This window comes from Lygodium microphyllum, chromosome 3, assembly GCF_053477565.2.
Source record: "Lygodium microphyllum isolate KBCC chromosome 3, Lygodium_microphyllum_v1.1.10, whole genome shotgun sequence".
Lineage (NCBI taxonomy): Eukaryota > Viridiplantae > Streptophyta > Polypodiopsida > Schizaeales > Lygodiaceae > Lygodium > Lygodium microphyllum.
In genome coordinates, this window is record NC_141137.1 from 98,643,424 (window position 1) to 98,715,512 (window position 72,089).

General features: G+C 39.7%; 1 protein-coding gene across 4 annotated transcripts; it reads right to left on the reverse strand.

The window, feature by feature from the left end:
• Positions 1-24,146: 24,146 nt before the first annotated feature.
• Positions 24,147-48,660, reverse strand: LOC148038661 (uncharacterized). 4 transcript variants are annotated; one of them, XM_087674169.1, is made up of 6 exons: positions 47,772-47,995; positions 26,578-26,747; positions 25,879-25,943; positions 25,725-25,750; positions 25,277-25,634; positions 24,147-25,175 (listed from the first exon to the last, which is right to left on the reverse strand). In XM_087674169.1, the coding sequence occupies exons 1-6, from the start codon at positions 47,899-47,901 to the stop codon at positions 24,632-24,634; spliced, it is 1,293 nt and encodes a 430-aa protein (XP_087530295.1). In that variant the 5' UTR covers positions 47,902-47,995; the 3' UTR covers positions 24,147-24,631. The 4 variants fall into 4 exon arrangements, with proteins under 4 accessions (XP_087530295.1, XP_087530303.1, XP_087530288.1 ...); XM_087674177.1 differs by lacking the exon at positions 47,772-47,995 and adding an exon at positions 48,036-48,660 and having other exon boundaries at positions 24,150-25,175; positions 25,277-25,559; XM_087674162.1 differs by lacking the exon at positions 47,772-47,995 and adding an exon at positions 48,036-48,659 and having other exon boundaries at positions 24,152-25,175.
• Between the last annotated feature and the right edge of the window lie 23,429 nt (positions 48,661-72,089).

Genomic DNA, 72,089 nt, shown 5'->3' on the forward strand with positions numbered 1-72,089 from the left:
ACTATGGATTAGGTGCACTGTATTGCGGCACTATTTACATTTGGGGGTAGGGGTAGGGAACTTTCCCCAGGACTACATTTGGTGGATATACCATTCCTGGCATGGGAGGAGGTAAGACTCCTCTTCCTGAAGTCATCGACAGCCTTGCTTCCAACTTCATCATACAGTCTTGCACCTTCCACTGAAGCTTGCAAGTCACCTGGTCTTCTCAATTCCATGAACTTTTGAACTTCTGGTTGTAGGCCTCTAAGGAAGACTCCCTTTTGGAATCCTTCATCTAAATGATGGTTGGTCCATCTCTTCAGTATGGATTCCATTCGCGAGACATAAGCTTCTACTCTTTCTCTAGAGGACTCTGACTTAAGTTTATGAGCTCTTCTCGCATCCGCTCTTCAAAACCTTCATGCCTGAATTTAGTGAGGAAAGCCAACTTCAAGTCATCCCATGTGCCAAAAGTTCATGTTATTTGTCTCTCATACCATTGAAACACCGCGCCTTTGAAAGTGGCGAGGAATATTGCTAACCAATGCTCAGGGGTTTTGACATTGTTAGCCACACATGCTACCATAAACTCTGCTACATGAAGATCATGATCTTCATTGTACTCTCTCTTAAAAATGGACAATGGGACTACATCTATTCACATGTCATCAATATTTCCAGGACGAATCTGACTAGGAAGGGACCTTGAGTCACCATGGGGACTTCTGTAAAGAGTGCTTTTAAGGCATCAAAGAAGGCTTCTGTTGTGCAAGCTTGTTCTTGGCCTTGATTTTTTTGTTCTCTCTTCTCATGTACCTTTGGACTCGTTCTAGTGTTTGTCTCTTGATTGTGTCATTCATCAAGGGGTTGGCTCCAACCAGCTGGTCTATACTCAACAAAACAGAATCAAAGAGGGCTTCACTCACTTGAGGACTCTCTGGCCAACATCTCTTCTACTTCTTGCTTTTCTACGTCTCTGAATTCAGCTTTCAAACTGCATCAGAGGGGGAGATATTCTGTTATGAAGGTATCAAAACTCATTCTTCTGAGGATTGTTGTTGTGCCATCATCATAGTAATGCCAGCTTCTGATGGTTTCAATAGTGCATGTTGTGAAGGATACTCTATCCACCAACTTTTAGTGGGTTGCTAATTGGACAAATAGGAGATTGTCAGTGCACCATGCATCCCACGTGTCCTATTGTTGAGCATCCACGAACAAATGTCAACTCTTTTCTTTCTTGTTTTCATGAACCTCCACTGACCACGACTCCTGAGGCTTTTTCACGATCTCCCACTTGATGATGTCTGGAAACTTCTCAATGAATGCTAGATCTCCCATGGATGATCATTCTCTCTATTTTTGCACTTCAGTTTGTTCCTAAACAATTTACCACCAAAATGCATGTCTCTGTTGCTTCAACAGGAAGAGGAAATAGTCCACTACATAGAACCTACATCATGATGGTAATATGTTTCCACCATTGTGGGATGAAATTCTTGTTGAAAGTGGCTTTGGTAATAAGACTCTCCAATTCTTCAGTGGTTGAAGGAACTTTGCAAGCATCCATTGAATTATTATCTTCTTGGCAATGCCATTTCCTTCATTTTTAGTCTCTTCTGATACTTGTTGATGGCAGTTTTCCCCTGTTGCACACCAAAACCATGGAGCTCCAAAAGGAACACTATTGCAAGAAATCTATCTTGTAACATTAACAACTATCTTTTTCATCTTTTATATGTTCTTAACAAAGAAAACAACACCATGAACAAGAAATCTTCGCACAACTTCACAGAAACAATTCTCCCATGGCTTTAACTTTAACAAAATCTATCATTCTCTTCATATTCTTTATAGAATTCTTTGATAGACATACGAAACACAAAAGAATACTCCACTTTGAATGGAAAAATATCACATATGATTCATTTTCAAATATTCCATATCTTTCTCTCACAATCTCTCATAGATAGATACATTGTTTTTCATAGGATGCTCTCTCTCTCTCTCTCTCTCTCTCTCTCTCTCTCTCTCTCTCTCTCTCTCTCTCTCTCTCTCTCTCTCTCCATCAATAGTACATCATCTCCTCACTAAAGTACTCAATAATAACTCATAATAATCCTTCTTTGGTCATGGATACCTCTTCCAAAAGGTGTGTCTGATATGAAAGGTCACCAAAGCCACTATAGTGACTCTTCACAGCTCATCACTGTCACTTCACTTCAGTCTTCTCTTGAGTCTTTAGTAGCTGCTTCTTCCACTTCCTCGAGCTCTTTTGTACTTATATTCACCTCTTTCCAAGGCTAGAAAATTTTTCTAAAGTCTTGCATACATTCCACAAAATATTTACAAAGGCATACAAAACAGAACAGAATAGGAACAGAGGCTCTACAGAAGCTCAACAGAGGGTCTACAGAAAGTCAATAGAAAGCATCAGAACCACATAACTCATATTAAAACTATTCCAAACTATCAAAAACCATTCAATGAGATTTCAAAAAACCTCAAACTTTATCAATCATTACTCCATGCTTCATACAAAAAAAAAAACAAAACAAAACAGAAGCTATCATAACCTATTAGAACATCACAGAGCCTCATATCTCTATTGAAAAACATCATGAGCTTCCAAAACATAATCAGCATTATCCAAAAAAATCTCAAACACTTCCAAAACTACTAAAAATAATTCAAAATCTATCAAAAATCAACCATTCAAGCCTCAAAAACAACAAAAATCAAGTCATTTCAGCTTTTAACACCACCTAATGCACCAATACCACTACTTAATGCAACATATAGTATTTCTCCTCTTCATTGTTGAATCCCTTGCCTCTTGCATACTCTTTACTCCTCAAAGCTCCTTGGGCTCTAATATCATGTAGAAATTACACGGCACAACAGATAGAGTCTAAGCAAGGAGTAGAGAATACACAGCAAATATGAGAACAGAGACTACTTTAATTTCAAACAAACTAATACAAAGATGACTCTATCCACTCATGTACTTCCATTGTGAAGCTTAGATGTAGATCCAAACAGATGATAGGCGAAGAGCTTAAGGACAGCTAGAAGAACTCTAATTTGATAAAAGATAGATTGACGATGTCTTTAGAGGAATCTTTCTTTTATAGCCCACAAAGGTAGTCAGATCAACATGTCCAACCATATTATGAACCTTCCCTAGTCATCCAAGGAATATCCTAGGGAATATTACCTTTACTATGGCTCAGCATTACCCCCATATCCCAAAATAGGGGCCCCTGATAACTCCCACACCCCACAACTCAATGCATTATGCCTCAAGTTGCTACCAGCATAACTACTCTATCTAACCCAAAGGTTAGATTCACAAAGGTCACCTTTTTTTCATCCAATCACATAGACCTCATTTGACATATAAGTCAGGACCCACCTAATTTATGTGCTCACACATGGCTTCTCCTCATAATGGAGGCCTTACAACTTAAAGCACCATGGATCATTGGTGGGACCTTACGAGGGTGGAGCATTGAGCATATCTAATATCTTGCTCTTACTTCTTCCACCATAGCTCTTGCTTCCACTTAAGGGCTCACTCCCTTCGTTACCACCTGCATATGGAATCACTAAAGTATCTTATGGGTGTACTCCTTCTACGACAAGAGAAATTTCGTTAAGCGATTACATATAATACACATACCAAGTATATGAGAAGCATGCCCCATGTCCTTTATATCAAATCTCCTCTTAAGTTGAGTCTTAAAAGTATCCAACTCATCATGAGCACTCCCAACAATCAGCATATCATCAACATAGAGTACTAAAATGATAAGGCTACCATCACATCCCTTTTTTATGTGAAGATATGGATTCATAATACTACGAGTATAGGATTGTGAATGCACAAAGGCATCAAAATTATAATACCCTTCCCTAGGCATCTACTTAATTCCATAAAGACTCTTCCTTAACTTACACACTACCTTTAGATTGCTACATATAAGTATCCTCATGTAGATCTCCATGTAGAAAAGACATCTTAACATCCATTTGATATAATTCTAGATCTAACTATGCAACCAAGGCTAAAACCAAGCAGAGGGTAGTTATCTTGACAAGAGGACAGAATATCTCCTCAAAATCAACCCCCTTTTCCTATTAAAAATCCTTTGCGACCAAATGGGCCTTATATGCTAGGTAAGGAAAACTAGGCATGCTATTTAGCTTATACATCCATTTACATGGCATGCATGCTTTCCGTGAAGCAAGGAAACCAAATCCCAACTATGGTTCATGTGGTGGGAGGACTTGTTTGAACTACCGTGTCAAAGGCACACCATAGACACAAGAAGAAGCACACTCAAGAACACAAGAAGAGGGATGAAGGCCAAAATGTTTTCTTGTTGGTTTCTTTTTCTTCTTATACACACAATAAAATCTACACAAATTATAGATAAGATACAATATAAAGTAAAGTAGCCTACTAAGCCAAACACTACATAACTGACTATACTAATTGATTGGTGCTATAGGTAGACACAATAAACCAAATATAGTAAGTGATAAGTCAGTGGCCATGTACGAGTCATAATGACTATCAACATGCTAAGTATAGATGTGTGAACCCATCTAACTAGGCTATCCATCATCAATGTCAGCATGTATTGAGCTTGCATCTCAACACTTCCCCTCAAGCCCAAATATATCTTTGCAACTCCAAGTAAGATTTGAAATTTTTGAAGCTTCTCTGCACCCAATGCCTTTATGAAAATGTTAGCTATCCAATCCTATGTGCTAACATATACCAAGTCAATCTCCCCCACAAGTACCTTCTCTCTCACAAAGTGGTAATGCATCTCAATGTACTTTGTCCTAGCATAGGGTTCCTATCTAACTGTATATTGCTCGTGTGGTCACAATGAATGACAACTAAACCATCTCCCTATACATCCAAATTACCCAATAACTTTTGTAGCCATATCACCTCACATGCTACCATAGACCTCTACACTTCGTCTTTGTCTCAAAAAATCAACTATATGTTGCTTTTTGCTACTCCACATAACTATTGTACCACCAAGGAAAAAATGAATCTATTAATAGATCTTTTGTTAGACATGCTACCATCCCAATCTATATTTATATATCCAAACATGTATATATTCTTATGTACCTCATAAAAAGTGTCCATAATGCAAAGTGGACTTCATATATCTCAATATGCGTCTAACTACATTCAAATGAGGTTTTCTAGACATCAGCATAAACTAACTAACAATACCAAAAATGTAACTCAAATCTAGCCTTGTGATAGTCATGTAAATCAAACTCACTGCTATCCTCTTAAACATAGTAGGGTCTTCTATCCCATCCCAAACATCAATACTCAACTTTACATTTTGCTCCAATGACACTGAAAGAGGCTTACACGATGTCATACCATACTTGGACAACACATCCAAGCCATATTGCCTTTGGGATAGCCATATACCATTATCACATCCGATTATCTCAATAACAAGAAAGTACCTTAGCTCCCCCAAATCCTTCATCTCAAACTCCATCTTCAAAAGGTCCTTGACTTCAACAATCCCATTGTCACTATCACCTGTAATAATCAAGTCATCCACATAGATGACTATGATGACCAAACCTACAACTCACTTTCTCACATAAAGTGAGTGATTAGCATTAAAAATATAAAAGCCAATATTGACAAGATACTCTTCAATGTCTTGTCAGACCATGCTATAAGTGCTTGCTTCATCCCATAGAGCATTTTCTTTAACCTACATGCATATCTAGGATGCTCTAAATTCTCATAACTTGCCAGATGCTCCATAAACACCTCTTCTTACAATTCACCATGCAAGAAGACATTATTTATATCAATTTTCTATAAACTCTAATATTTGGCTACTACCAAAGAAAACACACATCTAATAGCTGCTATCCTAGCAATTGGATTGAACATCTCTTCATAATCTATGCCATATGTTTGAGCATAGCCTTTTGCAACTAGCCTAGTCTTATACCTACTAATAGAATCATTTGTATTATGCTTGATTTTGTAGATCCACTTACACTCAATAGCTTTCTTGCCTTAGGCAATGGTACTAGATCCCAAGTGTTACTAGCTTCTAATGTGGCCATTTCCTCATTATTGCTACATCCCAATGAGCATGACCAATAGCATCCTCAAAACAAGTGGGCTCAATATCCTCAACCACCTTTATCATATAAGCATAATGGTGAACTGCATAATCTTCAAAACCAAATATTTTAATAGCATGTTTAACCCTACTAGACTTGTGTACCATATTGGATCACTTAGTGGAGCCTTTATATTAGCATGTGATCTTTATACACATGGTGTCCTAAATAAAGGAATGTCAAGTTGCTCATCCAAACTCTCTGAACATTGGAATCTCTTTTAAACCCTAAATGATTGTGAAATGCTATGGGAGTGCACAATAAAAAGAGAAAAGTAAATATGGAGAGAAGAAGGAGACAAAGAGAGAATGTAGGAGAGAGAAGAAACAATGTGACTACAATGGCTGAAGGTACAAGGCTGCAATAGTCAACCCCAACACATAGCTTTATGTGTCAATGTGGGTGTTAGATGGTAGCAAGGGGATGAGAGAATGAGGACCATTTGCTAATCATGAAGGATTGAAAGGAAAGTGGAACCTAGGAGGAAGAAGCTTGGCGGTGAGAGCTATGGTGGATGGAGAGCAAGAGCCAAGAGAGAGAGAGACTCAAAAAGTGGGAACTCCAACCACCACAATGTGTGGCTGGGCCTTCCTTTATTCAAACTATCACTAAAAGAATAAAGAATAAGTGGACTGTGATGAGCACCCGCCACCTGCAGTGTGCAGTGGGCGGGTACTGTCAGTGTAGTAATACACGGGTGGCTAGGCAAAGGCGCCTTTATCCCCAACAACCCTCCCACTTAAAGACGAATCTTTCCCAGTGAGAGAGAAAAAAGAAAAGATAGTACAACATACACACATGTACAACAAGATAAGGAAAAAGATGTCATCTCATCCAATGCCCATCAATCTCTTGAGGAAGGTAAAGCGCTCGGTAGTAAGGCTCTTCATGAGCAATTCTGCAGGATTCTACTTAGTCGGAATCTTGACAAGATCAATAGACCTGTCCTCAACGACCTCGGGAATGAAGTGATACCTCATCTCAATATGTTTTGTCTTCACATGAAAGACCAGATTCTTGGCCAACTGAATGGCACTCATGGAATCCGAATGCAGTGTAGGCATAGCATCTGTCATACCAAGGTTAGCAATCAAATAGCCTAACTAGATAGCCTCCTTGCAAGCCTCTATGGCTGCAATATACTCGGCCTCTGTAGAGTAGAAAGGGCCGTACACTTCTACGCCCTGGATATCCAAGAGATAGCCCCTCCAACATAAATGAACACATAGGCAGGAGTGGACTTGCTACTATCTGCATGTCTTGCATAATCAGAGTCAGTGTACCCCACGACTCCTATATCTTAGCTGCCATAACAAAGACACATATCGGTTGTGCCCTTCAGGTACCTCATGATACCCTTCATGGCATTCCAATGTTTCTTGCCACGTGTAGCCATCTAACCTGCCACAACCCTAATTGCAAAAGAAATATCTAGACGGGTGGCTATCATGGCATACATAAGACTACCCACGACTGATGCATAGGGAATCTTGACCATCTCGGCCTCTGCTCATCTGTCTGTGGATAATCGGCCTGTGAAACCTTCATATGAGAAGGTAATGGACAGCCAATAGGCTTAACATCCTGCATGCAAAAGTCCTCAAGGACTTTATGAATATACTCCCTCTGTGACAGATAGAGTAGTCCCTGAGATCTGTCGTGCGAAATGCGCATACCAAGTATATGAGAGGCCTGTCCCAGATCTTTCATCTCAAAGCTCTTCTTGAGCTGAGCCTTTAGAGCATCTAGCTCCTCATGAATTGTCCTTGCTAAAAGCATGTCATCCACATAGAGCACCAAAATCAGTAAAGGGCCGTCACGGGCTTTCTTCATGTACAAGCACGGATCCATAGCACTGTGGCTGTAGCCGTGTGACATGCATGAATGCATCAAACTTATGGTATCATTCCCTAGGTGCATGCTTCAAGCCATATAGACTCTTCTTTAGCTTGCACACTAGGTGTTCCTTGCCAGGGTCTACAAAGCCCTTAGGCTGCTCCATGTAAATCTCATCATGCAAGTCCCCATGTAGAAAAGCCATCTTGACATCCATCTGGTACAAGTCCACGTCAAGCTGTGCAACCAAGACCAAGACTAAGCGTAGGGTAGTCATCTTGACCACAGGAGAAAAGACGACTTCATCAAAATCAACACCATGCTCCTACTTAAAACCCTTAGCAACCAATCGATTCTTGTGTATGCTCCTGGTTAAAACCCTTAGCAACCAATCGAGTCTTGTATGCCAGCTTGGGATATCCAAGGGTACTTTTCAGCTTATACACCCACTTGCATGGCAAAGGGTTCTTACCCTGAGGCAAGGAAACCAAATCCCAAGTCGGATTCTTATGCAATGAGTCAAGTTTAGACTGCATAGCCCTCTCCCAAGAGTGACAATCATCCCTACGCATAGCCTCATCATAAGTGAGAGGCTCTCCTGCATCTGTAACCAGTACATAATCCATAGAGGGCGCGAAACGGTCAGGAGGTCGTATATCTCTAGTAGAATGCCTCAACCTAGGCTCTGCTACCTGACCAATATCTTGTCTAGCATATCAACATGTCTAGTATTTGGGCCATGAGCATCAGGTGATGCCGCACATTGTCTAGCTGGCCATGGAGCAGACTGAACAAGAGCAGGTGGCTCCTCTTGAAAGATAACTCTACGTACCTCAACCACTTTCTCATGCTACATATGCATTTTGTCCTCATGAAAGATGACATCATGGCTGCAGATCCATTGACGGTAACCCATCTCTCATATATCTCCATAGCCAACAAAAATGCATTTGACACTTTTAGGATCCAGCTTATTGTGTTTTTCCTTGGGCACATGGCAGAATGCCTCACATCCAAAGACATGCAAATGATCATAAGAGGGGGGCTTGCCTGCCCATACCTCCTCTGCAACTTGAAAGTCAATGCCACTGCTAGGCGACCTGTTAATCAGATGCACTACAATAGTTACTGCCTCAGCCCAAAAGTATTACAGTAAGCCAGCATGGCTAAGCATGCTACGGACCCTTTCCTGAATGGTTCTATTCATGCGTTCAGCCATGCCATTCTGGGGTGGGGTGTTGAGATGGCAAGCTCAACACGTGAGGACATTGATGATGGACCGCCTGGCTAGATGAGTCCGCACATCTACACTTAGTACGTTGGTGGTCATTATGATACTCACGTGGCCACTGACTCATCACTTATTATATTTAGTTTGTTATACCTACCTACAGCCAGCAAAGATATAGTGCCAGTCAATTAGTATAGTTAGTTATGCACTGTTTGACTTAGATGGTCACTTTTCTTTATGTTGTATCTTATCTATACTTTGTGTACATTATATATTATATGGAAGAAGAAGAAGAAATCAGCAAGAAAACGTTTTGGCCTCCATCTCTCTTCTTGTGTTCTTGAGTGAGCCTCCTCTTATGTATACAGTGTGTGTTTGGCGCAGCACCTCAAGCAAGTCCCTCCACCACGCTATTCTTGACATAGTATCAGAGTCATGCCATTGACAGAGGCTGATTTCGAAGGCTGAAGTGAAGGAGAAGAAGCAAGGCTCAAGCAAGAAAGCAACGGGTAAGAAGCTCTCACATTCTTCCACTCTCTCTTAGATAGTGCCTGTGGAGGCACTAGAAGCAGGGTCAAGCAAAAATCTCAGATTGCTGTGAGATTTGGTGTGTGAGCAGAGCACTGTATATTCTGCAGATTGGCCCTTTAGGGCTTGCTCGCAGTTATTTTGGGTGTCTAAGGCCGTTTCAGGCCCCATTTTAGAGCCGCAAGGTTGCAGACAACAATTTCAGGGTACACTGTGATTTCGGTTGTTTTGATCGAAAGTGGATGCAGAGGTTACAGATTTCGAATTTGTAATTTTTGAGGTGTTTGCAAGAAGCAAACATAAGGTTTATCTACAAACAGATTGCAGATTACATGCACTATTGAGCAATCAGTGAAAAAGGTTACTTGGTGTATTGATGTGCACGTGTTGTGAAAGATTGCAGAAGACTAGCTTACTGTGTTGTGTCCTTGTTTGTGATAATGGCAAAGAACAGTGGAAATCCCATTATTGAGAAGCTCGACAAGAACAACTACCCTTCATGGAAGTTCCGTGTGACGAACTTCCTCATTGGAAAGGGCCTTTATGAGTTTGTTTCAGGTGAAGAAAAGGAGCCAGAGCTGGGTATCCCTCCGACTGCAGATGAATTAAAAGCATGGAAAGAATGGAATGCGAAAAACAAAAAGGTGATGTACTAGTTATCTGCAGTCATTGATAATACGATGTTGGGACATATCAGGAATGCAAAAACTTCACATGCAGCTTGGACAATTTTTGAAAATATATTTTCAGTAAATACAAAGGCACGAAAGATTCAACTCAAGCAAGAGTTGAATGCCTTGAAGAAAGGAAAAATGTCTATCAATGAGTATGTGTTAAAGGTGAGGAGCATTGCAGATGCTTTAGCAGTGATTGATGCAATGCCTGATGATGATGATTTGGTTTCATCCACTTTGAGTGGCCTTAACAATGAGAAGACATGGAAATTATTTGTTACTTCAGTATATGTATGGAAGCCATTTCCAGATTTTGATGAGTTGATCTCTCTCATGATTATCAAAGAGATCAATATGTAGGGTGACTCATCTGAAAAAAATGGTGAACAAGTTCAAGCGTTTTACTCAAGTTCAGGAAGAGGACGTGGTAGATCCTCTTGAGAGGCCGTGGTATGGGACGTGCTGGCGATAACCAACAAAATAGGTTCAATCAGCAATTTGGTGAAATGTAGGTTTCAGGAGGCCGAGGAAACTTCAGAGGCAGGGGGAGCTCTAGAGAGGAAGAGGTGGATGGCAGAATAGAGGTTCTTGAAATTCTGCTATTGTTTGCCATTATTGTGGCAAAACAGGCCATATTGCAGCCCATTGCTATGCAAAGAAGGATGATATTCCCAGTGGTAAATTGTAGCAAGGAAACTATGCATCATCTTCACGACAGAATGAAGACAAAAATGAGCGTGTGTTGTTATACAACATATGATGAATGCAGTTACAAGAAAGGGGACACATGATGATGTGGTGCATCTAATCATATGACCAGTAATGTTGAATGGTTTGGAGAGATGCAGGACTTACAAAACCCAGGTTATATGTAGATGGGTGATGATTCATGCCACCCAATTTCACACATTGGAAAGGTTTCCTTGTCCTTGTTTGATGGCGAAACAAAGATTCTAACAGATGTATTACATGTGCCATCAATTACAAAGAATCTAGTGTCTATTGGCCAAATGGTAGAGCAGGGGATGCAGGTCCGATTCAATGCAAAAGGTTGTTTTGTAGAAGACATTAATGATAAGTGCAGGTTAGTCGCAAAAGGAAGTAGAGTTGGCTGAATGTTCACTTTAGATGCTAGAATTCCTGCAATGGATGCTGCTATGTATGCTAAAGGAAAAGGAGTAGTTGCAGATATTGAAATATGGCATAAACATATTGGACATGCAAATGTGCAAAGGCTAAAATTAATACAGTCTAGAGGATTGGTTACAGGGTTGCCTTCTTTTAGAGTTGCAGAATTGCATAAAGTCTGTGAAGCATGCCAATTTGGTAAGTAGGCAAGACAACCCTTCTCACATGACAAAGAAGTGAGTAGAAAAATACTTGATGTAGTGCATACAGATGTTTGGGGGCCTACACAAAATGTATCTCTTGGTGGCAGCAAATACTTTGTCACATTTATTGATGACTGTTCAAGGAAGTTATGGGTATACTTAATGAAGGAAAAGAGTGATATGTTTGAGCACTTCAAATATTTTAAGGCAGGATGCTCTTCAACTTATACACCCACTTGCATAGCAATGCATGTTTACCATTGAGTAAAACTAAATCCCATGTACAACTTTTTTGTAGTAATTCAAACTCACACACTATATGGCCATCTCCCAAGAGTGACTATCACTTCTATGTATAGCCTCCTCATAAAGCAAGGGGCTCATTAGAATTTGTCACCATGACATAGTTCATAAAGGACTCGAAACAATCAAGAGAACATGAGGCTATAACAAATTATCTCAAGACTAGCTATGGGTCAAGTATGGCATATCCTCTCTGTCTAACATCATGATCCTACACAATAGGCAGATCCTAGGCCATTACATCATCATCATCAATTGGTACCAATTTTTTAACTAGGGCTAGTTGTACTATAATAGGAGGCTCCTCCTAAAAGTTCATCATGCATACCTCAACGAAATGCTTTGGTCTCATATCCATCTTTTCTTCACGAAACACAACATCATAGCTATAGATAACCTTCTAATATTGCAAATCCCAAAAGAAAATAGTCCATCTCACCTACATCAACATATCCAAGAAAGATGCATTTGATAGACTTTGAATGCAATTTGTTACATTTTTCTTTGGAAATATGATAGGAAGTCTCACATTCAAAGACTCACAAGTGTGCAAATGAGGAAGGTTTACTAGACCATACCTCCTCTACAACTCTAGCACCACATTAACATGGGGATCTATGAATCAAATGAATTGCAGTAGTAACTACCTCAGCTCCAAAGTATAGTGGTAAGCCTACCTAACTAAGTATATTATGGACTCTTTCATGATCATATTGATGCACTCTACAGTACCATTCTGGGGTGGGGTGTACAAGGCAATCAACCAACATTTAATATCCCTCTCATCATAAAATTGCTCAAATGCCTTAGAGACATATTCACCCCCATTATCAAATCATAGGCATTTTAGCCTATGCCTAGACTGGTTTTCAACAACCATAGCAAGAAAGCGGTTAAATATAGGCAAAACCTCAACCTTTTGCTTTATGGGATAGGCCTACACTTTATGCAAATAATCATCAATAAGCATAACAAGATACTTAGCACCATCTAATGATTCATAGGGCATGCAACCACAAACATTTGAATGCACAAGAGACAATCACTCACCCATGCGCATAGAGCCAAACATTTTATGCAAGTTACAAGTCTACATGCCATACAAACAATGATCACAACAGTCAAAACATAAGTAGTCAAGAGATTATAAATATTACAAATGAGTGAGCACTTTCATTCCTTTAAGGAACATATGTCCGAGATAGTGATGCAAAAGAGATACATGAGGGAGATTGGTCATGGACAAAACATGATCAACAAATCTAGGTACAATCAAGGGATACATGCTACCAACCTTGGCATCTCTAGCAAAAACGAGGGTGTCACATGTAATCTTTCATGTAGAGATATATGATACCTATCATCATCCCATTGTCCACAACTAAAATAAGGATTTTAGTCAAAGCTGATACATGACATATATTATGAAGCAAAAATGGAGCACCAGTATCAAATTGTAGTCTCACATCACCTATGCCAACAATATCAAATCCATGATCATCACGCAGTTTGACTAAACTTGTAGCATTGTGGTAGGTATAAAACTAATGATGATGTAGGGTGACATGAAAGGAAGTCTCACAAATCAAGAAGCCAACACTAAGAGTAAGCAAAGTAAACATCACGCAACTAAGTAGCATTAAGTGAAGAGGTAGCAAGTATATAATCATCTGAGCTATAATCCAAGGTAATTGTCTCTTCTTTATTTACATTGGACTTAGAAAACAATGATGTGATCATCAAAATTCTTAGCATTATCTTATACTTTTCCTTTTCCTCTTTCGCATCTATCATTACACATCTTATGGCACTATGACCTTATCTGCCCCTACTGCCCACAATAATGACAAGTAAGAGAGAAGTTAGGACCACATGACTTACTATTTAATTGCCCACAAGACTTAGACATGCCCCTATTGGGCTATGAGTCTCTACCACAATTATTATTCCCTTTATTGTCATATCAACCTCAAAGTATAAGTGCATGAGACATACAGGCTGCATCAATGTTCTTCCTATTTCACTTCTTCTAGAAGCAATCCACTCTGTATATCAAAGTATTTAAAGCCATCTTCAAGAGCATTGGCACTCATAGTAGTGCGGAATGTATTCCAAGACTCAGGTAGTGTGACAAGCAAGAACAAAGATGTTATGTTATCCTCAAACCAAACGCCCTACAAGACAAACTCGCTGACAATAGAGTGAAACTCATTCGAATGAGTGGACATAGGAGTGCCCTTCTTCATACGAAGGTTCATAAGCTTCTTCAACCAATACAACTCTGAGATAGGCCTTTACTTGTCATAAAGTTTACATATCTTTTTCCATAAATCATAAGCATCATCTTCAATTGAAGTAACATTGAAGTGCAATTACTTACACAAAGGAAATATGATGGTGGAGTTGCATAGCTCATCTCAATAATCTCTATACCAATTTTTTGGTTTTATTCCCTTGGCTTTCAATGGCTTGTTGACTTGTTTCTTTTGCACCAATACCTACCAAATCTAAGTCCTCCAATACTAGAAGTTATTACCATCTAACTTTTCAATGTTGAAGATGGCAATGTGATTGGAAGAATTTGAAACATCTATCATGATATCTGTAAGCCAAAGAGAATATGGGTCGCTATAGCAACTACAAATCAGTCCTAAAACTCAAGAGAAAAGCATGCAATAGGAAGAAGACTGAGCCCAATGCACTGTTGTCCATAAGCAGAAAGCACTAAAGTGCAAAATGCACAAGAGAAGTTTCTACTCTCAATGAAATGCTCAAAATTGAAGTCTCGATATGTCTAGTCACAAAATTACAGTAAATGAGTGTAAACTATGGGTAGAACATCAAAAAATGCAAATCTCCCACTGCCAGGAATATCTGGGTAGCAACCAGGATATGTTATGTGGCTAATAGTGCAAGATATGCATAATCCACCAAGATACCAAATATTGTCGGAGACCTAAGGATGTCATAGACATAGATGCAATCCTAAACAAGAAAGCAGCATGTACATTAGCCAACTATTCAAATGAGAGATCTAATAATTTGCAATGAACTCACTGCATATAAACAATGAAGCTCAAGTACATAACCAAGAATGCATCCAAGCTAACAAACCCATCTAACATGAGGATGTACCAAGTGTGCAAACCAAAGATAAATCATCCCACTATTATCAATGCCTACATGAGTAATGTAGACCATAACCAAGTAAGCATATGTACATAACCAAGTACGAGTCTCCCACCACCGCTAACTCAAGAGTCCAAGCTCTATCATAAAAAATATCAAAGTTCTCTCACAAAAGTAAATCTAGAATGTCTAAAAACCAAGAAAATCTCAATATATATACCTCATAACATCTAGGTTCCCAATGACATGAAGGAAAATGTTTGGGATCATGTACCCACAATATGCCTTCAAGCCGATAACCAATAAAACTTCAATGCAAGCGGCCACTACCCAAATGCAACCAACCAAGCTCAAATCAAATATGTAGAGCTCAACATAAGCATATCTAGGCATAAGAATCAATGCCACGCACCAATACATGCATGTGGCATCCCGTAAGGATGTGTAGGCATGAAAGATATAAAGCTTCACTATGAATGCTTGCTGCCCAACAAACTTTGTTACAATAGTAAACCCTACAATAATTGAAATAATCAAGCTCTAGCTAGCCCAAATCCTTTCCCAAGCATTAGGCATCATCCCAACACAACAAATAGGCCCCATAAGCATTGATGGAGCATAAAGCGATCAAATTCTTGATATCCAAACAGTGAACAACAAATCTATCCTGAGTTGTAGGTCAATGGTTGACCCCAAACCTTGGAAATGGAAATCAAGATAGAGTCAAAGAAACCGAGAAGAACCCCCAAATACGGAGCAACAAGTGGGAGGAGTGCCGTGAGCAAGAGACTAATGTTGTGAGTGTAAGGACAGTCCCTAAAATTGTGCTACAATTTTCAACTACTATCCTAGGGGTTGTCATATTGTATCTTACCCTCTTGGGTCACTTGCAAGGCTCAAATACTGCTTGGGAAGGGCATGATCAATGGTAGATGGGTTGAAGCTAATCAAAGAAGCAACGAGACTGATACATACCTTGGTGTGTGGCTACCATGGAAGCTAAAAATGAAACTTATCGACCAAGCTGAAGTGAATGTCGGTGAAGCTCCTTGAATGCCCACTTTGATACTATTGAAAGGTGAAGGGGGTGGAAGCACAAGTAGAAGCAAGAGAGAAGCAAGAGCTATGGAGGTTGAAGCAAGAAAGAGCAAGAAGATATGTGGAACTCCAATAGTCATAAGTACTCTTCGGAACTCTCAAGTTTTGATTTTGGTAGTCAAGCAACCTCCAAAAAGAGAGAGCAAGAAGATATGTGGAACTTCAACAGTCATAGGTACTCTTTGTAACTCTCAGGATTTGATTTTGATAGTCAAGCAACCTCCAAAAAGCAAGTTATATGATGCTCAATAAAGGGCAGAAAATGATGCCATCATAAAGGGTCACAACTAACCATGACTAGAATAAGAACTTTGTTTATGAACTAAATTGGAAAGACCTAGATATATAGAAACTAGAAGCAAAATGCAAATAGATTAGAAATGATAATAAGTAATTCACATGTGATGGTTGGTACATTAGTTTTTGTAGAGGGAGGTTTGCAAAATGATCATTAACACATTGTTTCACTATGCAAGAGCTGGATGTGAGGCACACTCACCCAATCAATCACTCACTCACTAACTCTTTATTTATTTATTTATTTGTTTGTTTGTTTATAGAGTGTGTGTGTGTGTGTGTGTGTGTGTGATGTGTATTACTTCCTTATAGGATTGTGGAGGTTGATCATAAGGCACTTGGGGCATGTGAGGGCGCTTCATGAAGAAACAATTGAAGCTACTATGTAGAAGCCTTTCATGGCATGCACATATACAAGAGAGAGTGTGCATGCATCCACGTGTGAGTGTGTGTGTGTGTGTGTGTGTGTGTGTGCACGCGTGCACGCGTGCATGCGCACGCGTATATACGAGAAAGTGTGCATGCACCCGTGTGTGTGTGTGTGTGTGTGTGTGTGTGTGTGTGTGTGTGTGTGTGTGTGTGTGTGTGTGTGTGTGTGTGTGTGTGTGTGTGTGTGTGTGTGTGTGTGTGTGTGTGTGTGTGTGTGTGTGTGTGTGTGTGTGTGTGTGCGTGTGTGCGTGTGTGCGTGTGTGCGTGTGTGCGTGTGTGTGCGTGCGTGCGTGCGTGCGTGCGTGCGTGTGTGTGTGTGTGTAAAAGGTCAATGTGACTTATTAGTCCTAACCAACACGTACAATTATATGTGCCTCTCATCTGAAAAGGTAAACAAGGAGCTTAGGAAATTAGATGTTAGGACATACTTTATGTAAGAGTATGTCTATGGTACTAGTATAGATGATACTATTAAAAAGAGGAAAATGATAGAAATGTGCTTTCCCTCAGTGAATCGTTAGCTATATGTGGTTGAGGTTTGTCTCCTATATTCTTCAATGATAGATTCGATCTACCTATGATGCAGGTGCTTGGGTCTCCTCCTAAGAAAATGTGGACATCTTGCCAAATTAAGTGCCACTACTCTATCATATATACCCCTTGAGGATGAAGCTCCTCTACAATGTATCCCTATTATTTTCTATAAGCAATGGTAACCAATCCCATACTCAACTGTGTTGTATTTAAAAAGGTTTGTAATAGCCCTCTATTTGGGTGGATGTGGCTATGGGGGCCACCTATCTTATAGAATAGCTACTCTACACCTTTAAAGCCCCAAAATTAAGAATTCAAACATGTGATCATCAAAGCACCTCACCTATTGCAAAGGATTAAAAGACACTGAAAATAGACAATGCCATCTTCCTTGAATATCATAATATATATGCACTAATAGATATAATGGTATTTTCTCTCTATTGTTGTATGTAGCCCATGTGGTAGCTGGTTATCCATATAACTCAAACAAGTGGTCAACCCCATCCTAAGAGAGCTAAAGGTAGCCACTCTAGTACTATGTCATCTTCATATTAAGGGGGAAAGGGGATCTAATCCAAGCCCTCTCCTATGATATCCCAACTTTAATTTAAAATCTTCTCGACTTCTCGTCACAAAATGGACTTGAAGAACTCTAAAATCATTAAATAGAGAAGATCTCGAGCAAAAAAACCCAAGGATCGTAACCATCCATCAAACGGAAGTGACTGCATGAACGAGAGTTAGGAGCCATAAGTTGAATTTGACTACACACATTTTAAAACTTGGTAAGTAGAGATAAATCACAAAATCTTTAAGCCTTAAAGCTTAAAAAGCTTGAGAAAATAGAAGGAAGAGAGTAGCATGACAACGATCTGGCCGCCGCTCCCCCCTTCTTTTATGGAAAAAAAAAGACGCAATATCCCCCTCAATTTGGCATCTTTGATTGTGTACCTAAAAGTTTAAATTTAGCTCCAAATATTTAGCAATTAACTCCAACAATCTCCCCCTCTTCTCGGTTTGATGAGAGCCTTGGGATGAAGCAAGATCATCCGAGAGCCAGTCGAATCAATCATGGCATCTCTGACAGCCTCTCTGGACTTCAAAGATCAAATCGCCAACATCAAATTGCATCTTGGAATCTTCATATTGCTAATTTTGCCAAGATCCCCTCCATAAAGAGCTCTTCTTCTTAGCCACAACCCTTCTTCTTCAATTTAGCTATAAATACGAGGCATGGGGAATCGTTGAGGGTAGTCCAAGCAAGAAGGAAGAGGCCCTTCTCAGGAGTATAGAGCAAGAGGGAGTGGGGCAAGAGAAGCACGAGCATAGGAATCTCTTGTCAGGAAGACAAGGAGGATACTCCGCGAGCTCTCGATTTCAATTCCTCCATCCCTTCTATCCTATTTCCCTGTGGAATCAAGACTCTTCTCAATTTCTCCAAATTATTGGTGATCGCCTTTTCCCCCATCAATCAAAATTTTGTCAATCTAATTACCCCCAAGCTCCTTTGCCAAATTTCCCTTTTTGTGATGTCGCAATTAAAGACCATGACCCCCCGAAGAAGAAAGTTACAAAGGTCACAAAGGCAGGAGCTGTCAATAACGCTACAAACACAATTACTACAAATGGAATGGCAAGTACGAGGATTACAAACGAAGCCATGAATACCATCAACCAAGCACGCATCATGGATCCTTAAGTACTATTTTTTCTTAAATAAAAACAGCTAGCATGCCTTTATCCCATGAACAGGCAACAAAAGCTGCATTCCTACATATAATCTCTTTGAGGAATTCTTAATCGCAAATTCCAAGGGGTAACTTGGGTCTGTACAAGATGAACCTAAGTGAGTATAAGGAAGGTACTATAACCCTAAAAGATTTAATATTTCTAATTTTTGTGTTGATCAAACTAAATCTCTGATGGGTAATCGCAGACGCTAATCCTCGATATATAAGAGACCTTGAGATAAAATTGCCAAAGGATATTGTTCGTAATTAAACTAACCAATATTTTTTTTTATTGTGGGCAAAGACCCACAAAACTCCAAGGGAGTTATCCTCAAGTAGTATGAAATTCTTGCTTAGATTCATCAGTCCAAACTAATCCCCAAAGGAAGGGGAAATCTAGGAAGACTATTGGAAGGTATTGCCACTTATGCTAATTTCGCCACTTACGCTATTTTGTCTTGATGTTATTAAGTATTACCATTTATGCTAATTTTTCCACTTACGCTAATTTGTCTCTTTGTTGTTAATTTTTGGAAATAAAAGATTTGTCTTGAAAATAAACATGTTAGAAGTTTAAGTATAATGCATTCGAAATAAAGATGTTTGTGATTACAAGCTAGGTACTAATCTTTTCTAAAATCGTTAGGCTAAAAGATGGATGACTGAGTACAGATCGCCAATTGAGGCAGTATTCCGATGACCATAGAATGTTGGCTGAGGTAGTGTTCCTAATGGTGCTAAACCTCCCCAAGGCCAGCATGAATAAAACCTACTCCAAGGGGTTTTTCTCATTTGTTTCGCGTTAGTGAGAATAGACCAATCATGACGCGGAAGGTCTTGTCATAGGGAACTCTAGTCGGCAAGAGGAGGTGAGGATAGCAGGGGGCTCTGGTCACAAACTCCTTAGGCTCTTATGAACTACCAACTACCCTTCAATTTCCAGACTGTGTCCTAGAAGTTCCAATACTAGTTAGGGAACGGAACTTGGAGAGAATAATACTTTGAACAAAAAACATTGTAAATGTCTTTTTTTTTCTAAAAGAAACTACTAAGAAGGAATTGCTTTACTCTTTTTTTGTGTTGTAAATTAAAGGCATGTAATGAATTTGTATCAGGAGATAATTCAAAGAAGTTGTTTTTATATGTTGAACCTAAAGTGGTAGGTAATTAGATAACTAAAGCTACTCTCTCGACGGAATCGCACTTGATGGACCATTAGAAACCAAAAAGCCTAATTTGTATCACTTTAGAATCCGTTAATACTAATTAGCAACTAGTAATAGATTCGACCAGAAAAACTCATGTCAATCATCGTGGGAGTGGCCAGAACTTTCACTACGGGATAGACTCAAGCAAGCCTAGTTAGCAAACTCGGAGGGTTTTATCAAAATCCCAGATGACACTTCCTAGGACATCTCTTGATGAGCTTCTAAGAACATACCACCAAGGAAAGCTTGGGCAACACGTTACATCTCCATATCTAGTCTTAAAATATTTACTTTGAACATAATGTGGTTTAGCTCTAACCAACTAAGCTTGAGCATAGGGAACTCTAGAATGTAGTCAAAGGGGGGTAATATATCGATTTAGGAAGTAGCTAAAGGGCTCATTTAAGCATAGAGAGATGCCTATCACCCTTTGCTGCTTAGTTATTTAAAGGAAGCTAATGTTTGCAATGGGTATCTATCTTAAGAGATCTCCCATAATCTGTGTATGAAAGTCACCACCTAGAATAAGGCCTCAACCACCATAGGCACTACCCCCATCCACTCTAACGATCTTTTTTGGGATATAGCTCTTACCTTGTACATATTACTATGTGGCTTGTTGTTTCTTGTTGTTATCTTGATATCATCATGACTTATGTCGCTCCATATTCTCCCATTCATCATAAAAATTCCTCTCCAACCCATTCTAATCTATTAATGGCTACCTCCTTGTAATGGTAGAGGCTTGAGCCCCAAATGGTTGCCCCATAGAGGCATGTGAGTATAACCAATGTACCAAGATTCATAGTTTGATGCATGCTCATGGATCTATACGTGTGCATACTATCTCTATAATGCACCCAATATTGCACACGCTCATGCTAGTTGAGCCTCCATTGTTACTCTCTAGGAAAATTGTGGCCCTTTGTAAGTGACTCCCAAGTACACATATTACTTGACAAATTCCATGGTCTCTCCATCAAAAATAAATTGATAGTTGGATCTCGTCAAGGTGTTGAATACCATAACCTTGGGTTTCTCAAGGTTCATCCTAGGCCTATGTCTTTCTAGAATGCCAATAGCACATCCAAATGTTTTGTAGTCACTAGCATGAGTCTAATATATAAGCACAATACCATCTGTATAAAGCAATATTGGTATTAACACCCTATCTAAATTTCTCTATCCCATTTTTCTCTATCAATATAATATAAGACCTCATCTATATTCCTTGTTCGCTCTAGTAGTGTTGCACTAAATTTAAGATACCCTTAAGGGCCCATATCTACCTTGTCATCATCTCATGTAGGGCATAGATACCCTATTGTATCCCATCAAGGACTCCAATATCATGTAGCCTCCTTCACAAGTCTGTATTAAGTATACTAGTCTATCAACGACTCCAATACCATGTAGCATCCTCATGAGTCTGTCATGTGGCATCATATTAAATGCCTTATGAACATGCAAAAAAAAAAACAATATATCTTTTTATTTGCTTGCTTAACCTTCCCCGATAGTCACCCCCTTAATGTGAAAATATAATCCAATATGGTGTAACCCTACTAGATTGACATGTCAATCTCATCCCTGCATGTCTATTTCATCCTTTCTAAGCTTTTCCCATTAGGGCATATACTCTCATAATGGTACAATAACATGGTGACTCATCATTTAAAATAATGCTAGGTTTCTTGAGTTAAGAGCTAATTCAATTTAGCTTAAGATCAATTTTTTTTCTTGAACTTTCTTTTTCCTTTTAAAGTAAAATATTGCGATAGAAAAGTAGCCCTTTCTTTTCAAAATTAGAGTTCTATTGCTAGTTCTTCTTGGAAATGAAAGGTCCATTCTCCAATGCATGCCAATGTGCACTTATTTGTTTACTTTGCTTCTCAATAACTCAATGTCTTTTCTTCAACTTTTTCACCAATCATTCAATGACTAGTAGTAATGGTAGTCATAGTGTTGGAGTAGTCATCATCATAATAGTGCTAGTAGTGATAGTGGTAGTCATAGTTACATAGTAATTGTGGTGGTGGTGGTGGTAAGATTAGCATGTGCTAGTAGTCATGGTAGTGATAGTGGTAGTACTAATAGTAGTCATAGTGGTGGTGGTAATGGTGGTACTAGTTGTAGTAGAGTAACAATTAAGTGGTGGTGGTGTTGCTGATACTATTGTTGTTGTAGTAGTGGTGATGATAATAATGGTGGTGGTAGTCATCATAGTGGTGCTAGTAGTGTGGTGGTAATGGTAGTAGGTAGCAATGGTGGGTGGTGACGATAGTGATAGTAGTGGTAGTGATAGTGATAGTTGTGGTGGTGGTAGTTGCAATTGTCGAAGTGGGGGTGATCACAGTGGCAGTAGTGGTAGTCACAGCAGTCATATTAGTAATAACATCAATTAGTGGTGGTGGTGGTGGTGGTGGTGGTGGTGGTTGTGGCGACAATGGTGGTGATCATCATAGTAGAATATGTATCCAACATTTAACATCCCTCTATGTATAGTAGATCATCACTTATAGATGGAAAGCCAACCAATGTTAGCCCAACCTCCATTTGAAATCATAATGTAACTAGTTTTGGTTTTTCCTCTTTTATAAATTCATTCAATTTTCCATGTTATAAACATAGGAAGCAAGCTAAGCTTTCCAAGCAAAGATTCTATTCCAACAAACTTAACCTCTGAATCGTAAATATTAAAGAAAATTAAAATGATCTTAGCTATGATTATATATACACTGACGGATTACTTCTATATCTTACCAATAAATTAATGGATTGTTCTATAATGTTCAACATGTTAATGTACTATTTCTCTATCACAATACTTAATAATTTTAGTCAGTTGTTGACAGATGTGTATAACAACATAAAAAAAGAATAAGACGAACCAAATGGCATTTGTTCTAAAAGAAAAGGGGCAGATCTCATGGCTAACAGTGTGCTACATCTCTAGCAAAAACATGATAAATGCCATTCCTATTTTCAGCAATCACAATGCAGAGCTAGATCATTTGTGCATTATAATCATGAGTTGCAGCCGTTTTGTGAGTCTCAGATTCACAAAAGTACCACTGTCAGACAGGGCCAAGTAGCAGAACCCAGTCATTAAAGTAGCAAACAGTGATATACTTTCAAACACCACCAGTTAAGGTAACAAGTCATGTTATGCTAATAACGAGGTAGCTTTCAGAAAATCTTAAGTACTGTTTTTCATCCACTTCAAGAATGTTACCATATCTAGAACATGCTGTAATATTTTTAAAAGAAAATACCCAACTGCCTACATGCAAAGTAATTTACATGTAAGCACCTACCATGTGCTACATTACCACAACAAAAGAGTCTTTACTTTGAAGTGAAATCAGAATGCAAATGAACTCAACTGTCAGCAATAGATGACTAACTAGATGCTCATTCGAAATCAGCAGCAGGCATATTACCACAACAAAAGAGTCTTTACTTTGAAGTGAAATCGGAATGCAAATGAAATCAACTGTCAGCAGCAGATGACTGAATAGATGCTCATTTGTCATCAGCAGCAGGCACACCCTCCTATAACATGACAGCATGGCAATAGGATAGCAAGCATATCAATTTTCTGCATTAAAAACATTTCTGTTGCAAGCTCCAATCTTCACCGCAAAAAATGACAATAGTCGTGCTAAGTACAAAAATTGCTCCTTTTCAGCTTTTTGAACCTCACAGAAGCTGGCCAACTCCACAGAAACCAGTTTCGTACAACAAAGAACGAACAGCTGGGATGATAATTTTATTTACACTGTCACAAACACACTTGGAAACAGTTTTCACACATGCCAAAAGCTGGAAAGCTATTAAGACTCCAGCATGCAGTGAAAACCAGAATGATAGGCCAGGGCCATTCTGTAAATAAACGGTAAGTTGAAAACCGTGCATCAAACATTACATTCAAAGTGAATATCGAAGGTCAAAGATCCAAATGCTGCAGTTTCAGTCCTTATGTTTAAATTCAACACTGTTACCACATGCAGAAGAAACTAAAGGATCCTTAGTATGCTTGGACCTTCAGAGTAATCAGTTTTGCGTTAGCGTACCAGCCTTCTGAAACCTACTGATTTTATTTGGCCACCAGAGTGCCCTTTCAGTGGATTCTGGGAAACACCCATGTATAAGCACCTTCCAATGTCTGATCAGAAAACCCCACTGTGGGCCTTGGAAGCAAGCCACTACTGAAAAACTGGTTGTTACTGTAAGCACTTGATGCTGAATTATGTACTGGAGGCTGCCCATGGCTATTACTTGAAGGTGGAACCCATGGCCACCAGCTTGCTGATCCATAAGCGGCCTGAGGAGGAAAGGTTCCCCTTGTCCATGGGTAGACATTGTTGTCCAATACCCAGCCCCCTCTGAGCATCTGAGAGTTGTGTCCCATGTTACCAACAGACAACCAAGGAGTGTAATCATTTATCCACAACCCTTCTGTAGATGAAGTTTGTGAAGTTCTATGGGGTGGAGTGGACAACATTTCACTTTGTCGAAGTTGTCTATTGCTCAGATAACCATTTCGAGTAGCACTTTGTGAATAAGTGTGGGTATTACCATTAGTTGCCTGCACATTACGCACATGCGGCTGTGGACCATAAAACTGCCTCAAATGCCCACCAAAATCATGTCCTTGATTGACCCTACAGAGAAAAGTTAATAATAGTGTTATCTTCAATTATTTGGAACTACATGAAGCAGAAAACAGACGAATTATGTGAAATTACAATGTAAGTAGGCTCACCCTGTCTGAATACCTTGTTGACTTCCCAACAGAAAACCAAGAGTATGGAACCTGCCTGCAATTGGTTGCAAAAACCTGGTGTTTGGACCAAAGTTCTGGACAGACCCCTCAAATGAGGCAGGCACACTGCTAGCGGGGGCTGCTGAAGCTTGTTGCAGCCCGTAGCTTCTATGGGAAAATGACCTTGAACCCCTCCTTGTATTCCTACTAAAGCGGCGGCCAACATGCAAACCAACAAAATCATCCATGCGATACGAGGATCCAGATAAATTCAAGCCTTGAGCTGCAAGATAAGGACATATGTGGGCCACGTTAGTAGGCCTGGTGCCATGTCTTATAGTAATTAGAGGATCCAAATCTGCATGTACAGAAAATAACGTCATAAGTCAAACTGTAAGCCTGATCTGAACAACTCACAAAGATGAAGAGAAGGGTCAGATCTACTTACAGCCACTGCCCATGTCATCCAAATCCCTACAACAAACAATAGCACACTAGTGTTACTGTCAAATTGCTGACAATCATACAGAAAAGGATGAATTTATTGCATTTACACACCAAGTGAAAAACTCATTAAAATCAAGGGCCACAAGAGAACTAACCCAAAAGCAAGTGCAAGATGTGCATAGGAGCCCTGATGAGGACACCAAGGTGTGTGACCCAAATGCTGCATCATAACAATTAACATATTCAGAAAATCTTGTGTTTACCAGTAAATTGCATACAAGGAGATGTTAAGACCCCATGGATAAATCGAGAAATTGTAAAAACTATTCATATTCAGAAAATCTTCTCTTAACCAGTAAATTGCATGCAAAGAGATGATGAAGTCTCAATTCTGTGGATAATTTGAGAATGTAATACAACACAGCAACCTCAAGGAAGACTGCCCTATGACCAGTTCCCAAAAACAATCAACTCCTCAGAACACGCTTTCATGAGCAACATGGCTGACTTCTAGGTCTTCCAATATAGTTTTCGACACCCTTTAGTGATAGCACTACTGTGCCTAGTAATACACTGAATCTGATCAAATCTTTGGTCAAGAAGTACGGTGATTAGCAGAAGCTCTGTGGCTTATACCATACTTTCATGAGCATACATAACTAGACACGACTTGGTGGAACCACCTTTCTTTTGATGCCATTGGGAATGGTTGACATTTATACTGCTTGTTAATCATTATAATGGCTTGAACATTTTATTGGCCAAAGTGTCTTTCTAGAAATTATGCAAAAGGCTCCAGCAAACATCAGAACAAGTTTCAAGTTTCAACAAATAAAGGGAAGCATGTCTCATACCAGACTAGTAGCTCCACCATACATCTCACTATCTTCTTCAAAACTTAGATCATCAATCAAGTCTTCATGGAAAAAACAATTGTTTCCATATAACCATAATCCTTGCTCAACATGTCGACAGTTTGGGCATTGCATCCTTCCTTTGGCATTAAAGGCTGATCCAATGCAATCTGTAATGGGTAATGAACAAAAGTTACTCTGCATCTATCAGGCAACAGATAAGCCTGATACTCAAAAGGCATTGACAAAAATATCATGTGTAAACTGGGGACAAGGAAAGACCGCCTTTCAACTTTCTATCTGATTGACATGTTTATTTGTCAGAAAATAAAATTTGTACACAACATGCAATTTTCCTAGACAAGCAGGCAAACTGTGAGCTTATGAACAGAAACGGCTTTCTTCACTTTGTTTTAATGATATTTTTCTTTCTATCCTAGTTGGTGTAGTACGTGCATATGTTTCTGCACACATGATGTGAAAACTTGGATCACATTTAGCAAAGACAACCAGTAGATAAAAAGGTGAAAAAAGAAGATTTAAACAGATGTGCATGTTTCATAAATTCATTCTTCGGCTTCAAAGGGGGTTTCCTACTTCTCTAGTTTCAGAGGGGGGTCCCTACTCACCCTGAAGTTCTTCACACACCACCATTTACTTTTGAGGAGTGGCTCTCTTTAGAGCAGTCTTTTCCTCTACTTGTACCCAATCTCTACAAGATCTATATAGATTAGAGCCTTCGATTTTCAGCCGAGCTCGTAAGAACAATTTCATATGAGGACTTCTAAACATCCAATCTTACTACGAGCAGTTCACCTATTGCCACTCAACCCTTGGGACAAAAGATTCACCAAGTATCCTTCAATGATGGTACCATTTCTGTTAGTTATTACTAGATAGATAAAGAACCAATGTTCAACCAACAAATCACTGTACCCATTGTTTTTCATACACAAGACAGACAGTATCTACTCATCAAAATCCAAAACCAAATACACTGATGTTTATTTGGTCTAATACAATGCTGGATACATGATGTTTATTTGGTCTAATAAATGTTAGAATTTGCTAATTCAATGGGCAGAACACAACTACATTAATAAGTTGTGTCACGACTTCTAGTGTTAGTTCTAGACTTAGCTAACTTAAGTTAGGGGATTAGTTTACCTTAGGCCTAAGGTTGTACTTTCACTCTATCGCTTTTCAGTTCAGCAAGTACACTCTACTCTCTTGCTTCAGCTCACACACTCACAATCTCTCGATTCTCTCTCCTCCATAGCTGGTGCCATTTCACACATTTGATATCAGAGCAGCTTCAACGTGCAGATTTCAAACAGCCACTATCAGTCGGTGCCGCTCCAAGAAGGTCCTACTTCCATTGGCTCACAACCTGAGAAAGAATAGCAGATCTGCTTCAATCAAGGAGAAGGAAGAGGAGCTATGAGATTTTGTTGCTGCTGCCGCCTCCACCGTAGTCACCAGCACCACTAGAACCACTCTGCTCCGCCCTGCGCACTCACTACACTAGCAGTACCACTGTTGTTGGCCACTTCCAAACTACCACGCCCTGCCTACCAATGTCACTTGCCCTACCATTCTACACCACCTACAGGCGCTACCAATCACCACCACTCTTTTGCCTCCTACAAATGCGCCTCCCACAACTCCACCGCCGCCGCTACCCTGGTCACTGCCACCCACTTCCTACAGGGACTACCTTCCCCTATACCATTGCATTGCCCACTACCCAAGCTATCTCCAACTGCACCCACCTACACATTTGGGCCACCAGCGCTGCTACCAGCCAATTGTGCCACCTACACCAGCTGCACCACATCAGCTCCACCCATCAGCTCTGATCCCACAACGCCAACAAATCTAAGGCCAACCTTGCAAATTTGGGGCTTCTGCGGCTTTTGACCGAATCGACATCCTACAAAGGTCAGCTTGTGTGTACTGCAGCAATTGCCCTTCGTTTTTAATCGGATTTTTTATTACACTGCATGTGAACTCTCATTTTGTGACATCTTTGTTGTTGGTTTGGCTGTCTTCTCTCTATATATACCTTCTATTCTCTATCTTCTCTTCTTATCCTCTCCAAATGGCTCCTTCGTGCACTTCTACAAATGATAAGCAACACGAACCTAACTATCTTACATGGTGTGCTGTGATAAAAGCCTGGTTTGTACAAAAGCGGATTTGGTACATTGTACATGGAGCTATTCCTCAGCCTCAGCATTCTTTTCCTCTTCCCAAAGATTTTGATGAGAACAACCATGAGGAAGCTATGCTTATATGGAATTCAGACGATGCACATGCATATTCTACACTACTATGATGTATTCCTAAAGAAGTTCTACCAACAGTTACCTCCTACAAGACATCTCCCAAAGTATGGTCAAAGCTTCAAATGTTAGAGGAGGCACCCTCCACTATGCGTGTAGTGATCCTTTATGGCCAGCTTTAGCAAATGAAGTTTGAGCAGGACACCCTTCAATCTTTTTTGCTCCGTGTTACATGGTACAAAACCATCTTCGACACATGCATTCTACCCTTCCAAAGGCGCATCTCGTGGGAAAGATACTCTACAAGCTCCCCTCGCAGCTTGATGGAGTGGCCAATGCTTTGCAGGCACGGACATCATCTACACTTCTGAGCTTTACACATATGTCCTTGATGTTGCTTGAGTATGAGCCATCTTTGTGTTTATAGGGGAGGCTTCCATATCATTATGGAGGTTCCAATGAGGTCTTCATAGCTTTAGAGAGGGGTGATAAGAAGAACAAGTCGAAGGCCCAATGTTGCCACCATGGTAAGAAGGGCCACTCACGAAAGGACTACAAGGAGCTAGCAGCCTCACAAAAGAAGAAGTAGAAGAAGAAGAAGCAGGATGCGGACTTCTTTGACCAGTCATCCTGTTCCTCAAACTTTGACTCCGATCCCCTAGCCAGGGAGAAGTCCAAGGCATGGAAGGCATCCGCTTCCTTAGATTGAGGGAAGGTCTTGGTTGCCTCTTCCCCTATTGCTTTCTAATCCGCATGATGCAGTCATCCCTCACAACTCTCCAGTGCCAGAGGTGGGGGTGTGAGCAAGAGGCGAGATAGGGTCGTTGAACCTCATCTAGATATCCATGATTCTACTCTAGTGGTTCTTTGTTGTATGGACTATGATTAACCTTTATCATTGTATCCTTGTATTGTATCACCTCACCCATGATCTCTGAGAGGGTGTTAGCAATTCAAGCAGCTCGTTGGGAATGGCTAGGTTATTTAGGCATTTTTTTATAGTCATTGTGTGCTTATTTGGGGCATTTTATGCTGGCCGACCTACCCCTGTTTTGGCATTGTTTTCTTTTTTATATATTGGACTCCCTTCTCATTTAGATTATCATCATCTATAGGTTTTGTGGAGAGAGGGAGCTGGTGCCAGTGCCTAGGAGCTAGAGACTCACTATTGTATGCATCATTCTCACGTTTGATATATGGATCCATTTCCTGAGCACATCTTTAAGTTCTCTTTCTTTGCATAGTTCCTTTGTTTTCTTTCTCTTCTGTCTTGTGTTCACCATATTATTTCAGCATTTGTCTATGCTTTCATTGTTGCACCACTTTTGACAGGAAACAACCTCTTTACTTTTGTGGAGCCGGAAGGCCTCTCATTACAAGAGGAACAAACTCAGAGAAATGTTGCTATGAAATGTTGCCATGCTCTCTAAATATGAGGGCAAAGGCAAAGCAAAGTAGTTTGAAAAAATCAACAAAATATTGATTCAGAACAGCAATCAAATAAGGCTGCCCATGAGATAGAGAAAACAAAGAAAAGGGGAAATGCCACTACTACAAGAAACCAAGACATTATATTGATGAATGTAGAAAAAGGTTAGACAAGGAGAAGAAAACAAACTCCGATTTGGTTCTCCAAGAGACACCCGCCACTTGGTCTTTGGATGGGTATGCTATACCCAACTTTGTCAAGGAGAACTATCCTTTCTTGACATGCAGTTATGACACATCCATGGCTGAGAGTGCATTTAATGCTACTGAAACACAGCATACTTGGTATTTTGACAGTGAGACATCCATGCATATCACTTCACGGAAGTATTTGTTCACATCTTTTCATTCAGCCCTTGCATTGAAGCATGTTACATGTGCTAATAACAACAACTATGAGGTATGTGGCATTGGTTCAATGTTGTTCACTGATGCAAATGGTTCAAATTTCATGCTTCTTGATGTTTTGTTTGTGCTTGCTATCACAAAGAACTTATTGTCCATTTCAACTTTTAATAAACATGGATTTTCGGTCATCTTTGAAGATGACAAATGCATTGTCAAAATAGAGAGAGGGATTATACCCTCAAGTTATCCCAATACCCTCTATAAGGGTTCTTTTTTTTAGATACATATGACATAGGGTCTCATGATGCTCTAGCAATTAGTACTCCTTAGCTCATAATGTAAAATGCAGAGCTTTGGCATGCCCACTATGGACATATTGGCAATCTGATGACCCTTTAGCAATGTCAAATGGTAGATGCATTGCCTCTTGTGGAGATCCTACCTCCCCATATATGTGAAGAATGTGTTTTGGAAAAAATGCACAAGTTTGCTTTCAAGAAGAATGGTGCTGTGCATGCTGTCAAGAAAATGCAAATAATACACTCCAATGTTTGTGGTCCCATGAGGACACGTGCACTTGGGGATCATCTTTATTTTGACACTTTTATTGATGACTACTCACAATATACATGGGTGTATGGGCTGAAAGCAAAATCTAATGTGTTTATGCATTTTAAACATCTTGTGGGAAAGCTTAAGACTGAAACCGGCTTGAAGTTGCAAACACTTCGCACGGATAGAGGGGAGGAACACATGTCTCGTGGTTTTGAGACATTTTTGCTTGAAAATAACATCATGCATCAAGCCACTATTAGAATGACACCTCAACAAAATGGTGTTGCTAAGAGGAAAAATCGAACACTTATGAAAATGACTCGTTGTATGCTTAAGAGCAAAGGGCTACCACACAAGTTTTGGCTTGAGGGCCTTCAATGTGCAAATCATGTCTTAAATCATACACCTTCCAAAGCACTAAAGACGATCACACCATTTGAAGCTTGGCATGGCAAGGAACCCAAGGTTAATTTCTTTTGGGTTTTGGATACAAAGCCTATGCACATGTTCCGAAAGAGCTTCGTGGAAAGCTCAATGACAAAGCAATAAGATGCATTTTTATTGGCTACACTTCGAAGAGTAAGGGCAATCGCTTCTATGACCCACGCACAAAGAAAGTATTTGCCGATCAAGATATTATCTTCATTTTCACATAATCAATTTGAGATGCCAATCACCCATGGCATAGGTGATGTCTTTGAGGGTCTTCTACCACTTTCTTTGGAGTCTGCACCTACTGTAAATGGCCAGACAAACATGTTACAGCAAGTTGCTGCTCAACCACATGCTCCCGAACATTAGACACTTGATCTTGGATTGCCTCATGCAATGGAAGATGCAGTACAGAATGGAAGGGCTGTTGTGAAAAAGTCCCTAGATGGCTATTACAAACTCTCCAAGAGAGTAGAATGGATGCTCCCTTACCTCAATGCACTAGAAGGGCTGCTAGACATGCAACACATAATGCAAGGGGACACATATGGCTGATTTTATGGAAGTAGATGATGTTTCTGATGAGCATCTGTTCATGAGCTCAGTGCTAGATGATGATGAGCCTACTTCCTTGGACAAAGCTTAGTAAGATGTGCACTAAATATAGGCCATGCAAGAAGAGTTAGACTCTATTGCCACTAACTCTATAGGATCTTATGGATTTACCACCTCGTAAACAAGCTGTTGGCACAAAATGGGTTTTTAAACTCAAACGTAAGGCTAATGGCATTATTGACATGTACAAGGCATTGCTAGTAGTAAAAGGCTATGCATAGAAGAAGGGCATAGATTATGAGGAAACCTTTGCTCTTACATCTTGTATGAGTACAATGAGGTGTATCATTACTATGGCTACAAATCATGGCTGGAAAGTACATCAATTGGACATAATGATAGCATTTTTGAATGGGGATCTACATGAGAATATTTATGTTTTACAACCTCTGAGATTTGTGGTAAAGGGAAAAGAGCACATGGTTTGCAAGTTGCATAAGGCTCTTTATGGTCTCAAACAAGTCCTCATGCACAGCACTCTAAATTGATGCTTATTTGGCCAACAAAAGATTCAAAAATAGTCCAATTGCTCACACTCTATACATTCAAAATGAAGGGGGGAATTTGCTCGTTATCATTCTTTATGTGGATGACATGCTGCTCACCAAACCTAAAGAGGATAAAATTGCATATTTCAAAGCTGAATTAAAACATACATTTGCTATGTCAAATATAGGCTATTTACAATACTATTTGGAATTCAATTCACCCAAAATCAGCATGGCATCATCATATCACAATCACAATATGTGGACAAGCTTTTACATAGGTTTAATATACAAGATTGAAAACCTAAGTGCACTCCTATGGTGCCAAGTCTAAAGCTATCTACGCATGATGGTGAAGAGATATCTAATGTTGCAATTTACAGCCAAGCTATTGTTTGTCTTATTTACAGCCAAGCTATTGTTTGCAATTTACAGCCAAGCTATTGTTTGTCTTATTTACATTTGCAACACACATCCCGACATACATCATGCAATATCTCAATTGAGCAAGTTTATGCATAGCACATGGACAATACATTGGCAAGTTGTCAAGCACATCTTCAGATATTTGCAAGGTAATTAGTCATATGCCTTATTATTTCCCAAGGGGGGAGACTTGCACTTATAGACATACAACCATTCAGATTGGATTGGCGATTCAAACACTAGACAGTCTACTAGTGGACATTGTTTCTTCTTGGGCCGTTCATGCATTTTATGGCTATGTAAGAAACAGCCTATAATGGCCACCTTGTCTTGTATGGCTGAGTAAAGGGCAGCCTTCACCGCAATAGCGGAATGTGTACGGCTGCATAGATTGTTGGATGATCTGCATATATCATTGGAGGATCCTACACCCATCCTTTCTGGCAATCAGAGTGCTATTGTAGTGGTACGATTGTGTTTCATGCTCGTACAAAACACATTGAGGTGCATTACCATTATGTCAAAGAGAGATGCTATGCAAAAGAGATCAATTTAGTGTATGTCTCTACACAAGAGAATGTTATAGACATTTCCACCAATGCACTTCCTCGTGAGAAGTTTGAGGCTTTTCGAAAGTCCTTGAACTTGCTACACTTTGATGATTGATCTTCTTGTACTTCTACCACATTGGCATTGCAAGGGGGTGTTAGGATTTGACAATTCTATGGGTGGCGCCCAATGTTTCAATTAGTTGGTTTGTAGTGCAAACACAACTACATTGATAAGTTGTGTCACCGCTTCTAGAGTTAGCTAACTTGAGTTAAGTTAGGGATTTAGTCTATCTTAGACCTAAGGTTATACTTTCACTCTATCACTTTTCAGTTTAACAAGTACATTTTACTCTCTTGCTTGGCCATATAGAATTGGTTGATCAAAAATGTATATACCATTTGACACGTATTGAAGTCTACTAGTAGCTTCATGTTTTCTCTTGGGGAGTGCATTAGTTAATTGGAAATTGACAGAGCAAGAAATAACCTAAAATTGCTTTTTCCAATACAAAGGCTGAGAATAGAGGTGCTGCTATACCATTTTGGAATAGAGAAGGTATTTGCACATGAGATTGACTTAGTGTATGTTAATGCACAAGATTAGGTAGCTAACATTTTTACACAGGCCTTAGGTACAAAGAAACCTTGAAGATTTTAAAGCTTACTTAGAATTACATAGATACATTTTAGGGAAGCTCAACATGTGTAGCATTGATAATGGATCACCTACTAGATGGATCCACATATCTATACTTAGCCTACCGGTGGTCATCATGACCCCCACATGGCCATTGACTAATCATTTATTGTATTTAGTTAGTTACATCTACATACAACTAGCATAGTTATAGCACTAGCCATTATTATAGTCAATTCTGCATCGGATGACTTAGTATAGCCTTTCCTTTACCGTATACCTTATCTATTATATATTGTAGAGTGCAAAAAAGGAGAAGACAAAGATCAAGAAAATATTTTAGCTTCCATCTCTCTTCTTGTGTGTTTGAGCATTTCTTGCATCTTTTGTGTGTGTGTGTTTGGTTTAGTGGTTCAAACAAGTCTTCCCAACATGCGAGTTTCATCGCCTACAATACAACCCATGATGGATAAGAGATAAGTAACACACACAAGGAGAAAAGTAGAGTGATCTTAATGTGGATGTTTGCAAATTATAGGAATAGAAGAGTTTTCATTAGATTCAATAAGCATTAAATGCAACATATTCTCACAACTTAAGTAGTGTTACCATTTTCTCATCTCTCAAGTGGCATGTTGTTATAACTTGTTATTCCCTATATCCACAAAGTCTATATAGCTTATCTCACATTGTTTTTGGTTGTGCTTCTCTATAACTATCCATATGAATATGAATGTGGTACATGATAAGTAGAGATTGTGTCTTTAGTCTTTACATCACAATTAACTTACCAATTCCTAAGTTATATTGTAATTTAGACTTATCTCCTACTTTGATAGGCTTGTCTAATTGAAAACCCAAGCTAACAAGCTAGATAGACATCCTTGGAGAATTTTAGGCATGAAAGACCCCCAACCATCTGATGGCGTGACAGCTCATAGAGTGGGTCATATCCAAGGTGTCTTAAGCAATAGTGCCAAAGGCGATCATTGTTTTTGACTCCCGTGAGGTGGCTAAAGCTTGAAAGTAATGGAACTCTGAGTTCTTGAGAGTCAATCAGAAAAGAAACTAGGTCATCATGTAGAGGCTACCAGGCTTTGCCTTGCCACTAGCAATCACTACACCAATCTAAGATTCTATGGCCTCAATTGAGTTCGTTGTAAAAAAGACTACTCACCCCAATCAACAAAGCTACTAAACGGACAATAAGTTCACCCCAAGCTAAGGGACATAATATGCATCCCCCAGTGAAGTGAGATACCGGCCCATCAGTATCAAACTTGATGCGACCTAGACCATGGATCTTGAGAGAGGAGTTATTCCCACAATAGACATTCCTGGCTGCAGGGGCTCAAGACACAAACAAGAGATGATGTGCTTAGTTGGGTAGAGTGGGCCTCAATGGTTGCCTTGTCTCGGAAGGTAACTCGCGAATGTGGACTAAGCTCAAGTCTTTGATATCTCTACAGGGATGAGGTCTAGCAAACCAGTTAAACATGCCCTCTGGAGTTGAGAATGATACTGACTATGATAGTTGACCAATAGTAGTGTGTGTTTGGCTTCGCCACTGTCCCTAATTTTGGTTGCCACCACCCTACCCCCTCTATTGGGGATTACCCAATTGAGGTACTAGGGATCTGAGCCTTTTGTTTTAGTTAAGTATATCTAGTCTTTGATCAACATTCATCGTTAAATGGCCTGCCTTCTAACAATGTTGGCAATAATGGTTTTTCTTTGGTACATTCTATCACCTAGGTTTTAAGAATAACTGGAGTTTCCTTGGGTCTCACTAGCTTGGTTTTAGTTTCGAGTTTGATTTAAGTTTTGGCTTGATTTTGAGTTTTCTTGCCTTGTCGTTGCTACCCCCCTAAGAAGAGACAACAAAAGCCCCCTCTGTGGAGAGAGCACTATGAAACTAATCAAACAATCAAGTGTAACACAGTAGCTGATACTCAAATCCATAGAACGTAGACATGGTGAGTTGTGAGATCACCTACTACACAAAATGGAAGTACTTTCTAGACAACTTGTTTGGAAACAATGTGACCTAGTCATCAAGGGACTTAGAAGTCCCTGTAGTGGAGAATTCGGCAAGAAGGCACCGCTACTTAGCCAACTTGACCTTAAGGTCATCTCGGTCAATGACTTTAAAGTTTTGAAGCTCATGGTCAAGATTTATATGACAAGTCCTATCTCGAGCCGCATAGCGGTTAGTCAAGTGTTCCCACTCCTCTGATGCTAAGTGAGAATTGGATATTATTAAAAACAATAAGATCAAATTAGGATCTTCCTTTCTTGGAATGGCATCATTTGTTTAAATTGGAAACACTAGTTCTTTGTTAATCCTTGGATTTTACCATAGCTTATTATCGACATAACCATGAGTCCTTCACAAATTTTGTGTGTAAGATCCTTTCTTATTAGAAGGAAGGATCGATAGAATTGCTACATTGATCGGATCAATGATTGGTCAATTACTTCTATTTTCACTTCTCGCTTCATCCAAATGTACTAAGCAAAGTGTTATAGATATAAGTGAAATCCAAATAAGAGACCTCGCATTAGCTCACGTCAACGATAGCGGAGGCATTTCTAGCCTTCCATGACCAAACAACCTTTGTGGAACAAGATACATGTTTGATTGGGGTTCCAGTCCCTAAACAAGATTCCACAAGTTTTGTGAGTCAAAACATCTCTCTTTAGATTCGACCAAGTAGTATCGTTAGACCCGTTACAACGAGTCTTATTAGTAAAAGCATACTTCACAGATGAGAATGAAAAACCATGAGATGTTTGAGTATAAGGGGGATAATAAGGATAGGAAAGGGGATGAAGTGGATAGACAAAAAAAGTCAAAGAGGGACCCACAAATACCTGTGGAGTAGGCATTGAGACTCTCAAACTCTGTGCAATTATTAGCTAAGATACTATAGCATAACTTGAATGCCCACTAGGAATTGCTATGGAGGGAAATTGTGATATCAACTAGTCAACAATTGGATAAGCAGGGGCAGAGATCCCATGTTGGGTGTAGCCTAAAGATGTAAAAGGTGGAGGCTGATCCTCCCCCAAAGGTGCATGAGCACCACTTGGAATTGAAGGAGTAGAAATCCTAAAGGTTGTGTCTATGTTTGAAGAATCCCCCAATATGGTGTGTGCAATGACATGATATTGTTTGATATGTAAAGGTGAATGGTATAAATGATAATGGCAATGCAATAGAAGAAGTGAGTCACAAGTCGGATGGGTGGGTTTTGAAACTATGATGTCAATAAAGATGCATTGAATTGACTTTGATTAATAGATGAAAATTGAAGTGATAATGATGATGATGATGATGATGACGATGATGTGGAAGCATAGAAGTAAAAATGTCATACTTATTCTAACTTTATTCAAAGAAGAAATGGAAGAAGAAGAGTCACCAATCTTTTTCTTGTAGTGACCCCACTTCTTGTCTTAACATACATGAGTGGATCTTCAATGGGACTTCATGATCAACATATGGCACTCCAGCTTCATCTTGATCTTTACCATAATGGTGCAAAGGCAATGAGACAAAAGAAAAAGAAGGGATAAAAGCAGTTGATCATGGCTCTTTAGATTTCTTAGCTCTATGAGCCATAATCAACAGCAATTCCTCATCTGTGATAGCATAGTGGCACGTGTCTCCAACGTAGTCAAAAATATCTCTAGCCGTGTCGCAATCTTATGGATTTGACAATGGATGGCACTCCTACTTAGTTCTTGGCATAGGCTCCCTAGGGGACTCAGTAGGTGTGGAAGTGTTCAATATCATCCTCCCTTCTATAGTTCATGCTTTCGAGATGAGCTTTCCAATCAAAGTTCTAGGTTTCTTCAGAGAGTATGTAGCTCTAATACCATGTAAATAAATGCTCTACCACAAAAATACAACACAATTGTATGACCAACGCACAAATTAATAAATAAACACAGTTAAAGGGTAACTCAGAGACAATGAATACAATGAAAGATAATGAATGAGTATTGAATAGAATACAATGCTCAATGCAACAAACACACTATGTAGTGAATAATACTAATCCCAAAATTCCCCTCTCAAGGACTGGGACAAAGAGTATGATCTAGAGAGTGTGTCATACTCTAACGGATCCTAAAACGTAGCAAAGCAGCCTCGAAATGTGTCTAGCAACGGCAAACACAGCAATAGGATGTCGAATCGGCATGCAGAAAATGGACTAGAAACTACAAACGCAGCAAGAAGATGATGACATGGTAGTTAGCGATGCACAAGATCGGTAAAACGCAGGTCCTGGAGGTCACAATTAGAGTGAGTAGCAGCAATTTGCACAAGACACAGCACATAGATGACATGGACCAGGCGGCAGCAATATATAGAAAACGCAGCTCTCCAAGGTGTCGCCAGCTGCAAGCAGCAGCAAAACAGGCTGAAATGCAGCTTTTGGAGCAGCATGGAGCAGTAAACACAGAAATCTGATCAAGAGAGCAGCCATCTAATTGACCAGCAATGTGGAGATGGCTGAAAACAGTCTAAATCCACGATCAAGAGATGTCCTCCATGTACGGGGTGTGGACAATAAAGCTCTAGCATCTACAAGCTGCAAAAACGAGATTGTGGCTGGATGGAGGCAACATGCCTATATATAAGAAGTTTGGGTTCTCCCAATAGGCTTTATGCTTATGGGACACAGACACTCTCTAGGAATGTCTCTCTTTTTAATAAAAAGGTTGAATTTATTAATACATCGTATTTGGAGCTATTTTAATGAAGCTAATATTTGTTAGCTCAATATCTCCTAGAAAGAACAGGCCACGATCAGGTGTGCTCTTGAGGAGTCCCAAAATCCTCAAAGCAAACTGCCAATGAGTTATCTTGGGCTCACTCGTATATAACTTGCAAGAAGATCAGCTGAAAAGAAAATATCAAGGCAAGTATTAAGTAGCCAAATCAAAGATCTCACAAGCTAGAAGAATCAATAGCCTCCAAAAATTGAAACCTTTCAGTTCAGATTCATCACAATGGAAATGGGACAAGAAGCTGACATCTCAAAAGCAAGCCATTAACTCGTGAACATATCTATTATCATTTAGGAGAGGAAAATCCCCCTCTTACTCTACCATATCTCATGGCCAAGAAAAAAGTGAAGTAACCTTACGTCAATCATCTTGAACTCTTGGCTAAGGCATTCTTGGTCCTCTATACCATTTGCATGTGGTCACCTATCAGTATGAGATCATCCACCTAAAGCACAAACACAATTGTTCAACCACCTAAGATGTGATATATAAACAGCTTTCTGGCAGCCTCCATTGGAGGTAACCAATCACCACTCCTCACTCAAAAATGCAGTAGTAGCTCCCTCTCTTCCTCTCTCTACCTTCACAATCACCGGAACCACCCTCAGCCAGCCCCAACAGCATAGAAATAGGAAATGGCCGGAACGGTCCCCCCGGCACGCGGAATCGCCGTCCCCGGCACGAAGCTGTCATGGGATGCGTTGCAAATCGGTGGAACATTCCCTGTCCCATTTCAGACAGGGAACGCAACAAGGAACACATTCCCTACTGCGTTCCCTGTCTGAAATGGGGCAAGAAACACCACCTGGCACCCAGTTACCTTCGACTGGCCGCTGCACCCACCCGATTGTCTGCGACTCTACGTGTTTCCGCCTGCTTCTCTCATGCCTGATCGTCTGCCCGTTCCCGCCCCCAGTGACCAATCCACACGGCGCCTGTTTCCCCATCAGTGGCCAACTGTCAATCCCCCTGTCTCCTCCCGCCTCCAACCTCTCTTCTTCCTTCTCTTCCTTCTCCCTTCTCTTCTTTCTTTTTCCTTCTCTTCACTTCTCCCTTCTCTTCTTCCTTCTTCTCCTCTTCTCTTGAGTCTTCCTTCTTCTCCAAGTTCCAAGTTCTCCATTCTTCTCCTCTTCTCTTCTTCCTTCTCCCTTCTCTCCTTTTCCCTTCTCTTCTCTCTTGACTCTTGACTCTTAAGCCTTCTCCCTTCTCTCCAGACTCGAGTTCTCACTTCTCTCGAGCCATTTTTATTTCAATTTTCAGCCTAAAATGGCTTCATCTTCCCGCCTCGCTCGTTGGGCTGGGGGTCAAGAAAGAAGGTCCAATGATTGGTCATGGTGGGAAGAAGAAATGCTGACCGCCCATTGAGTGGTGGAGAATCTCGATCATGGACTTGCAAGCTTTGCCCATACAAGCGAACTAGTAGAGCAAACAAGGTAATCCATTGGGCTGAGCATTTGTATTATGAATTTTTATTGATTTTAATTTTTCAAAGTTACTTGAATATTAGAATATGGAATACCAATTGCCACTTGTTCCATTTTATGCATAATCAAGTCCGAGCTCATCTCCTACATGAGCCAAATTCAAAGGTACAGTTTTGTCCGAATGTGACCTTGGAGAATCAAAGGGAGCTTCGTGACCGTGTAGCAAGTCAACAGCTTATCTTGCATCTAGACCACGACGTGTTATAGTTAATCCCACAACTTTTGTGACACCATTCCCATCAGATGTGTCTAGAGCAAGGTCAGTATCAGGAAGTGCTACCTCCACACCTACTCCAAGCATTGCATCAGCCATGGCATCAAAAACACCACATGTTGCACGTAGACAAAGCACACTTGATGCTAGTTGGGATCCCAAGAAAAAGGAAGAGGTGGATACATCAGTGACATGTTTTTTTTATCATGACCACATTCAATTCCGTGCAGCCAAGTCAAAGTATTTTAAATTGATGTGCAAGAAGATTGGTGAGTATGGCCCTTCGTATGTACCTCCATCATCAGAGACCTTACGCACCACTTTGCTCGATAAGGAAAAGCGTATTGTTAAGCAAGCAACAATGACTAGAAAGAGCATGTGGGCTAAAAATGGAGTTTCCTTGATTGCTGATGGTTGGACTGATACACGCAAGTGATCTATTCATGGTATGGTTGCTTATTCTCATGGGGAAATGTATTTCATATATTCACATGATGCATCGGGGACACAAAAGTCAGCAAATGTACTTGCAGTAGAGTGGGTTACAAGTATTGAGCTTATTGGCCCCCAAAGCATGTTGTGGGATTTATTGTGGATGGAGAGCGCACAAATAGAGCAGCAGGTGTTATTATCCAAGGATATTATTCGCATATCACAGTTTCATATTGTATGGCTCATTTCTTCAACAACCTACTAAAGGATATTGGTAACCTGTCATGGATTGCATCTGTCATAGAGCAAGGAGCTCAAATGGTTAGCTTTGTTTTGAATCACCAATTTCTGCGCCATCACTTCTCTTTGCGGTTGAAAAAGACACTTTTAAAATACTCTGATACCAGATTTGCCTTTAATTTCCTGATACTAGGCAAATTAAGAGAATGCAATGGTGCCTTGAGGCAGTTATTTCTTAGTGATGAGTTCGCCTCATCAACATTGACAAATACTCCTACAGGTATCTTATGCTTGGAGAAAGCAAATAACTCCACTTTTGGGGATGATGTAAAGCAAATAGATTCTATGGTATCACCTATTGTACATTTATTGAGGGTTATGGATGCTATGCAACCTTGCATTGGCAAGGTATATGAGGCTATGGATAGGTTGAATGAAAAGTTGCAGGAGTTAGCACCAAATAATGAGACGTATAAGGAGATACGCCATTTAGTTGTGATGAGATGGAACTCCTATAGCTCACCCATGTATGCAGCTGCATTTGTTATGGATCCTAAGTTCCAGGGCAAGGGTCAGGAGAAATGAATGCATGGAGACTTATATTGTCTCGTCTAGTGTCTAATCATGGCACTAGAAGAAAGATCAGAGATCGGCTTTCATGTTATAGGATCTTTTGGGGTTCTTTTGGTTGTGGGGATGCACAGGAGGATTGTTGTAAGATTGGAGCAGCTTTGTGGTGGGAGGACTATGGTTCGGATGGTCCTGAGTTGCAACAACTAACCATCTATATTTTAAGTCGGTCAGTTAGCTCCTCTCGTTTGGAGCAATTGTAGAGTACATATGCTCGCATTGCTTCAAAGAAGAGGAACCATCTTGGTGTGGAGAGGGCAAATGATCTAGTATTCGTTAGTCATTTTGAGGATGTTATGTAACAGTATAACAACAAAGCCCGATCCATTCACAGAGTGGGAGATGCAACAAGAAGAGGAGACACATGCTGATATTGAGGGAGATGCAGCAATTCATGGTACACATGATGATGAGGCTGGCACTTTAGGAGTAGCTAGAGCAACCTCAGATCATGATGATGATCATTGATTTAGTTTACTTATCATGAGTCTCATGATACATGACACATGTACATTATATATGATCATTGATGACAGTGTGACACTTGGGTTGTTGTGCCATACCGATATTATATTTATACTTGTAATTTCGCAGTTGCCCTTTGGGTTGTTTTGGCATGCCGCATTTTGCTTCAGTTTAGAGATTAGACTTCATATTTATAGTCTTTTTTGAGGCGATGAGCATGTTCTTTCAAAGATTAGACTTCATATTTGTAATCTTTTAAGTTTTTTGGCAATGGGACCATAGACATGTTCTTTCAGCTTAGACTTTAAAGTTTAGTTCATTGTTCATTGTTTTATCATTTATGGCATATGTATTATACATTTTATAATTGAATAGCTTACTTCTTGAGCCTTGTAAGTTGCAATTCAATTTCTAATGAGTAGTTTTAGAATGATGCATGATATCTTAAAGCTAAAACTTAAAATGATTTGTCCTTGTGGATTATATACCTTGGTTTTAACACTCCATAGTCCACATGGATTATGAGTGAAATATTAAAATTTTTTCATGAATTTTAATTTTTTAAATGCTGTTCTCATTCCCACGTCCCCATTCCCTAGGTTTGGCATCTCCGTTCCCATTCCCCATTTCATGTTTCTATACCCAATAGCCCCCTCTCAACCTTGCATGGCAAAGCTTGCCTTGTGGCAGCCTTCTAAATGAATTTTCTGATTTATTAATTATTTAGATTTTAAATTCTGAAAATTAAGTAACTATTCATTTGTTCTTGCCCAAGAACTAGCTAGTATCCATTCACATTTAATGTGTGAACCCCTAATCCCTATAAGTACTTGTCCAACATAACTTTATACAACTTTTGCCAATGCCACCCACAACTTACTTGAGGTTCTTGGGCCATTATCATGACTTATATGACTTGCTTAACATGTGTACCTCACATGTGCACGATTTAATAATGCTAAAGCTAAGCATTAAAATTACATGTCTCTGTGATAGTTACAACCTCTCTCTCAATGGAGCCGATTGCGGAGCAAATGGTCATGGCGAACAACCACTATTTCTTGATGGACTTGACTACAAAGCTAAGGGTTCTGGAAGCCACTAATCTAAAAGTAGCTAGGGAAAATCCCTAATGCGAAGTGTTGCAGTCTTCAGGAGGGCTAATGGCCTCATGAAATCTTAGAGCCTCTTGTTGCTTCAAAGGATGTAGCGCATGTCATGGGCATCTTATTATCTTGAGCATAGATTCAGCCCCAAATTTAATATTGATTGGCTGGTCTCTTGAATCTCCTTAAAATTCAAGTCCTAGTCCCTCAATTCTAAGCATGTATCTCGAGGCGGCTGTCAAACCCTAATTTTTGCTGTAAATTTTTTTTGTAAATTAGGGTTTACATCAAAAATTGATTGAAATCTCTCCCTCTTATGGGTCAAACTGCTAGAAAATGCTGAGATAACTTGAGAGATGGTTGGGGAATGAGACAGAATGAGTAGAGAGAAAAATTTCAAAGTTTCATCAAGAAAAACATTGAAAAACTGCTACTGTCCTACTCAAATAGCCATAGAAGCTGTCATCTACAACTTCGGACTATCAAAAATACTGTTGTCCCCTCCTATAAGCTGTCATCTGTACCAAAAGGACCTTGGGCTGCTATCACCTACTCCTGGAAGACTCCAAATTGTTGTCACTTGCTATAGGACTAATCTCTTGTGGCTGCAAATCACATCAGCAACCTCTCTTTGCTCTCTAACACTCTCCTTCTCTCTCACAATGGCTAAAGTAGACGTCCACCAGCATCTAAAAACGTTTTTTCCACTTGCATGGGCAAGTTTTGCCAAGTAGTAGCCTTCTAGTCTCATTTTTCTACATTATCCAAATTATTAAATTAATTTTCAAAGTATGAGCAATTATTGACCCTTAGACTGGCATTAAACTTACAACTTTTGCCTTTGACACCCACTCCATCCTCGAAGTCCTTCGCCTGTTACCATGAAATAACTGCCATGTGCACCACATGCTAAACAACTTGCACATTTGATTAATATCTTAATCAAATGTTATTGGTAAGATTAAAGCATCTCAAAATTTCACGTCCCCATGACCGTTAGGCAAGCTAGGTAGACCTCCATGGGTAGCAACATGGGCTGAGTGGGCAGCAGACTGAGTGGCGAACTACCACTCCACTACACAAACCAGACCAGTTGATGGAGGAGGAAAGCACTCCAAGATGAAGGAGAGTGACAGAGCATAATGCTGGTCTTGAGAGTGACTGTGGAAATCTCAGAGCATGCCACCATATAGTGAATTTTTGGGCATTTGTCCTACTGAACAAATAAAAGCCTTTTAATCATAAATAAAGCTTTTTGGGGCTGAATTAAGGAGCAGAAAATAGGCATTAATAGCATGACAATTGATTATTCATAATAGCCTTGATTTGATTGCTCAATACTCTCTGCCTCTCCAACATTATCTGCAGCCTTCATGGGTCCCTTCCACATCAAACCACACCTTCTTCATCCTTTCATGGGCATTTCCCGCCCTAGATGACACTCTTTCCTCCACAGGCAGACAGTTCCAATCTAAGGCAGGACCACAGTCATGGGCAGACAGGACACTTTATGGGCAAAGATGCTAGCCTCTAGGCAGACACTTTCAGTGACCAATGGGCCAGTTTTTCAGCAGGTAGACAGCATTATGCTCAGTCAGAATTTACCCCACTGATTTCTGCTGGTCATCTGGTTCCTCCTGCTCCTCCCTATTTATATGACAGCCATCATTCTCCTTCACATTGTGTTCAGCCTCCATCTTCCTCCTATGTTGTTGCAGTCATGCAGCCAGCCACTGTTCCTATTTTCTCTCATCTCCTCTATCATATTTCTTCTCCTGCCTTCTAGATTGTGGCACCCTCACTAAAATGCCGAGGCACATGTGCAGGGTCTGTTGTATCAGCATTCTTTCCTGTTTGTTTCAGTTAGATTTCTTTTGTTTCCTTCATCATCTTATGTGTTTTTCTCCTTGTATTCCTTTCTGGCTTCCATACTGCACACCCACAAAAAAATCATATGTTAATTCATGTGCTCTAGAAAGCCCACATGAATTCCAAAGTCAAGAGCACCTATGCTCTACCATGTGAGAATCTAACCTCTAGCATGATAGGTGCAAACAGTAGGGCTAATAGAGAGTGCATAGAACTGAGTAACAAACAGGCGCTCAAAGAATGGAATGAAATGATGCACCATATGAACAAGAAACGAAACAAATACAGAGTATGGCACCACTGCAATGTAGTTCTGGGGCAAGGCTGGAGGCTCAAAGGAGAGGCAGAAGAAAAGACCTAACAGGCCTCTATCTCAACAGGAGCGAATTGAAGGAGAAGCTGACAAAGTTGCCAGCAACTCCATGAACAGCAGGAGAGTGTATCCTACTCGAAGGGATCCTAAATGAAGCAACTAGCCAGCACACTCGTCTCAAAACTACATGAAATTAGTGTGATGGATGCCAAATAGCAGTGAAGCAATATGAAGAACTCAAAACACAGGTTTCGTCCAGCTAGAGAATGGCATGGGCTGTGGCAGCTATCTTAGAGGAAGACAACAGCAATAACAACTCTAGGAAAGCATGATGTGAGTATATGAATCGTGACAGCAAGAGTAGATGTGACAACATGGCACCACTGATGCCAAACTCCCTCTCTAAGCATTTCCCTCTATTATGCCAAACCCACATGTAAACAAACAATGTTATGTAATCCCTGAAACATATGCAAAAAAGAGCATTTGCAATGAGTAACTACCTACCATGAAAACCAAATTACCTGTAAGTAGCCCAAAACTCAACGAACAGCCAATCAGCTTTCAACCCATCTGGACAGCAACATTGTCTCTTTTCAATGAAGTCAGCCAGAAGTGAAAGATGCCAACACCTACACCAGTAGACAAGCTCTCATTGTGCTCTTGCATCCTTGCTAACAGCGGTTTGTGGGCTTTATACCATCACAAAGACTCAAAGTCACTGATACCTCACTGGGAAACCTTATTGACATCAACCTGAGAGCTGAATTTTTCCAGAGAAAAGTCATGTCTCAACTGTTAGCTTTTGTAGCTTTTTCCCCAGTTGTTACCTTTGTCACTGATGAGGCACTGTTCCTCTGGCACAAAAACAGCTGTTCTACTGCTGCTATCCTGCTTCACTCTGCTTTGGCTGACATGTGGCTGTGTTTGAGCTGTCTTCCCATTTCTGCCGGCAATGAGCAATGGTGTACAGCTTTTTGTGTCTGCTGCAGTTTTTAATTGACAGGCTAATGCTGCTGCATTACGGAGAAACAGCACAGGGAAGCTTGTCAAGGCGGTTATGGCTGCATATGCTGGTTAAGGCTGGTCCAGGTGATATAAAGCTAAGGCAAGTTTGTTTTATAGCTAATCGTCATGAGTTACAGCACAAGCTTACCATGGGTGGTCCTAGACGATGATGAGAACAACTGAATGCAAGGGACCCAGAGCCTATGCTCTAGCATTGTCGAAGATTGAAACCTTCAGTTCATCAAATGTGTAGGCCATAAAAAAGCTGTTACATAACCTTCAGTTCATCAAACGTGTAGGGCATAGAATACACTAGCCATCCTAGCCAGTTACATGTAGAGGGAAAACCTGTTAATACATTCAGCTGGTGGATAAACATAGAAACAGCATAGAGACAATGGCAACTATCACTATACTTATAGAATTGATCATGCACTGTGCTCATCTGCACCTTATCCAATTCTTTAACCGTTCATACATTGAGACAGGAGTAAGGTGCAACAAGAAGTCAAATTCCTCTCATTGCTTGCCAAAATCAGTAGAAAACCATGAACCTAACACAAAACACACTGGTATGAAATAATCAAGCACCTGACACAGGTACAGGTCATGTTCTTTCTTTCACTTGCTCACTGCATAATCAAGCAACTAACACATACAAGTAAAGATCCTTCTTTTGCTCACTTACAGCAATAGCAATTCAATCATCTATCCATAACAAGACTATATAGACACTTCTATACAAATGCCTTGTACTGGAGCCATAATTTCCCTGCAGTGCATTTGCACCCTTAAGCTTTGAACCTACCGAAAAGATGTGCAAAGCTCCACCCAATCACAGGCAAGTTCATTACTGCACCATCAAAGTGGGCACACCAACAGATGCACTGGACACATCTGATGGCATGAAGCATGCCAGCACCAAAGCCTAAGTCCATGTACGTGAAGTATGTGAGCAATATGCGGTGCTGCACAAAAGCCTATAATGCAAGTCCTTGCGCATTGGCATGATGTTCATGTGTGCCATGCTCCCCACACATCGAACTTGGATGAAAGCGGCGGGACTGCTTACCAAGGTGAAAGTGATGCCCACACCTGAGCTTGGCGATGGATCTATCGCCTACATCCGTCACAGCCTCCAAGCACACGGAGCACGAGACGTGAGCTATGGAGGACGAAGAACTCTCGCAGGCAGAATTGGGCTGCTCTTGAACAGTAGACATGGCAAAAACGCAATCAAGATCGTGGAGAGCCGCAGCAGGAAATTCGATTGATTGGTTCAACACCCCTGGCACTGGCTACTTCTTCTTCTTCTTCTTCTTCTTCTCGCTCAAAGATAGCTGTTTGTGAGGCGATGACGGGGGCAGGAAGGCGCAGGAAGGAGGCGCCTCCTCTTCTTGAGCTTGGTCTTCATGGTGGAATTGGGGGGGGGGGGATTGGAAGCTGGGTTGAATTATGATCTACGGGAGGCAGCCCGGCCAGAAAGGGGGCAAACTTGAAGGAGAGGAGAGGACGAGATTGGATGATGATGACGATGGCAAGATGATGATGGCGATGTTGTGGGTGTGTTGATGTAGCTGAAGAAGGATGAAGATGAAGATGAAGATGGAGGCAGATGAAGGAGAGGAGGAGGATTGGGGCTGCAGGAAGCAGAGTCAGAGTCCTTGAATGCTCTCAGACGTTACCCTTCCACATTGCTCCAACCTTTTTTGCCCCTTTTTGGGCCCACCCACCCCATCGCATCCCATGGGCCAACAAGCTAGTTTTGACGTCTTCTCAAACTCACATTCCTCTTGTTTGGTTTTGATATTGCCACAAGAAGAAACCGCTTTCTTACCTTTCCACGATCCATCTGGGATAAAGGCACGGGTAAACTTGTCAAATGCCTTCCGAACAACCCTCCCATATGGTTGTGATCCATTGTGATTCACCCCGACTTACGCTCTATGCCATTTTGATATACTAAATCATCATGATGTAATCATGCTTAAAAAAATATGCATTTTTTGGTTAAGAACCCCTCACATTGATACCCAATCATTTATAGTCGTGAAGTGGTTTTTAGAAAATATGCATTTGTTCGTCCAAGAACCCCTCACATTGATACCCAACATTTATAGTCATGAAGTCATTTTTAGAAAATACGCATCTGTTGGTTCAAGAACAATGACCCTCTTCTTTTGTTGTTAGCTCCCGATCACTCCCTCGAGAGCAAGTTTTCCACAGTATGATTGAGGGATTAATTAAAGGATTGGCATGGTGATTGCATAGTTGGGGATTCAAAGGGAGAACCCAATTTTGAAATCGGTCAACGCCTCTCCACCTCCATGTTCACTCTACAATAGTGCAACAACAAAGTGTGGATGAGTTGTAATCATGAGTTGCAAACACATCCACTATAGAAGAAAGCCTTTCTAAGAACATACTAGTCAAGTTATGGTGGGCATTATTATGTGTATTTATGGAATAAGGAAATTTGGTCAATGAGCACAAGTTCAAGGAGTATTGTTGGTCAACCTATCTTACATGACACAACATTGTACATACTAGGCGCTTCACCGCACCCATGCTTCGCATGACCCAAACAACGTGCTTTGCATGGACATGTTTAATAGGTCTACAATTGCATAGTTGGCCATGCAAAAGTGGGCTCAATTCACTTACATCTCATTGTCAAGCTCACGAAGCACACATGCAAAATATAGTGTGGCAATTGTACCTCATTTGAGACAAAAGTGAAGTGCTCAATTTACTTACATCCCATTGTGATCTCGTGAAGTACAAATGGAACAATATAGTGTGACAATTGGACCTCATTTGAGAAAAAAATGAAGTCTTATACAGTATTTTGTATGTGTTGCATCAAAACAAGTGGCATGTTTTGAGTGTTATGATGATGTGATCTTTGTTGATGGGGGTTGAAACCTTAAAGTTGCCATGCAAAAGCGAGCTTACTTAACTTAGAAAATAGAGCTATGTGTTATAAAGTACACCTCACATTAGAAACGACAGAGTGGATGATGCCAAGAGGCATATTTCACAGTGGATTCCGTGCCACGGTGGATTCCGTGAGGTTTTACAGTGGATTCTATAAACTTTGTTGACCGGGGCTCATACACAAAGTGGATTCTTTGTGTGAGAAGTCGATGGGGACGCCTATCCTTTTCGGGTGTTTCGTTAATTTAGTGTGTACATGGGTGATTCCATAGCAGGTGATTCCGCAAAATACATATTAAATTAATAAACGTTTATGAGTTTAGAGTGCGCACTCGTGATAAATTAAGGTTAAGATTGATTTCTAACAAATTGATTTATTTATGTAGCTGAAGACTGCTAGGTATTAACTTTTGTCGATTTAATTATATTATTTTACTAACGATTGTGAATGCTTTAGTTGATGTGTAGAGATAGTAGCAGTAGTAGAGTTCTTTTGTTCTTGGGGACCTTTCGGCGCTCATTACGTGATCATACAGCATCCAATCTGTGCACTTGTGGTATCAAAGCGAAGCTGAGATCGATAGCTTCCAATCACTACCCATCTTACGCGAAGGCGGAGCTCCTGGAACGATCGAGCTCTACAGTCAGTTTCATCACGAACGGTCGATACGGATGGATTCCTAGCGGTCAAGAACCTCTGTCTACAGCCTCTGATCGCGAAGGACCAGTCTGAGGAAGTGGAGGACCACTCCTACATCTCTTCTATCAAGTCGTTTTTCCCAGTCAACACAGATAAGCTTCATCTCTTTCACAAAGCTTAAAAGCTTAATATTAAAGGGTAGAAAGCTTAGCTTTAAGCTTAAAGGAGCTTAAACTCAAAATCGTCAACAAAACGGTAAGAGGACGTGCTGGGCGGTGATAAATCCGCCGAGGACATGAATATGTCCTAAAAAATCGACGACAAGCTGAGAAGCTTAAAGCTTCTTAGTAATCTAAGTTTAGTAAAGCTCTCTAACTCCTCAAGTTCAAATTTACCTATTCTGCAAGTCCTGCAAGTCAGCAGAGTTCAAATCTAACTTACCTCAATTACTTCCATAAGGTCTGTTCCTGCGCAGAAGCACAAAACTGCAAAGTTGTTCCCTGGAAGACTCTGTTTGCATACGCAGACTTGCTGAACCAGTTTCAGCACACGCAAAAGGTCATACACAGATTTTACGCAGACTTCAAATCCCGCAACCGCAAAAGTCGAAGACCGTGAAAGCCAAACAAAAATCTATAAGCCTTGTATACCCGACTTTGAGCTACGCTCATCCCGCTAATTGGATTTTGAGAGTGTGAGGTCTTTTGAATTTTTACAGGATGACGAAACAAAATATGGACGATTTAATGGCTGAAGGCGATCTTCTTGAACCTACGATAGAACAAAACTTGAATTTAATTATAATGCAGCTTGATGAAGAACAAAGAGCCCGACAAGCTTTGCAAGTTCAATTGGCCAATTTACAACGATCGACTATCGATAAAGATGGACCACAACCCGAAGATCTTATCCGACGAACCATCGATGCGACTCTCGAAGCTCAATCCATCCGCAAAGAAACAAAGATAAGTAAAAGAAATTTCAAATTCCGTACTTTCAATGGAACTCGAGATGGAAAGACTGTTCTTGCATCCATTAATCAGATTGATTATTACTTTCATGAAGAGACATATACTAAAAAAGATAAAATTAAATGTGTCACTAATCACTTAGTTGATCGAGCATCTCTTTGGTGGACCGTGGTTTGTAAAAGCATAGATTGTCCCATTACCTGGGAGAGTTTCAAAAAGAAGTTTATGCAGAATTTCCTACCTCCACAATTCCATGAAAAAGCCATAAAGCAATGGGACCTTCTTCAGCAAAGAGATCATGAGCCTATTTCCCAGTACACTGAACACTTTTGAAATGCCTTACTGCAACTACGCATGCTTGAAGACGTACCTGAAGCGACTCACAAGCACAAGTATATGTCTGGATTACTTGGACATTACTACGCTGAAGTCAATATATTCAAGCCTGCAACCCTTGAAGATGCAATTTCTTTGGCTCATAACATTGAAGATAAGATTCGAGGAAGAGACAAGCGTCCACAACAATTTCAAGCAAATGGTAACTATGGTTCTAAGCAATTCAATTCAAATTTTAGAAGATTCAATCAAAGTCGATTTCCTTTATCATCTTTCCGTAAGTCTTGGACAAAACCACATGCTTTGCCATCAAATACCAATCAAAACCCTAAGCCATCCTCACATCCAAATCCCAATATTCCTAGACTTCTTGCCATTGCAAACAATGTATCTAAAGCCAAACCTATAGTGTGTTACAAATGCCATCAACCTGGACATCTAGCATCCAATTGTCAATCAAAGAAGCCAGCTGTCCATATCAACTATCTTGGAGCAATGGAAGATGAAAAACATGAGGAAATGCCTGACTTTACGGAAGATGAGAACGACATTGCTACTCCTTCGGATCCTTTACCAGGTATGCCAACTTCATATTCTTTGTTGACAATGAAATGTTTAGTGCATGGAAAAGAAAAGATTATTTTGCATGATGATGGTAGTACACATGATTTTATTTCTACAAAGTTAGTGAAATAATTGAAATTACAAACTGTTCCTATGCATTATCGCATTAAAGCAACATTTTTAGGCACAAGGTATCATGGAACACAAGAGGTGCATGATTTAGAAATTCAAATTGGTGAATACACTGAAAGAAGGAATTTCCTAGTTATACCTTTACAGTCCAGTGATATTATCCTAGGTATGCCTTGGCGTCATCAGCATAATCCTGACATAGATTATTCTACGCATTCAATTAAAATTCATTTTCACGGAAAACAAATTACATTGTATGGTATGCACGCATCTAATAAATTTCCACTGCTTACTCATACTCAAGCTAAACATGCATTACGTAAAAGTAGTAAATTTTATTTAATTTGGGTGAATGAACTTCAAGCTAAAGAAAAACATATGCACCCTAGGCATAAAGAATTCCTTGCACAATTTAAAGATTGTTTTGCTGAATATTTACCACCTGGAATACCTGCTTCACGTCCTGAAGACCACAAAATAGATTTAATTCCTGGTACACAACCACCCTGTAAAGCACCATATAGGCATAACCAGATTGAACAAAAAGAAATTCAAAATCAAGTTGAGGAATTATTAAACAGAGGATTAATTAGATCTAGTAGTTCTCCATTTGGCGCACATGTTTTGTTGGTAAAGAAGAATAATAATACTTATCGTATGTGCATTGATTATCGTGCCCTAAACAAGATTACTGTAAAGAATAGATATCCGATTCCTAGGGTAGATGATCTTATGGATAAACTACAAGGTTCTACCATACTTAGTAAAATAGATCTTAAATCCGGTTATCATCAAGTGAGATTAGATAAATCTGATATATTCAAAACTGCATTTAGAACACAATTTGGACATTACGAATTTCTAGTGATGCCTTTTGGATTGACTAATGCACCTGCTACATTTAGTAGAATGATGAATCGCATATTTTTGAAATATCAATATTGTGTTATAGTATTCTTTGATGATATCTTGGTATTCAGTAAAAATGAGAAAGAACATTATGAACATTTGTCTTTGGTTTTCAAGTTGTTGAAAGATAATCAATTGTATGCTAATCTGGAAAAGAGTGAGTTCTTTCAAACAGAAATTGAAGATCTAGGTCATATTGTGTCATCGGAAGGTATTAAGGTTGACCCTAAGAAGATAGAAGCAATATTAAACTGGCCCATACCTAAAAATGTGCATGAGTTACATTCTTTTCTAGGTCTTGCTAGTTTTTACAGGAAGTTTGTGTGAAATTTTTCATTACTTGCTTTGCCTTTGACCAAACTTTTAAAGAAAGGTATTGTTTATCATTGGTCTGATGATCAACAAAAATCTTTTGATTTATTGAAACATGCATTAACCCATGCTCCTGTATTACAACTACCTGATTTTAATAGACCATTCTTTTAAGTAGTTACTGATGCTAGCGGATCTGGAATAGGAGCCGTACTTATGCAAGATAATCATCCCATAGCCTATTCTAGTTGTAAATTGAAACCATCCGAACTTAAATATTCCACTTATGATAAAGAATTATTAGTTGTTGTACAAGCTTTAAGACAATGGAAACATTACTTAATGGGTTTCGAGTTTATGCTTAAGATTGACCAACAAAGCATTAGACATCTCCTTAGTCAACCCCAAATATCTGACCGACATATCAAATGGGCAGCTTTCATTCAGAGTTTTCATCCCCTTATCCAATATCAACCAGGTAAAGAAAATGTAGTAGAGCTGATGCTTTAAGTAGAAGACCGACCATTCATAATATCTCTGTCATATCATTTGATTCTCTAACTCCTATAAAAGTTACTTATCATCAGGACATTACTTTTCAAGTTGATTGAAATAAATTAGTTGGAAATAACTGGATTCCTATTGATTCACTGTCTTGCAATGATGGATTCATGTTTTATGAAAAGAGATTATGTGTTACAATTCCATTTAGATCTTTTGTTTTGAATGCGATTCATTGTCCTCCATATCAAGGTCATAGAGGTATTATATCTACTTTGTGTATATTGACTAAAGATTTTTATTGGCCACATATGGACACTGATGTATCTAACTTTGTTTTTGAATGTTTGGTTTGTCAAAGAGTTAAGAGACATCATGGTAAACAGTATGGTTTACTTATGCCTTTATCTATTCCATCAAGACCATGGGAACAGATATCTATGGATTTTATTACTAGTTTACCTAACACTAAAGCTAACCATGATATGATTTGGACTGTTGTAGATAGGTTTAGCAAACAAACATATTTCATTCCATGTAAGAAAACTTTAACAGCATCTCAAGCAGCATAATTGTTTTTGAAAACTGTTTTCACTAATCATGGATTACCAAAAGTTATTATTTCTGATCATGATTCTAGATTTTGTAATAATTTTTGGATTACTTTGTTTGCTAACCTAGGAACAAAGATTGATTTCTCATCTATATTTCATCCTGAAACTAATGGACAAACAGAAGCCACTAACAATACTATTTTAGATCTTTTACGTGCTTACACTATTTCTAAACCACAGACATGGGATATATATTTACATTTACTGCAGTTTGCATATAACAATCCACACACAGCTACAAAGAAAGCACCGTTTGAAGTGATTTATGGTTATAGATTGTCTACACCTGTTGCATCTTTATCAAATAGAATTCAAAGTGCTGATGATATTGCTAACATGCACGCTACTATTTTTGATGAGGTTAAAGACATGATTGCCAAAGCCCAACAATCATATACAAAGCAAGAAAATAAGAAAAGACAGGCCATGAATTTCAAAGTTGATGACTATATTTGGTTAAGAATAGAAAAATGTAGATTACAAAGTGTAGATAAACACCCAGTTGTGAAATTAGCACCTAGATTCTATGGACCATTTAAAATCATTCACAAAATCAATGATAATGCATTTAATTTAGAACTACCACCACATTGGAAAATCCACAATACCTTTCACATTAGTTTATTACGACCCTTTAGAGGCCAATTACCTATACACCCTGTTTATGAAAACCCACCTTTGTTAGATGAAGAGACTGAAATCCTTGAGCCTGAAGCTATCATAGATACTGACTTTATGACCACTAGAACTGGCCGTAGATATTCTAGATATTTGGTCAAGTTTAAAAACCATCCTGTTGAAGAGGCCCAATGGATGCATGCTAGAGACTTAAATGCTTTCCCCACTCTGCTAGCTCCACATTGAGCTAATAGCAATTGAAGACAATTGCTATCCCACCCCGGGGGTATGATGCCAGGAGGCATATTTCACGGTGGATTTCGTGCCACGGTGGATTCTGTGCCACGGTGGATTCCGTGCCATGGTGGATTCCGTGAGGTTTTACGGTGGATTCCATAAACTTTGTTGATCGGGGCTCATACACAAAGTGGATTCTTTGTGCGAGAAGTCGATGGGGACGCCTATCCTTTTTGGGCGTTTCGTTAATTTAGTGTGTACATGGGTGATTCCATAGCGGGTGATTCCACAAAATACATATTAAATTAATAAACATTTATGAGTTTAGAGTGCGCACTCATGATAAATTAAGGTTAGGATTGATTTCTAACCAATTGATTTATTTATGTAGCTGAAGACTACTAGATATTCACTTTTGTCGGTTTAATTGTATTATTTTACTAACGATTGTGAATGCTTCAGTTAATGTGTAGAGATAGCAGCAATGGCGGAGGAAAGCATTGGAGGATAGCGTGTATTCGAGTTATTGCTTATATTTTGATGGGCGCATACTTTAGGCATGGTGCCTATATTTTGTCGCGCCTATTTATTAAGGCGTTGGATATTTATTTATTATTTTGTATGCGCATGGGCGCACGAATATGATATTTGTATTTGGACATTGTATTGGGTATGCTTGACTCTTTGGGCGCCCGCCCATTAGCTTTATTTCTATTTGGCACTAAAGCAAACTCAAAAGCCAAAAGCGTGCTATTTTGTAATTTGGGCTATTATTTGAGCTTAAAGATGATTAATACATAAAATACATGCTTTGTGGAGCGCTCACACAAGGCATGGGGGGAGATTGCACCCAATTGGTCTCTTGTTCATGCCATGCATGCTTTCTACCTTGAGTTTTGTGCAAAAAGTAGAGTTCTTTTGTTCTTGGGGACCTTCCGGCGCTCACTACGCGAGCATACAGCATCTGATCTGTGCACCAGTGGATTCTATGAAGGTACAATTCAAATAGGCAGAATTGTGAGGTAGTTCTATGTAAAACCGTGCTTGCTTTGTCACCTAGCAAAGCTGACAAAGCTCAACTTGACACATTTACAAAAGGGGATTGCTAATATTAGGCGTGTTTACTAGATTTTATATTTGTGTGAATGTTTGGAGGGGGAGAGAGAAGGAAGGGATATATATATATATATATATATATATATATATATATATATATATAACTCCCTCATACAAAGAGGCCACAATGGGTGTGATTGCAAATATCTCAACCCCCTCCTCAATCACAACCAAAAAAACAATGTAGAGAGTTCTCCATTGACAAAAGAAGTAAACATGAAGAATAATGATACAACCCACACTTCTCATGCATTGATTGTTAGATGCAAAAATGGTGGAAATGGCATTCATAATCATGGTAGAGTCTCATGGACAATCTCTAGTAAGTCCCGTGGATGTAAGTCCTCTTTAACATATCATTATTTTGGATCAGTAGGGTCATATTAGCCCACAATGCCATGAAATGCACAATGATAGGCATAATGAGAAAAGCAAGGGGAAAGTACAGGAAAATGCAAAGTCCATTGAGATTATACCTAATTCCAGTGTGAAGATAGAGAAGATAAATGCGTTGGAGTACAATTTTGATGACTACATTTTGTAGCTTCATCTCTTGATGCCACTCTAGATGCATCGTCTGCTTACTCTTAGTGTTGGCTTCTTGATTCAGGGACTCCCTTTCATGTTACTGTGCATTGCCATTGGTTTCATAATTACTATACTATTATGAGTTTTGTCAGACCGGAAGATGGCATTGCATTGGATATCATTTGTGTAGGTGATGTTAGACTGTAGTTAGAATGCATTTTGGTACTAGTGCTCCATTTGTGCGACATGATGTATGTCATCTCCTAGCTTTGACGAGAAGCCTTATTTCAGCTAGACAATTGGATGATGATAGGTTCCATGTACCTTTTGGTGATTCTTCATGGAGGATCACCTATTGCAGTTTGGTTTTTGTCAGAGGTGCCAAGATTGGTGGCCTCTACCCTTTGCTTATTTCTGGGGCTTTTGACCATGTCTTAGATGTGATCAATCTTCCACATGTATATTTATGGCATTGTCACCTTGCTCACAATTTGTATAAGAAGTCTAGTTCTACATGTGTGGGTGAGCCTTTGTTCGTAGATCCTTTTTCACATAAGATTTGGGTGGATCTCATTAAGCAAAAATGAGATGTTTTGCCTACATTTCAGCTCTTTCTTGCCATGGTTGAGAACTGATCTGGATATAAGCTAAAATACCTATAGTCTAACAATGGGGGTGAATATGTATCTAGGGCTTTTGAGAAGCTATGTGATGAGAGAGAGTTAGTTGATTGCCTTATATGTCCACCCCAAAATGGTATTGTAGAGGATATGAACATGACTATTCAGGAAATAGTCCATAGTCTACTTAGTCAAGTAGGCTTACAACATCACTTTTGGATTGAGGCAATTACTATTTCCGTGAATCTCATTAATATATCCCCATGCATTGCTCTTGGTGGTAGGGTTGTAAAGGAGGCATGGCCTAGGAAATCTTCCTCGTATGCACACTTGCAAGTCTTTAGATGTGAGGCTTTTTTCCATATTCCCAAAGACAAGCACAATAAGTTGGATCTAAGATTTGTCAAATAAATATTTCTTAGATATGGGGATATAGGTAAGATAGGCTATCATATTTGGATCCATAGGCTCATAAGGTTATCCACAGCAATGATGTTATCTTCCACGAGGATTAAATGCATATGAGACTAGAGCAGGTGATTAAGATACATGGAGTGATCCTTTAGGAGGAGCCTCCTATCATAATATAGCCAACCCCAGTGTGACAAATTGGTGGAGTTATTGATAATGTAGTAACCCAAGATTTTCATATTGTGTAGGATCATGATATTGGATAGACGAGATAGGCCGTACAGGTTCCACAACTAGTTTTGAGGTGCTTTGCTAGAGCTCCATGTCCTCTGGATTGCTATGGGCCCTCTATGGATTATGTCATGGTGATAGACTTTATTGGGAGGCTATGTGTAGAGGTGATTCTCATTCTTGGGAGAGGGCTATGTAGTTTGAGTTTGACTCACTATAAAAGAACTGTACATGGGACTTAGTTTCCTTGCTCGATGGAAAGTGTGCATTGCCATGTAAGTGGGTGTAAAAGTTGAAGAGTATCCCATGGTCACCCTAAGCTAGCATATAAGGCCAGATTTGTTGCTAAGGGCTTTAAGCATAAAAAGGGAGTTGATTTTGATGAGATCTTCTCTCCCATGGTCAAGATGACCTTAGTCTTAGCCTTGGTTGCTCAATTCAATTTGGATATCTATCAGATGGATGTTAAGATGGCTTTCTTACATGGGGACTTGCACGAGGACATTTATATGTAGCATCCTAAGGGCTTTATGAAAAGAGGCACGGAATACCTAGTGTGCAAATTGAAAAAGAGTCTTTATATACTTAAGTAGGCATTTAGGAAGTGGCAACATAAATTCAATGCTTTCATGTATTCACTAGGGTATTTTGGTAGTGATATGGATATGTGTTTATATAGGAAGAAGGTCAGTGATGGTAGCTTTATTATATTGGTGCTTTATGTTGATGATATACTTATAGCTAGGAATGCTCATGTTGGGCTAGATGTTTGAAAGACTTGGCTCAAGAAGAGCTTTGAGATGAAGGACATGGGACATGCCTCACATATATTGGGTATACGCATTATGTTCAATTGCTCTAAGTGACTTCTCTACTTGTCCAAGAAGGATTCCATATTCACAGAGTACTTGAGCGATTCCATATGTAGGATGGAAAGCCTATTGGTTATTCTTTACCTTCTTATGTAATTGTCTGCAGTTAGATGCTGAGAGCCCTGAGATGCCAAGGTTTCCTATGCATCTTTAGTGGGTAGTTTGATGTATGCCATGATAGCCACTTGTCTTGACATAGCGTTTGTAGTGAGACTTGTGGCACATTATATGGCTACACCTAACAGGTGACATTGGGACACCGTGAATGGTATCATGAGATACCTTAAAGGCACTTCAGATATGTGCATTTGCTACGGTAGCAGAGATATAAGAATCACGAGTTACATTGGCCCAGATTATGTAGAACATGCAAACAATAGAAAGTCCTCCTTTGGATATATCTATACCTATGCTGGAGGTGTTATCTCTTGGATGTCCAGGGTGCAAAAATGCATGGCCTTTTCTATTACCAAGGCTGAGAACATTGCAACCACACTAAGGCTTGCAAGAAGGTTCTATGGTTAGGGCTTCTAGTTGCATTTGAATTTGATGAGTGCCATTTAGTTGGCTCCGACCTTCCATGCTAAGACAAAGCACATTGAGGTGTGCTATCACTTCATTAGAGAGGTGGTACAAGACAAGTCCATTAAGCTTTTCAAGATCCCTATGGATATGAATCCTACCAATCTGCTCACTAAAAGTCAACCAATGGAATGATATGCCTTCCTTAGGAGGTTGATGTGGGTGTAGGATGAAATGATGTCTTTCCTCATCCTATTGTACTCTACGTACATGTTGTCTTTTTCTCTTTTTTCTTTCAGTTGTTTGAGGCACATTTGCCTTTAAGTGGGAGATTATTGGGGGTTAAAGGCTACATGTTCCTAGCTACCTACGTTACTTATACACAGACCCACACACTTGTACATTGCATATATCAAGTGCCTATGATTGTCACTTTATTCTTTATTCTTTTAGTGACAAATAGAATAAGAAAAGGCAGGTCACACATTGTGATGATTGGAGTTCCCAGACACCTCTCTCTCTCTCTCTCTCTCTCTCTCTCTCTATTCTTACTTGAACCTCCATAGCTCTTGCTCTCTTTTGCTTTCGCTTACGCTTCCACCTTTCACTCACCTCTCTCTCTCTCTCTCTCTCTCTCTCTCTCTCTCTCTCTCTCTCTCTCTCTCAATATCTCAATATGCTTCATTGCATCCTCTAATTGATGCCCACAGAGAGAAAACTCAAAAAGTAGCCCCAACTCAGTAATGCCACAAGCCTAGATGGGTATCCATGATGCAGGTGATGTGTTGGCCTCATTGTTGATCATGCAATGAGATGAGATGATTTACCATGTCCTACATAAACTTCTACTTTGAGAAGGATTACTACTATTTCTTGCTAGACAATAGTTGGAAGATCTTAGAGCATTGTTGATTATACACAAGGATGATGGACAATGAGCAACACATGATAGCTCCCAACATGGACTAGCTTCATAGGCTACAATACTTGAGCTTTTGTGGGCTACTAGGTCTAGTGCAAATTGTATGGAGACATTATATTCAATGGTAGGCTATAATGACAACTTGTGGGGGCTTTATATTGAAAATAGAAAAGAAAAACACTAATTTAGTCTTCGAAACCCTAGTCCTACCTCTTCCTCCCACCATATCTCACCTATCCATTTTCACACAGGGCTTGTTATGCCCTCTCCCCCCCTTCTTGTATAGTTAGTAGGTCTGGCACCACTCACCATGGTCAATTCTTGCAATAGTGTCCCTAAGAAGACCAACAAGGTTAGTGGTTTAACAATCCCCAATGATGGTAGCAAGAATCTTGTTGTACACTAGTCCTCCATTGTCTCACATAGCTTTTGCTCATTGGCAAAGGGCAAGGCCCTAGAGTTCAACATCAAGGAGGAGTAGTTGCACTTTTGGTCAAGGTCAAAGGTGTTGGTGTGGCACATGGGGAAAAGCTATCTTCACCCTCATGAAGTGGATTGGGGCCTTGTGTTATGGCTACATGCTACATGCTACTATACCATAGCATCCATTGTTGAACTCACAACACGTGAGCCATGTTCATCCTCTTCCACCAAGTGGGCAATCACCTATGATAGTTGCTTGGACTTATGCACAGAGGCCTGCTTTGCCAAGTTGGTAGTCCATGCTACTAGCCAAATTGGTGACTTAGTGGACTTATGGGTCACCTTCAACAAGTCATATATCTTTTGCATGTTCACCTACTACATAGGTGGTTGACATAGGCCCACAAGCTAGCTTATGATGTGCTTCACAAGGGATATATATCCACAAGATAGCTCATGTTGTGCTTCACAAGGGCTTTATGTCCCAATTACTATGGTGCACCACATGGGTCACATTTTGCAATTTTTCCTCTTATACACCCCAATTGAGTCCTCTCCACATGATATTGCACTACATGTGGGTGGATAACATAATGGACCATTTGGACTTGTAGGGACTAAACTACTACAAGACAAGTGGTAGTATCTTTGGCCAAGCTCCATCTCATGGACAATGAATACATTATGTCGCTCTCTTTGAAAGACTTTACACTAATACATGACATCCATGACATGCATCATGTGCACCACTCCTAGCTATCATCCTATCCTGCACTTGAAAGCAAACAAGAGAGAGTGCTAGCAGTGATAATGAGGAGGATGACACTTGATTGTAAACTCAATGCAAAATTATATACAATCTATATTAATTGAGATCTCTCTCTCTCTCTCTCTCTCTCTCTCTCTCTCACTTTCTAAGCATAGTTGTATTATTTTGTAGGACAATAAGTCAAAAAGTGTTTTTCTATGATATGTTTAGCATGAATAACCATGAAACTTATTTTTTTAATTATGCAATACTCTATTATTGGGTAGTAACTTTTTGATGGTTGTATGATTATATTGACCTAAGTTTAATGTTTTGGCATTCATATTTAGCTTAGCAGTTATCACCTTATGCCATGGGAAGTTCACAAATATCAATGCTTGAGTCAACAACAATTATGCACATGCTTTAGATGAGAAGAGAAATAGGTTACACTAAAAAAGCATGGTGTATAGTGTTGGGGTAAAAGGCCCTTGGGCCTGCTCGTGTACAGTGACTGCCCATATTCTTTATTCATATATATATGAAAGTGCAATAAGGTCGTCATAACATAGTTGACAGCACCTACATTGTGTGTGCTCTTCTCTCCTGCATCTTCTGCATCCCTTTCAATTGGTATCAGAGCAGGTCCTTCGCGAGCGCTTCCCGACTTTCCTTGGCATCTACACGAGGTATGAGAGCTTGCCTCTCACTCAGTTCTCAGCCATTCTTTGACATGAACAGCAGGGTTTCATGAAGAGGCAGCCATAGCTTCCATCATTGAAGCTTGTTCTCTTCACCTCTTGCTTGGAGGTATGAGAGCTTGCCTCTCACTCAGTTCTCAGCCATTCTTTGACATGAACAGCAGGGTTTCATGAAGAGGCAGCCATAGCTTCCAACATCGAAGCTTGTTCTCTTCACCTCTTGCTTGGACTTGTCCTAGGCTTGTATAGGCCTATTGTAGGCTTTCATTGGGCTCTTGCTTATCCCCTACCCACCCTGATTTGGCCCCTCAAGTACAGCAACATGCTCACGTTTTATTTGCGCATGTTTACAAAAATGGCTCAAAAATCACTCTTTTTGTCATATCTCAGGCATTCGGAACCCGATTCATGCAACGTAAGATTCTAAGTTGGGGTTTTGGCATGCTTCAGACGTGACGGTGATGTTGGATTTTCCAAATTCTAATGATAGAATATTCTACAACAGATTTCAGGTCTGAGACATCATGGATTTGTATGCCTATGGGTTATGTGATGCTTCTACTAATGTCTATTGATACCGGATCACTTGTGGATATTATGCCTCTTATGTGAGATGCATTTGGAGCTGATCTAGATCAGCCATTGATTGCTTTGAATAGTCCCAAATCTGTCCAAAACAGGGCAGCCACCTGTCACTTCAATTTTATGCGTACAGGTCTTGGCATTTGATGCCCGATTATGCCCGATTTGGTGCCTATACATACGGGAATGTATGCCTATGGAATTGAGCTTGGATTGAGCACACTGATTTGCTCAGTTTATAGAGGTTATATGCTATTGGAAACTTCAGGGTTGAAGCTATTTATGCTACAGTTGGGTTATGCCTATTGGTCATGGGGTGCTCTCGGCTACTCGGTATGATGTCATGATGTATTTGGACTCTGCCACATATCTCGTTTATGCTCCGAAACACTTTTTGAGCTGAGATTAGAGCTTGATTTGCGTTTGACTGTCACTTCTTTACAACTGGCATTTCATCTATAACATGGTTTATGCCTAGGCTACCCAGTACGGGTTATGATGTCTTGGTGAATGCTTTATGCTTTGGCTGTGGATGGTAGTTGCTTGAGCTTGTCTCGACATTCATTTGAGTATTTCCTTAAGTAGTTGGATATTGAATTGGATTTTTTCCATTACGACTTGGCTTTTTCTGTTATGACCTTGGATGCTATATGGGATTTGATGCTCTGATTATGGATCTTGGCTATTACTTGGATGCACTTACAGGTATTGAGCAGTGAACTGCTCCCTTGTTTTGGCAGTTGCCTATTGAGCTGTGATTGCTCATTTGCATTTGATATGTGGGATACTTACTGATCAGTGGACTTGGATAGTACTTGGAATTTACAGTTATGGTTGTCCTACTTCTCTGTTGTATGGCATCTATGCTATTTGGGCTGCTATTGCTCGTGTATGTTAGGGAGCAGTTGATCTTTATGGCCACCCGTGTATGCACATGGTTTGTTGCTATGTATTTTATAGAGCCTTTTACCTGGATGCTTTTACACAGATATTTGGGCTTTTATTGGAGCTTGATTCTTGCAGGTTTATTTGCCACTTGCCGTTCTTGGCTAGACATGTATGTCAGTACATGGTATGAGACACTACAAAGTTATGTATACTCTTATGTTTCGGGGATGCTTATGCATTTATGGCTCCGAGGCATGCTTATGCTTTATGGCTGTGAGCTACAATGGTTGGATATGTCATGCTTTTGCCTGCTAGGCTTGTCTGTGTGGGAGATTTTGCATCCGTGGTTGATGCCTTTGTGTTCTCTCCTTTTGGTTTGGATGAGTCCCCTTTGTTGTATGCTATGACGACTTCCAGCTCTTCTAATCATGCAGACAGTCCTCTTGATGAGCATGTTCTCTCTGATGAGAGTTCCCCTGATTCTTTGAGCTCCTTGGATGTATTGGACAGCCCTACTCATGCTATTACAGAGCAGTTGTCCTCTTCTACAGGTTTTACAGGTTCTGTTTGCATTCATTGTGGAAAGACAGGGCATGTGAAGCGTAAATGCTTCAAGTGGATTAGAGAGCATAAAAGATTGCGCTGCACTAGACATGAGAGCAGAGTTAGTGATACAGTAGGTGAGACCACTGTTGATAGTGGTATGGTGCATGTAGTTACCCATGATGATGGAGCTGAGCCTAGACTCTTGGCATCGTGTTACCCTGCAGATTACTTGCTTAGTGATACGGCCTATACCTTTGATTGGCTTTTAGACAATATGGCATCTTGTCATATTACTCCGCATAGAGCTTGGTTCTCTTCTTACAGGGAGGTTGACGGATGTATTTCTTTGGGCCTTGAGTAGGATTGTCATGTTATTGGTACATGGGATATACACTTGGCTTTGCCAAATGGGTCTTCTCTTATTCTCCGTGATGTCTTGCATATACTTACACTCAGTAAGAGCCTGATCTCTGTCAGTTAGTTGCATGGTGCAATATATTATGTCTCTCTTGGGGATACCATGGAAAATCCATCGTGCTTGCTTGGTATTGGCTAGAGGTTCTAGATATGGCAGTAATTATGTAGTGCATGTCTCTCATGTGGGAGATTCTATGGCTGCAGTTACACAGATACCATATGCATTGTTATGGCATTGTCACCTAGGCCATGTATGACACACTTAGATGGATGCTTTATGTGATATGGGCTTATTGCATGCTCTTCTCCATGCTACTTGCCCTCATTGTACTCATGGTCTGTGCAGAGCCTCTTTGGCTTATGGCAATCGTGTGAGGCATGCTCCTCTAGATCTAGTCCATGTTGGAGTATATGGACCTATGCCTTTCCAGTCACTTGGTGCAGCGTCGTATTTTATGACCTTCATGATCATGCTGCCCATCGTGTTTGGGCTTACCCTTTGGTACGAATTGAGGATGTTGTTACTATGCTTGACAGGTTTATGGATTTTGCTAGTAGCAGGCCTAGATGCTTGCTGATAGATTATGAGAGTCATGCTATCTCTCCCAACTTATGGATCTCTTGTCAACAAATATGGCATTGATTTCTTATGCCCACGGTATTATGGGATTGCTCATGGCATGTGCCTGACTTTACAGGCAAAGGTTGCTTCTATGCTTACCAGAACTAGGTTGTCTTATGGCTTTTGGGCTGAGGCCCTTATGATGGCAGTCTACTTGGTTAATTAGACGTCGTGTTTCTCTTTGGATGTTATTACTCCGCATGAGGCATGGAGTGGCATGAGACCCTCCTATGATCACTTGAGGATGTTTGGCTGCCACGCATCTGTCTTCAGTATGCCACATGAGCCTATGTCACGCAGATGCATACTCCTTGGTTATGGAGATGGAGATGGTGACTTTAATGCTTACAAGTTTTGGGATTTAGATGCCCATTAGGTTCTACGGAGCCGTCATGCTGCTTTTATGAGATGCAGACACCTCTCAGGCCTCTTGATGCGCGTTCAGTGTGCTTTATAGCTGATTCTACAACCATATGTCAGTCTTCTGCTTTGCTGAGGCCACATACTATCTTGAGACCCCATTTGACTTATGTCCAGGATGCTGGACCTCTTTCAATGATTGACCTTGGAGAGTCTGTATGCTCTCCGCTATCTTTTATGCACTGCGCTGATGCTATGCGCCACTCTGATGCTTTACAGCTGTGCAACTTATGAGTTGTGTTGCTTGCTTCATGGGAAGTAGTCATGGATTGCTCTATTGTCTAGAGTTATGGGATCGCTTATCTCCTGGATGTCATGGACTTAGGGATGCTTGACTCTTCTTGTGAGGAGGTTCCCGCCACTTATTGTACAGCTCACTTTTCGATTGGGCATTAGTTGAGATGTCATGATTCCTCACCTTGTCTCTTTTCTTTTGTTTTGTTTTTTCACTCCCTAGCCCATTGGCCTTTTAGTGGGAGGTTGTTGGGGGTAAAAGGCCCTTGGGCCTACCCATGTACAGTGACCGTCCATATTCTTTATTCATATATATATATATATATATATATATGAAAGTGCAATAAGGCTGTCATAACATTGTTGACAGCACCTACATTGTGTGTGCTCTTCTCTCCTGCGTCTTCTGCATCCCTTTCATATAGTGATGAGCAGAAGGCTTATAGAATACATGACCAAGAAGCCAAGAAGATCATAACAAATCATGATGCGGTGTTTAGGGAGAAACCACATGTAGTGGGAGCAAAAGGAAAGCCCTTCCTCTTTATCATAAAGTGAAGAAGTTGTTCACTATGAACCCGTCCCTCCCTAATATGAAGGAGGAAGAAGCATTATCTTTAGATGATGAAAATAAAGTTCACCAACTTGTTATCACACCACAAAAAAGGCATTGCTATGTTGGGTGAAGCAGACTACGATCACTATTAAGGATTTATGGCAAACAAAGGAGGCCATATTTTAACTTTTTGAAGTCAATAATTTAAAAAAAGTTTCAAGTCAAACTCAAACAAGCAATTCTAAATGTCAAAGGACAAAGCAAGCACCACTAAGAATATATATATATCCTTCTTGCTTCCTCTTGTGCCTATTTTCTTCTCCCTTCTCTATTTCTTGCATTTTCTTCTTTGCAAATAGATTGAGGAGGTGACTATCACAAAATGAGAGAAGTAATTAGGACCATGATGCATGAACCTCATTTTGAAAATGAGAGAGGCAAAATGGTAGCAAAGACTCCCTCTACTTTGTTCATTACTATTTTCCTCCTAAATAGGCTTGTTTATACATGAAGATAATTCTTATTTAGTGGGATTATATCTAAAATCTCTACACCTCTTGATCTACTTTAATTGTTTCCTTAGTTACATCACTCATGATATTGGTCAAACTACCATACATTGGACTAAGGTCAACTTGCATCATTTTTAGAGTGCTTTCATGTGAATTAAGGACTTCTTATACCCTTTCTTCTCAATAATGACTACAATGTAAGGGAAGTACTCTTGCCTTGCATTTGAGAATGGTTGGACCATTGAGACATTGCTTGCAATGCTAGACTACATCCAAATAACTAGAATAAGCATTGTGTTCCCTTAATTGCTTATGAATGATTCTTCCTTTCTTTGTGTTGTAGAGTAAACATAGCATGTAGAGCTTGGAGTTAAAGTGGTAGCATTTATGTGAGATGTAGACAATCTATTAGAGAATGCATAAATTGATGTCTACCTACCTTAGCTTTGGTTCCATTACCAAGGTAAGACAATACTCTATATCCTAGCACTAGTGCTTGCACCCCATGGTGAAATAGGGCTTGTTGTAGTGCTAATGGGTAAGTGGGCTTTCCTCTCTCCACATTGAACATAATGTGCCAAAAACCCATAAAAACAAAGGAGGAAGGATGAATCAAAAGGAATCAATTTATTGGTATAGACTAGACAATAAGAGATAATTTTTAAGGGTAGTCCTACAATAGAACTTTTCAAAAGCCTCATAAAATTCTCCAATATCATGAGAATTTATTGCTTCTTCCATAAGAATGGACCTTCTCAAGATTCATGACCTTTGCATTTTGGGATTGATATGAAAACAAAAAATGTAAAAAAATAGTAAGTGCCATCAACTCTATTCATAATCATCTAACCTCATCTAGCCTTATATTTTATCTAGTTATCATCAAGATTACAATCACGCAAAAAAGAATCAAGAAATGTCTAATTCTCTACAGATAACCATAACATTGCTGAGCATAGTAGGATGCATGAAAAAGAGGTTGCACAAGTGTTCTACTAAATTGTTTCTCTTTTACTTGCGTAAGTTAATGTGTTTTGATGGTTCATCATATGGAGCCTCCTCTTGCGTAGCATAAACTATTACGAGCAAGTAGAGTACATAGAAACACTTTATGCGTATATCTTAAAAATGGACAATAAGAGCCTCAAAAATTGCAATTTCATGTATTTGATAGTCTTCACACCAAATCTTGATGAATTGTATGCTTGTGGCATGATAGGAATGCTCTACACTTGAACTAGCCATGTAGTAGGTAGCCTATAATAGCATTACCTTGTATGGAGTCAAGTTTTGTAGGCTTAAATAGGCTTGCTTGTGGATTTCTAGAGTCAAAAATGCACTCATTGCCTTCTCTTCAAGTCCAGAGGTGCCTCTTATATGATAGTTTTGAACTTGCTTAAAAGTGCTTATACTCGGTGGACACATAGGCATGCATTAAGATAAGTTTAGTATTGTCTTGCTTTCTATTCATGTATCAAGTGCTTTAAAGTCTTCAATTGAATAAGATTATTTTCAAAGTGCGGCCTCTTACATGAGGTTTCGGGACCATATCTTAAGTGGAAAAGCAAAGATATTGAGTTCTTGAGCTCTCAAATGAGTACCTTGTCTCATACTTAGGTTGTAGAAGATGAGTAGACTATGTTTGAACCTTGAACCTTATGGCACACAAATCAAAAGGCCACATCTTCTTCAAAAATGATACCCTTGAGGGTGCACTCATGATCATTGGACTCTTAGAATCTCTCCCAAGGCATGTGAAAAGCTCATGGGAATGACCTTTTAGTCACTAGATCCCCCCAAAAACAAGACTAAGCATTATAGTATGAGTTTTCCCTTGAAGATCTCTAAGAAAAGGCTCATCTTGGCTCTTAACCCCCTTAAGTTATTTTAACTCAAGGGTAGGTTCATGCTCATTTAAGGGACTTGGGCCATTTTTCCACCCTTGCAACATATCAATCTTGAGACCACCAACTTTATAAGCAAATAAGAGACTCCACGGTGTAGGCAATGCTTGAAGAAGAGACTCCCTTTCTCAAAACTATATTAAGGTACTCATCTCAGCCCCAAGATTGCTATCAAATTATTTTACATTGAGGGTGACTCCACACCCCTCTTCTTGATCTCACATTCTTCATTGCATCAGCTTTGGCAATAGTCCCATCAACTAAGACACTATACAACTCAAGAAGCATGTGAGAACTTAGAGCTTAGGATTTTGAATAATTTATCTCATCTAAAGAGTATTTCAAAGGATAAAACCATGCCCTCAACTTATTGTGGATGTGTTCCTTACATGAGAGCAAACTTTAAGTCCTCTTTTCCATTAGACAGGACACATCAAGGACTTTGCAAAGAACATTAATTGTTGGTTGCATGTTAAAGGTCTAGATCTGAGAAAGAAATTATTCAATATTTTTCTCCATAAAACCCCCCTTAAGTTAATATTTCTCAAGGTTATTTTGGCAAGACTTGGCTCCTATTAGGTATTCCTTCTCTTATAAGAGCAAGAGACTTGATAGCGGTGATTGAAGTCATGTGGCTAGCAAAGAACTTTCTCCCCAAAATTTAGATCTAATGGTTTAACAATAGCTTCATGTAAATATCATTGATAATAGTGCAAAGTAAGCATCTTGAGTCCTAATAGTTTCCACATAAGTTGAGCCAAATAAGCTTGCCAATGACTAGTATGTTTCGGTAGTACGAATGGATCCAACCAATAGAATGTTAGAATTCTAATAAGAATGAGGCAATAAAATAATGAGCAATGAGGTTTGAGATCTAATGGAAGTTTCTTTTGATAATTTATTGAATTATTTAAGCCCATTAAAAACTAACATCAAGCATGCAACTAGTGCAATACATATAATGCTTACAATAGAGTACATAAGAGTTTATGGTAATAAGAGTGATGCAATCTTGATAAAGTCCCTCAAAGGGAATGAGAGAATGGATCCATTCCTCAAAAAATTACCAATAATAATCATCTTCTCATCATTCTTATGGGATTTGACTCAATTACAAGGATTAGGCCAAGCATACACTAGTTATAAGAATGTTTCAAGACAACTTGACTAGAAATTACGCCAAGCTTGATAAAGAAATCTCTATTGCCAATTGAAAGAGAAACTTGGTAGCTTTGGAGCTAGAATGAGTAGTACAAAGTTCCCTTTCTCCCTTGAATTGGAAGTATTTCTAAATGATTACTCTCATAAGAGACCTTTAAGTGCTTGAATGTTGGTGTAGACTACTCCATTGGCCATGAGACTTTGTAACTTGTTCCTTCATGCAATTGATTGCTTCAAATTGAACATTAGCCACTCAACTATGCTTCATAGCTTGATTTGTGAGTTCAAAATCTTGAACATAGCATTCAGTATTTGTCAAGAAAGCCTCCAATGTCTTTGATTTTAATGGCTTGTTGAAGAGTCTTGATGTAGGAAGTGCCAAGAATTAAGAACTTGAGTCCATGAGAAGGCCATTGTAAAAGTTCGAAGCATGGAAGATAATAAATGAGTGAGAAGAAAGCTAAAAATTTGAGGATTAGGAGGGTTAATATTGAGTCAAAATCAACTTGGGAGATTACAATGATCTTGTAAGTGATGATGCATTAAAAGCATATTCATCACGTAGCTCATGATTCATGGAATCCTCCTTTATATGCTATTCCTGTAGCACTTAAAGTAAAAGACTTTGAACCTTTAGAAAATTTCCATGAAAGCTCAAAAGAGGAAAGGAAGAAGCACTATTAAAAACATCATTGAGAATGAGGCTTTCCACTTAGTCTATTTCCACCCTTGAGTATAAAGAGCACTAAATTTGCCTCAATTTTGGTGAAAAGTTGCCATATCTACCCATTCCACCCTTCTTCCCACTATTTAGCATGATCATTGATATGGAGTTCATATATCCCATGGCACAAGGACACAAGAACTCCATGGCTCTTGCTAGACCATATCCCAGGACCACATCCCAAACATCATTATCCACTATCATACTAAGTGAAGATAAGGCTAAAGCTAATTAAGAATGTTCACAAGAATAGCAAAAAAATGGCCTTGGGTTGCATATCCCATTTTAAACTAAACCTTGATACTAAAGGTCATTGTGTAAAAATTGCTACATTGCAATTTTGGTCTTCACTTCTGAATGCAAGGTTGTGCCTCAAAGTCTTATGCACCAATGAGGTCATTTTTACTTTGCTCAAATGGTGAATGATAGCCCTACCCTTGTCATAAAGTATCTCAAGGGTGGGTTTTTTTGTGGAAATTGAAACATAGCAAGTGGATTTAATGAAGCCCCATGTCAATGCTCAAGATCACTAGGATGTAAGGAAAGACCAAGGATGATGTGTTGGAAGAGTTTAAATGCTCTTTGTAATTGGTTGTGAAGTGTCCAAGATCTAATGATAAGCAAAGCCTTTCTACTAAATTGCACATTTGGAGAGATTATTGAAGCATAGTGAGAATGCCCAAGGCTAGGGGAAA

Coding starts and splice junctions, on each gene's coding strand:
- LOC148038661 (XM_087674162.1), bottom strand. CDS start 48,186: ATGTCTACTGTTCAAGAGCAGCCCAATTCTGCCTGCGAGAGTTCTTCG. Junction 25,944..26,577: donor ATGGTGGAGCTACTAGTCTG/GTATGAGACATG, acceptor GTTATGATGCAG/CATTTGGGTCACACACCTTG. Junction 25,751..25,878: donor CATCTTGCACTTGCTTTTGG/GTTAGTTCTCTT, acceptor TGTTTGTTGTAG/GGATTTGGATGACATGGGCA.